Source organism: Helianthus annuus, chromosome 6 (genome assembly GCF_002127325.2).
Source record: "Helianthus annuus cultivar XRQ/B chromosome 6, HanXRQr2.0-SUNRISE, whole genome shotgun sequence".
NCBI classification, from domain to species: Eukaryota; Viridiplantae; Streptophyta; class Magnoliopsida; order Asterales; family Asteraceae; genus Helianthus; species Helianthus annuus.
In genome coordinates, this window is record NC_035438.2 from 3,537,384 (window position 1) to 3,607,864 (window position 70,481).

At 37.1% G+C, this 70,481-nt stretch overlaps 6 protein-coding genes and 1 pseudogene across 12 annotated transcripts; 4 read left to right on the top strand and 3 right to left on the bottom strand.

Moving 5' to 3' along the window:
* Positions 1–11,935: 11,935 nt before the first annotated feature.
* Positions 11,936–17,417, bottom strand: LOC110864396 (DEAD-box ATP-dependent RNA helicase 6). The gene is made up of 10 exons (XM_022113448.2): positions 16,928–17,417; positions 15,794–15,854; positions 15,273–15,507; positions 13,590–13,828; positions 13,268–13,519; positions 12,997–13,177; positions 12,787–12,875; positions 12,613–12,686; positions 12,430–12,531; positions 11,936–12,347 (listed from the first exon to the last, which is right to left on the bottom strand). Exons 1-9 carry the CDS (start codon positions 17,218–17,220, stop codon positions 12,453–12,455), a joined length of 1,503 nt encoding a protein of 500 aa, XP_021969140.1. The 5' UTR covers positions 17,221–17,417; the 3' UTR covers positions 11,936–12,347; positions 12,430–12,452.
* A 3,240-nt stretch (positions 17,418–20,657) lies between these two features.
* LOC110864398 (ubiquitin-like domain-containing protein CIP73) lies at positions 20,658–30,169 on the top strand. Of its 3 annotated transcripts, none has more exons than XM_035974316.1 (16): positions 20,658–20,819; positions 21,533–21,662; positions 22,840–22,957; positions 23,561–23,641; positions 24,477–24,595; positions 24,684–24,755; positions 25,810–25,956; positions 26,064–26,133; positions 26,659–26,804; positions 26,919–27,083; positions 27,173–27,244; positions 27,315–27,450; positions 27,533–27,642; positions 28,118–28,606; positions 28,989–29,141; positions 29,903–30,169. In XM_035974316.1, exons 2-16 carry the CDS (start codon positions 21,546–21,548, stop codon positions 29,960–29,962), a joined length of 2,055 nt encoding a protein of 684 aa, XP_035830209.1. In that variant the 5' UTR covers positions 20,658–20,819; positions 21,533–21,545; the 3' UTR covers positions 29,963–30,169. The 3 variants fall into 3 exon arrangements, with proteins under 3 accessions (XP_035830209.1, XP_021969142.1, XP_021969141.1); XM_022113449.2 differs by having other exon boundaries at positions 20,659–20,819; positions 23,561–23,653; XM_022113450.2 differs by lacking the exon at positions 25,810–25,956 and having other exon boundaries at positions 23,561–23,653.
* Positions 30,170–31,615: 1,446 nt separating this feature from the next.
* LOC110864400 (LIM domain-containing protein WLIM2b) lies at positions 31,616–33,691 on the top strand. The gene is made up of 5 exons (XM_022113451.2): positions 31,616–31,836; positions 32,116–32,209; positions 32,544–32,566; positions 33,130–33,231; positions 33,325–33,691. Exons 1-5 carry the CDS (start codon positions 31,702–31,704, stop codon positions 33,580–33,582), a joined length of 612 nt encoding a protein of 203 aa, XP_021969143.1. The 5' UTR covers positions 31,616–31,701; the 3' UTR covers positions 33,583–33,691.
* A 1,240-nt stretch (positions 33,692–34,931) lies between these two features.
* Positions 34,932–41,504, top strand: LOC110864401. 2 transcript variants are annotated; one of them, XR_002549822.2, is made up of 13 exons: positions 34,932–35,221; positions 36,273–36,739; positions 37,328–37,445; positions 37,527–37,625; positions 37,734–38,000; positions 38,665–38,772; positions 38,854–38,925; positions 39,378–39,464; positions 39,581–39,652; positions 40,057–40,142; positions 40,234–40,347; positions 40,435–40,503; positions 41,230–41,504. XR_002549822.2 is itself a non-coding variant. In XM_022113452.2 (13 exons), the coding sequence occupies exons 1-13, from the start codon at positions 35,003–35,005 to the stop codon at positions 41,302–41,304; spliced, it is 1,857 nt and encodes a 618-aa protein (XP_021969144.1). In that variant the 5' UTR covers positions 34,932–35,002; the 3' UTR covers positions 41,305–41,504. The 2 variants fall into 2 exon arrangements, 1 of the variants encoding a protein (XP_021969144.1); XM_022113452.2 differs by having other exon boundaries at positions 40,053–40,142.
* Positions 41,505–42,545: 1,041 nt separating this feature from the next.
* Positions 42,546–46,944, bottom strand: LOC110864402 (serine racemase). Of its 4 annotated transcripts, none has more exons than XM_022113453.2 (7): positions 46,829–46,944; positions 45,348–45,552; positions 44,556–44,642; positions 44,239–44,469; positions 43,770–43,843; positions 43,495–43,681; positions 42,546–42,950 (listed from the first exon to the last, which is right to left on the bottom strand). In XM_022113453.2, the coding sequence occupies exons 2-7, from the start codon at positions 45,503–45,505 to the stop codon at positions 42,704–42,706; spliced, it is 984 nt and encodes a 327-aa protein (XP_021969145.1). In that variant the 5' UTR covers positions 45,506–45,552; positions 46,829–46,944; the 3' UTR covers positions 42,546–42,703. The 4 variants fall into 4 exon arrangements, with proteins under 4 accessions (XP_021969145.1, XP_021969147.1, XP_035830210.1 ...); XM_022113455.1 differs by having other exon boundaries at positions 45,348–45,546; positions 46,829–46,918; XM_035974317.1 differs by lacking the exon at positions 46,829–46,944 and adding an exon at positions 46,596–46,752 and having other exon boundaries at positions 45,348–45,546.
* Positions 46,945–61,975: 15,031 nt separating this feature from the next.
* Positions 61,976–64,777, top strand: LOC110864403 (probable phospholipid hydroperoxide glutathione peroxidase). Its single transcript, XM_022113456.2, has 6 exons — positions 61,976–62,252; positions 63,120–63,196; positions 63,276–63,337; positions 63,470–63,588; positions 64,309–64,476; positions 64,574–64,777. Exons 1-6 carry the CDS (start codon positions 62,208–62,210, stop codon positions 64,604–64,606), a joined length of 504 nt encoding a protein of 167 aa, XP_021969148.1. The 5' UTR covers positions 61,976–62,207; the 3' UTR covers positions 64,607–64,777.
* Positions 64,778–70,114: 5,337 nt separating this feature from the next.
* LOC110945160 overlaps positions 70,115–70,481 on the bottom strand; it is a 1,580-nt pseudogene continuing 1,213 nt past the window's right edge.

Here is a 70,481-nt window from a genome sequence, read left to right on the forward strand (position 1 = left end):
GAGGAGAACTTAGTAACGAAAGCGGACGCTTAAGCTTCTTACTAATACGTAGGGATACATAACTAGCATCGGCACCGGAATCAAATAACACAGAAACATAACGATCATCGAGTAGGAACTTACCCGCCACGACATTGGGGTCATTCCTTGCTTCACCAGCTCCAATCACGAAAGCTCTTCCTCTAGCACCATTCCCAGCATTGTTGTTCTGATTGTTGTTCCCAGCTCCCTGATTATTGTTGCGGTTCTGATTCAGTTCAGGGCAATCCTTCTTAAAGTGCCCCTCAGCTCCACACTTAAAACATGCCCGGTTGTTTCCCTGCTGCTGTTGCTGTTGGGGTTGTTGCTGATTCTGTCTAGCTGGGAACTGACTTCGACAATCCTTGGCGTCGTGCCCCATCTTGTGGCATCGCTGACACTGGCCCTTGTTACATGCCCCATTGTGGTGCTTGTTACACTTGTTGCACTTAGGGTAGCTTCCCCGGTAGCCACCCTGTTGCTGAGTGCCCTTGTTGTTTTCAGTTTTCCTTTGCTGCGTTGGGGCCTGAGTGGGGTTAGCATCCTTGCTTTGACTTCCTTCCCACTTACGCTTGCTGTCACTAGAAGTTCCGACGGTAGCATTGATCCTTTTGGGCAACCGGCCCTCTTCTACGGCCTGATCAGTAAGTTTGTGAGCAAGTCGAACAATCGGCTGAATGGTAGTGTGGTTGGCTGTAGTGACATGGCTTCGAATCTCTGGAGCCAAACCTTTGATATACAGTTCGATCCTTCGGTACATTGGTCGTGACATGTTTGGGCAAAGAGCAGCATAGTCGTTAGACAGCTTGGTGTAAGTTTCAATTTCCGACCCAACCATCTTGAGCTCGTAGTACTCATTCTCAAGCTTGTGGATGTCATCCCGGTGACAGTATTCATCCTTAATCATATCCTTGAAATCCTCCCACGCAGTGGCATTAGCAGTTTCCAAACCAAACATCTGAATCTGCGCCTTCCACCAAGAAAGCGCGCTTCCTTCAAGCGTAGCAGTAGCAAACTTCACCCAGTTCGCAGGGGGACACTCGCAAACAGCAAAAACAGCTTCAATTTTCTCAATCCAATGCAGAAGACCTATGGCACCCTCTGTGCCGTTGAAAGGGAGAGGCTTGCAATCCATGAAAGTTTTGAAAGTACACACTGGTGGTTGCGCAGGTGCATGCTGACCTGTTTGTGAGAAGCGAAGTGTATAGGTTTAGAGGCGAAAAGTCGATGTGGCGGTAGGATCTAAACATCCTAAAACAACGAGCTTACCTATAGGGTGAGCTGCAAAAGCCGCAGCCACTGTGTTGAGCAGGTTAGTGAACTGAGCCTGCGTCATGTTAATGTTTCCTCTTCCGCGTCCACTCATTGTCTTCATAACCAGAAAACACAGTATGAGTGTGATGTCGCAGTGCAGCGAGAATGAGATAGAAGAGAGAGGTGTATCTATCTAGTTTAGGCACACTAGTATGTATAGCATATCAGGAAACAGAAAGTAAGCAATAAGTAAACACTGGTCCGAGCTATGAGGTCAAAAGTGTTGAGCCTTGCACTTGGAGTGTAGTGTCGTCGCGAGTCACGGGTTATAGTCTGGTTTTCTCCAAAAAGATTTTTCCCTTTTTAAAACCAAGTTCACTATAACCAATGGCTCTGATACCAATCTGTCACACCCCCAAAATCCACCTGCGGATAACACCCGCTTCGAGGGCGTGACTGACCAGGATCCAGCCACCAATTATACCGAATACTTAAGTTGATAACAAAAGTAATACTTACTATTCATAAGCTTAGCAAATATTAAGTTCAGAGTTTAAAGTTTTAAGTTCAAAATAGTAACAAGTAGCGGAAGCATAAGTAAGGGAGTTTAAAACAAAGTTCATGATTCAAAATAAGGTAACACCCAATACAAGGGTGAACAGACACTACACGCCCCCAAGCTGCAAGCTCCTTCGTCACTGGTTTCCTGCAAAGCATGCAGTAAGGGGGTCAACAATAATGCTGAGTGAGTTCACTAGTTGTCCAGTTTTAATTACCAAAAACTTTGTTTCACCGGTTAATTTATCCGTTTATACATGCCTTGGGGAGCTACCCCAAAAGTTAGCGACTAAACTGTTTTTCCAATACCGAACACTAGGTAACCGTTGCGTATCCGCAGGATGCCCCGATGTCAATGTTCTATCATCATTGACGGATTTCTGAGTACATTAGTTCACGACCGTCCCAAACCAGGGCACGGTGTGAGGCTGGTAAACACCTAAATAGCGCTATCAACTAATAACCCGTTCGCCTAACCCGGCGACTAATCGGTATTTGTAGTAGGGACTTGAGTGATAGAGTTTCGTTTAGTGCCGTTAGTTGCAATCCGTATAAACAGTAATTAACCAAAAGGTTTCCCAATACCCGGGAAGGAAAAGTAAGTTTTGTTCCCAATAACTAGGGAAGGTATGTAAATGGTATCCCCTTTTACCAGGGGATAGAGTTGTTAGTCTCGTATCCCAAACCACCGGGATGCATGCTTTTAAGTTGTGAACTCACCTTGGGTTGCTCGGTAGGTTTAGGTTACTTGTCAATCACGTTGGTCACCACGTCCTAACATGGTTACCGGTATAGGTCAGGTTCGGTGTACAAGTAATCACGTAAGAACATATACAGGCACATAACATGCATACAAGTAATAGTCATGGGTTATTGGGCCGGCCCTAACAGTAACACCGTCAAACAGAACACAGCAACACATAGTCCACTTAACAGATAGCCCAAGTTAACACAGAATGGCCCAATAACTAAAATGGACAGCCCACTCGCAACCAGCTGGTCTCGAGTCGCAACCAGGTGGTTTCGGCTTGTCACGCTGTGGTTGCGAGTCGCAATCGTGGTCTCGAGTCATCACGTTTTGGTTGCGAGTCGCAACGGCGTGGTCTCGAGTCGCAATCTCGAGGTTTCGACTTGTCATGCTTTGGTTGCGAGTCGCAACCGTGTGGTTTCGAGTCGGAATGCCGTGGTTGCGAGTCGTAATCTGTCACTTTCATACACACGTGATGATGCAGAAAAGACAGTCCAAATTGTACACATAAAATCAGACCCAGATTAGGAAACTACCAATAGGATTTCTACAAACACTTTTCTTAAACTGTCATTACTAAAATATGGATCAAACATTGCCATTTTGAATCTTCAAACCAACATTCAACAAGTTCATCCTATATTCATATTTTTCTAGGGTTTTCTCTTTAACAAATCATACCTTTAATGAACCAAAAATCACATATATCAACAAGATCATCATGCAAGAACAAAGAAACATACACTTTATAGCCGAAATCTTATGTTTATCAACATCATTTTTGCAAGAAACTTTAAAGCATAGTGTAGTTGGCTATGAACACTTGTAACTACCAATATCAAGTCATTTTAGTCATGTTAACACATATTCACAAACTTTACCAAACAACCTAATAATCATGCATAAACTACTAACCAAGCATCTTCTAGTTCATACAACATGCCTAAATCTTGTACCGAAAAGATAACACTAACCGGTTATGAAAAGGGGGAGCCGAAAACAAAGAGAAGAGAATGAGAGAAGATGGAGTGTCCGAGTGGTGATCTTGACCGAGTCCTTGTCCGAGATCCTTGCTTGAACCGAGAATTTGGAAGAGTTTGGATGTTGTTTGAGGGTTTCTTAGTTGAGAGAGAATAAGAAGTGTATGTGTTTGTGTGTAGGTGCCAAATGAAAGAAATGAGGGAAAGGTTGGATATATACAAGGGGTGTTTTCGGGTTGGGCTTGGGGTTTCGGCCCAAACCGGTTTTGGCTCAACGGCCCACTCGAGACCGAGTGGCCCACTCGCAACCGCCCGGTTGCGAGTCATGGTCTTGGGTCGTGGTTTCGGCTCTTATATATATATATACAATACATACATACATCACATATCATGCACAAAGGTCACGTTTTCATTTAATAATATTTATATACACAAAATATCACAAAGTGTTCGTATGGAAAAACCTCGAGTGTCACAACCACAATGGGGCATGTAATAAGGGTCAATGTCAGCGATGCAACAAGATGGGGCATGAAGCCAAGGATTGTAGAAGTCAGTTCCCAGCAAGGCAGAATCAACAACAACCCCAACAGCAACAGCAGCAGGGAAACAACCGAGCATGTTTTAAATGTGGGGCAACAGGGCACATGCGAAAGGATTGCCCTGAACTGAATCAAAATCGCAACAACAATCAGGGAGCTGGGAACAATGAGCAAAACAACAATGCTGGGAATGGTGCAAGGGGAAGAGCTTTTGTGATTGGAGCTGGAGAAGCAAGGAACGACCCCAACGTCGTGGCGGGTAAGTTCCTACTTGATGATCGTTATGTTTCTGTGTTATTTGATTCCGGTGCCGATGCCAGTTATGTATCCCTTCGCATTAGTAAGAAACTTAAGCACCCGCCTGCATTATTAAGTTCTAAGCACATCGTCGAGATAGCTAATGGTAGGAACATCGAGGCCACGCACGTGATCCACGACTGCACACTAGAATTGTCTGGCCACACGTTTAGTATCGACCTTTTCCCTGTCAAACTTGGAAGCTTCGACGTCGTCATCGGTATGGATTGGTTATCCAAACATCGCGCTGAGATCCTCTGTCAAGAGAAAGCGGTTCGTATTCCTCGCCGTTCTAGCCAACCCCTCATCGTTCAAGGCAACAAAGGTGGAGAAGTCACAGGCATTATCTCGCTCCTGAAAGCCTAGAAGTGTTTACAAAAAGGGCACACCGCTATCCTAGCACTTGTCACCGACACCCACGAAAAGGAGAAGAGGATTGAAGATTTTCCTGTAGTACGTGACTATCCCGAGGTATTTCCTGAGGAACTACCTGGACTCCCTCTCCACCGTCAGGTCGAATTCCAAATCGAACTGGCCCCCGGAGCAGCGCCCATAGCTCGTGCGCCTTATCGTCTAGCCCCTGCAGAACTGAAGGAACTCTCTACGCAGCTACAAGGACTATTGGATAAAGGATTTATCCGTCCTAGTTCATCACCCTGGGGAGCGCCAGTACTCTTTGTTAAGAAGAAGGATGGCACGTTCCGAATGTGCATTGACTATCGTGAGCTGAACAAGGTTACCATCAAGAATCGTTACCCTCTCCCGCGCATCGACGACCTATTCGATCAGTTGCAAGGATCGAGCTACTATTCAAAGATTGACCTGCGATCAGGCTATCATCAGCTGAGAGTTCGTAATGAAGACATCTCTAAGACTGCGTTCAGGACTCGTTATGGTCATTACGAGTTCCTCGTTATGCCTTTTGGAATGACTAACGCACCTGCGGTTTTCATGGATCTCATGAACCGAGTGTGCAAGCCTTATCTCGACAAATTCGTGATTGTGTTTATCGACGACATTCTGATCTACTCGAAAAGTCAAGAAGAGCATGAACGACACCTACGCCTTATCCTCGAACTCTTACGCAATGAGCAATTGTACGCCAAATTCTCGAAGTGTGACTTCTGGCTCCGAGAAGTCCATTTCCTTGGGCACGTGGTCAACAAGGACGGCATTCACGTCGACCCCGCTAAGATCGACTCGATAAAGAATTGGCCTACACCCAAGACTCCAACCGAAGTTCGCCAATTCTTGGGATTGGCAGGATACTACCGCAGATTCATCAAGGGATTCTCAAAGATTGCACAACCCCTCACGACTCTTACTCAGAAAGGCATTATTTACAAGTGGAATGAAGCTCAGGAGTCGACCTTTCGAAGGCTAAAGGATAACCTCTGTAGCGCTCCTATTCTCTCGTTGCCTGAAGGCACTGACGACTTTGTGGTTTACTGCGATGCGTCTATCCATGGGCTCGGTTGCGTGTTAATGCAACGCGAGAAAGTTATTGCCTACGCCTCTCGACAACTTAAGACGCATGAAAGAAACTACACTACGCATGATTTGGAACTGGGAGCAGTGATCTTTGCTCTTAAGATATGGAGACATTACCTGTACGGTACCAAGTGCACTATTTACACCGATCACAGGAGTCTCGAGCATATCTTTAGGCAAAAGGAATTGAACATGCGACAGCGCCGCTGGGTCGAACTCTTGAATGACTACGAATGCGCCATCAAGTACCATCCGGGCAAGGCCAATGTCGTGGCAGACGCCCTCAGCCGAAAGGACACTATACCAAAGCGCGTGCGAGCATTGCAACTTACCATCCAGTCTAACCTCCCTACCCAGATCCGACATGCTCAAGTCGAAGCATTGAAGCCGGAAAACATCAGGGCTGAGTCTCTGCGAGGATCGAGACAGCAATTAGAACAAAAAGAAGATGGCGCTTACTATGTAACAGGGCGCATATGGGTTCCACTCTATGGAGATTTACGTGAACTCGTGATGGACGAAGCCCACAAGTCCCGCTACTCAGTACATCCTGGCTCGGATAAGATGTACCACGACTTGAGGACTACATACTGGTGGCCCGGCATGAAGGCCCACATAGCAACATATGTCAGCAAATGTTTGACTTGCGCAAGAGTCAAGACAGAGTACCAGAAGCCAGCAGGCCTACTCCAACAACCAGAAATCCCGAAATGGAAATGGGAGCAAATTTCCATGGATTTTGTTACAGGGCTACCTAGGTCTCAACGTGGAAATGACACCATTTGGGTAATAGTAGATCGATTGACCAAGTCCGCGCACTTTCTGGCTATTAAGGAAACAGACAAGTTTTCTACCTTGGCGGAGATTTACTTAAAGGAAGTAGTTTCGAGGCACGGAGTGCCAACCTCAATTATTTCCGACCGAGATGCTCGTTTTACTTCGGAATTGTGGCAAGCTATGCACAAATCCTTTGGCTCACGTTTGGACATGAGCACCGCTTATCACCCGCAAACGGATGGACAGTCCGAACGCACCATCCAGACCCTAGAAGACATGCTTAGAGCATGTGTGATCGATTTTGGCAAGAATTGGGAGAAGCATCTACCGCTAGTAGAGTTCTCTTATAACAACAGCTACCAAACTAGTATTCAGGCAGCACCTTTCGAGGCATTGTACGGTCGTAAATGCCGGTCATCTCTCTGCTGGGCGGAAGTCGGTGATAGTCAAATCACAGGCCCAGAGATGGTGGTAGATACAACGGAAAAGATTGCCCAGATCAGACAACGCATGGCGGCAGCTCGTGACCGTCAGAAGAGTTACGCTGATAAGCGTAGGAAACCATTGGAATTCCAGGTCGGTGACCGGGTTCTACTCAAAGTCTCACCCTGGAAGGGTGTGGTTCGCTTTGGTAAACGGGGCAAGCTTAATCCGCGATATATCGGACCATTCGAAATTACTGAGAAAATCGGTAAGGTTGCTTATAGATTGAACCTGCCTGAGGAACTGAGTGCGGTACACAACGTTTTTCACGTATCTAATCTGAAGAAGTGTCTATCAGATGAAACGCTCGTGATTCCTTTCAAGGAACTAACTATTGATGAACAGCTACACTTTACTGAGGAACCGATTGAGATCACGGATCGAGAGATCAAAATCCTCAAACGTAGCCAGATACCTCTTGTACGAGTCCGTTGGAACTCGCGACGTGGCCCAGAGTATACCTGGGAGCGGGAAGACCAGATGAGGCACAAGTATCCCCAGTTGTTCCCAAACGAAAACCCCAGCACTGAAGCTACAACCGAATTTCGGGACGAAATTCCAAACTAACGGGGGGATGATGTGACACCCCGTTGAAACGTTCTCACTTACACTAGCTTGACAGTGACTGCCTTAACTTTCGGGACGAAAGTTCTTAAAACTTGGGGATAATGTGACACTTCGGATTTTCCCGGGAAACCTTTGATGTAACTTTGCGTGTATATGTGTTATAAAATGAAAGTGGTGATTTCTTTTGTGCTATGTGCCGGTAATGTGTTGTATGTATGTATGATATATATATATATATATATATATATAGATACGTGTGTGTGTAGTGGGCCGAGACCACGAAACCCAACTCGAGACCGGGTGAACAGTTGGGCCGGTTGGGCCGTTGAGCCCCACTCGCAACATGGTTGGAGAAACCCACTAGGGGTGTGCCGGTCTTGAAACGGGTATAAAAACCCAAAACCCTCACCACACTCTCCTTTACACTCTCATTCATTTCACCCTCACAACTCTCACACTCTCTACCTCTCACTAAAACCCTAAACCTTAGCAAACCAAGATCACCTCCTCACCCTCTCATCTCTCTCGGATCCAACCATAGCATCAAGACTCCCGGATTTCTACTCGGAACCATCACTCGGAAGTGGAACCTTTGATCCTTCGCACCCACAACATCAACCGGTTAGTGTCTTAAGTGTTTACCATGATTTTTTTTGGGTTGTTGATGATAAAGTGCATTAGGGATTTTAGCATGATAGAAACAATGTGTTTTAGCTATAATGTGAAGATTTACATATTATACAACCCCTTGTATTGTGATAACATGAATGATGATCTTTAATGCTAAGTGGAAATCGAATCAAGTGTTGTTATTGTTGATGATATTCATGTTCAAATGATAATGTGTAATTAAGAGTGCCTATTTACCGAATGGTTGTGATGTTAACAAGTTGATCTTTGAAATGATTGTTGAATGTTGATGTGCTTGTTGAATGATATGCTTGAATATATGATGAACTAGATGTTAGGATAGATGGTTTTGTTACCAAATGATATGCATAACTGAAAAATGAATGATTGATGGATAATCTTGTGTAAACATGCTGTTTCGGGTTTTGTAGGCTAGATTTAGGACTTGAAAGTTCATAATTATGATGAACATATGAAGAACAAGTTTGAAGGTGATATGAATATTCAAATATGCTTGTTTTGATCTGATTTTTGTTATGATTTAGACAATAAAACATGTTTCTGTATTCTCATTGGATAGTACAAAATTTCATGAAATCAAAATGCTACTGGTTAGTACAATTGCCAGGTTCTAGAAGGATTCAGGTGCACGTAACAGTGGTTGCGAGTCGGAACCCTTGGTTGCGACTCGAGACCAGAACGTGATCCTTCGAGATCTCCCGGTTGCGACTCGCAAGCAGCGCACTCGAGACCAAGCATGATGAACCGAAACCAGGGTCGCGAGTCGGAATCCCTGGTTGCGACTCGAAACCAAAGCGTGATGAACCGAGACCGAGGTTGCGAGTCGGAACCCTTGGTTGCGACTCGAAACTGTGCATTCTCGAGTCGAAACCACCCTTGTCTCGACTGGGCTGCCTAAGTGTTATTGGGCCATGACTTGTTGGGCTATCTGTTGACTGGACTGCTTGTGTATCTGTTACTGTTGTGAATGTTAGAACAGGCCCAATAACCCAACTGTCGTATGCGTGCATTTTAAGTGTGTCTATACGTGTTTGCTATACGTGATTACTTGTACCCCAACTTGACCTATATTTGGTAACCATGCTAGGACGTGGTGACCAACGTGTTTGACCAAGTAAAATATCTACCGAGCAACCCAAGGTGAGTTCACAACCTAAAGCATGCGTTCCCGGTGGTTTGGGAAACGGAACTACAAACGACACTATCCCCTATGAGGGATACAACTTACTTTTCTTCCCTTGTTATTGGGAACCTTTAGTTAATTACTGTTTATACGGATTGCAACTAACGGCACTAAACGAAACTCTATCACTCAAGTCCCTACTACATAATACCGATTAGTCGCCGGGGCCAGGCGAACGGGTTATTAGTTGATAGCGCTATTTAGGTTTTACCAACCTCACACCGTGCCATGGTTTGGGATCGGTCGTGAACTAATGTACTCAGGCATCCGTCAATGATGATAGAACATTGACATCGGGGCATCCTGCGGAAACGCAAACGGTTACCTAGTGTTCGGTATTGGAAAAACAGTTTAGTCGCTAACTTTTGGGGTAGCTCCCCTTGGCATGTATAAACGAGTAAATTAACTGGTGAAACAAGTTTTTGGTAATTAAAACTGGACAACTAGTGAACTCACTCAGCATTATTGTTGACACCTTACTGCATGCTTTGCAGGTAACCAGTGACTGAGGAGCTGCTGCTTGGGAATGTGTAGTGTTCGTCAAAACCCGTTTGTTGGGTTTTAATTATCTTGAACTCTGAACTATCTTTTTGGTTTATGCTTCCGCTGTTTTTGTTAAACTAATTATCGAACTTAAACTACGATGTTGCTAACTACTTTGGCTAGCAATTATTTTACTATTAACCAATGCTTAGTATAATTGGTGGCTGGATCCTGGTCAGTCACGGCCTCAAGCGGATGATACTCCGCAGGTGGAATTTGGGGGTGTGACAGTAAGGGTCTGTTTGGCAACTTCTGAATGGTTAAGTATTGAATCAGTAAAAGCTCTGAATCATTAAGTGTTGAACCAGTAAGAAGTCTGAATCATTAAGAGTCAGTATAATGTTTAACCGTTTAGAGGCAAATGTCTGACCAATTCAGATTAGAGGTCTTAACCGTTCAGACTCAGTATAATGTTTAACCTTTCAGAGGCAAATGTCTGAACCATTCAAACATTTGCTCGCAAAACAAACAGTCTGAGCCACCGAGTGCTGAACCAGTAAGAGGTCTAAACCTTTAAGAGCCTCATTAAGAGGTAAACAAATAGCCCTAAGTCGAATTTAACAATCAATAAAAAAAACTATGTTCAATTATGTTCATGAATTGCGTATTTGTGTGTTATTTTTCAAAATACTCATAAATTACTATTGCTATTGGTAATAAAATAAAATGGTTCGTCCTTTTCACATACCACCTCACAACCTGCGTTAAACCATGGATCACCACCTTAAAGCCACCATCACCGTCGTGACATATATGCATCAGAAGTATCTATCGTGTGCACAAAGTGTTTTCTAAGTAAAAAATACTATGATCTCAGCTTTAATACATGAAACGATTATACAAGCAAGTATAATTCACTCTCACTCCCACCCATTATAAGACTAGACATTGCGCTTAACGTCCCTAGGCCCTAGCCACATCAACTTGTTAAAGCCCCAAATACCGCGTTATGGTGGTTAAAAGGGGGCACAAAAGGGGAGACCGTTACCCCCTTAACACCTCTTATAACACATTTGGTGGGTTATGTCCACTAACCTCCACCAATCACATGCAAAAGCACGTGGTTAAAAGGGGGCACAAAAGGGGAGACCGTTACCCCCTTAACACCTCTTATAACACATTTGGTGGGTTATGTCCACTAACCTCCACCAATCACATGCAAAAGCACGCGCGCACACATTTATTTATTTTTTCTTTTTTATTTAAGTATTAGTTAAGCCATAACAATACTTAAAGGGGTAGTTAAAGCTTATTGTCTACGTGACAATGACATGACGGAACGTTATGTTAAACCACAACACATGGTCTAATGTTATAATCGAGCATAGTAATATGTAGAGGGTGATGTTCCTGTAAAAAAAGGACATTTTTGTGAGAAGAGTGAGAAGTCATAGAAATTGACATGTAGGTATCATGTTTTGAACTTAGTCATTATGTTTTTGGTTGTTTTGACAAGAAAAACATCAAATATAACAATTTAAAACACAATGTAATGTATTATGAACATGAAATTTAAAACACAATAAAAAACACTGTTTAACACTTAAAACACACTACTTAAGGTTCTTAGCATGGTGTTTTAAGTTTTAAGACTAGAATTTATTTTATTGTCTTAAATTGTTATGTTTGGTGTTTTTCTTGCCAAAACAACCCAAAACATTATACCCAAGTCTAAAAAATGACGCCTACATGTCAATGCTTATGCCTTCTCACACTTCTCACGAAAGTGTTGTTGAGATATACATATCTATGTCATGTATGCCACTACATACAGATACCCGCTTATCCATCTACTTTGCATTAGGCCATTGCACAGATATAAACAAGTCTAGAAATTTGAAAATAAAAAACTCAAATTGATAAACCAACATAACAAATCTAAAAAACATAGTTCAAATATTTTTTTTCTTTTTTTCTCTCCCTATCCTACTTAACCACCGTTCTTTGTTTTTTTCTGTTTTTTTTTTTTTTTTTTTTTTTTTTTGGTTTTCTGAAACATGCAAAAAGAAACTACAAGATGGTCACTACAACTAAATACCAATCTAGTATATAACAGATTCTAACTTAACAGGGAAACAGAGCAACAGGAAAGAAACTACATATCTTCAATCCCATAATTCCTCAGCCCATTGCTTGTTAGCAGCTTACTTCTTTCTCCATAATGATTTCGGGGTTGAAACACGCAAACAAGTTTACATGTACGAAGCGTACTATGGAAAGGATCTCTTAGACTCGATAATAATAAAAAGCCGACCCTGATGCACAAAGAAGGTGATTGAATAACATGCTCGATGGGTAACTAACTTACGGTACAGATTGAAACAAATCGTTACTCACCAAAATCGAACAATATTCATGGGTCAACGACAATAAATGGCTTGATCGATTTGCGGAGGAATTTGTTTTATTTCCGTTCCAAGCTCCTGCTCGATCCTATATCTGCACACAACCACATTGTCAAATGTAAAATCGGTTAACGCATTGTCATCAAATGTTACATGGAAATAAGACAACGCTTACAAATTAAAGCGGTCTTCATATGTTATCAAATTCACAGCTAACCCCAAATGTCCAAACCTTCCAGAACGACCCACCTAAAAAACAGTCGACAAACTTCTTTTAACGAACATTCAAAGGCAGATAGATAGCATTATAGCAATATCTACTAGAATAAATTATAAAAGTTTAAATCACCCTGTGCAGATATGTTTCGGCATTCTTCGGAAAATCAAAATTGATCACAACGTTTACCGCTTGAATATCTATACCCCTTGTAAATAGATCTGTCAAGGCAAACCACATAAAACATTAAAATAAACACTAAACTTGAACAAAAATCACACAAACAACTTATAAAATCAAATTCAACAACAAAAAAAGAGTATCAAAACTTCAAAAGCATACCAGTACAAACAAGATTCCTGCAAGCACCATTGCGAAAGTCGTGAAAAACCCTATTCCGGTGATCTTGCAACATTTTAGCATGAATATAAAAGCAAGAGTAACCAAGCTCGGTAATTTTCTTCGCTAATAGCTCGACCCGATTGACCGAGTTGCAAAAGATAATCGATTGGTTGATTTGCAGCTGTTATGTTAAAACGCATCAAGATTAATAAAACTTACGGTAAATATCTAGCAAGAAAAAGGATATTCCAGATTCGAGTTTCGACCTAACCTTAGAGAAAAGCGTATTGAGGCAGTGAACCTTCTGCCTTTCTTCTACAAAAGCGTAAAACTGTGTGATACCTTTAAGAGTAAGTTCATCCATTAAATTAACAACATAAGGTTTTTTCAGGTATCTGTCTTTAAAATCTTTGACTGTAACCGGAAACGTGGCTGAAAACAGCAGAATTTGTCTCTGTTTAGGTAGAAATCCGATTAACTCTTCCACTGACGGTTGAAACTCTGGAGATAACAGTTTATCAGCCTGCAATAAATGAAAGCATTAAAGTAAGTTGAACATTTTTAATTTGCATTCAATATACAAATTTGTTTACCTCATCCATGACTAACATTCCACAATCAGACAATTTGCATATTCCCTTTTTGGAAAGATCGAGAATTCTTCCAGGGGTACCGACAAGTAAATGGACAGGTTGATATAAGCGCATTATATCGTCTTTTAAACTTGTTCCTCCAGTAGTGACCATTACTTCAATTTGTAAGTGTTTTCCAAGTTCCTTGCAAACTTGTGACGTTTGTAAAGCTAATTCTCTCGTTGGAACCAATATAACAACTGCAATCATTATGAAAGTCACAAGTTAGCTATAAACGTATATCGTTCAAATCACCGTTCACACAGAATAACACAATGCATTCATCCAAATAACACGAGGTGGTATCTTGATTTTAAAATGAGTGATGCACTCCGATGCGTTTTAATCCCAAAAGCCAATGTGTGATGCACACGCATCACGTATGCGAGGCGTTTGTTATTTAAAAAATTATTTATAGATAATATTTTAACTTGCTAACTTTAAACACTAAAAATTAAGAGATTAAAATAAATAAATAAATAAATACAAAGAAATAGCTCTAGTTCCATCAAGGAAATTCAATATAACCAAAATAAGCCTTGAATTCTTATGTGTACAAGTAGTCTATGCAAAAGGTACAAGCAATCTATGTAGGAACACCTTGGTTTAAAAAAGCGGGAAGCGCACAAAAGCGATGAGGTCTAAAAAAGCTTTTTTTAAAGCGAAGCGCAAAAGCGGTGAGCTTTTCGTACGCGAAGCGCAAAGTGATTATAAAATTTATTTTTTATATATCCCATAAGTGTGTAGCCTCCAATACCTATGATTTAGCTATAATTAAGCTTTATACATGTTTTAAAATGAAAAAAACATAAATGTACACATAATTAGTAGCAAAGGACTTATATGTTGGGTGTGTGAATCAAAGACTCAAAAGGTGGTAAATACTTTGTCCCACATCGGTGTGGGGATAAAGTGAGTGGTTGTTTACAAGGTAAAGTCTTTACTACTCCATTGTAGCTTTATGACATGTTTTACCACAAGTCCTACCCGCGCGCAGAGGGGGGTGCAAAAAATGAGTTTCTGAATTGAAATTTAATTGAACTCGTGCATGCCCGCACGTCCTGCGGACACGAATGCAGCTCCGAAAACCCCAGGCACGCGTGGGCCAGTTTTTGCATTTAACCTGCCTTCATTTTTTATTTTTTTTGTATTAAAGCCAAGCCCAGACCTGTGCAAAGCATAGAAACAACCCATGTACAAAAAGCCTGCGCCTCAACCTGCGCCTTAGGTCGATTTTCCCCTAAAAAGCGCGCCTCGCCTGCGCTTTTTGTACATGGTGCGCCTTGTGTCACACAAGGCGATCCAGCCCGCGCCTAGATGCGCTTCGCGCTTAAGGCGCGCTTTTTAAAACCAAGAGGAACACACTTAACAAACCTCATCCGCTCATTGTACAACCTTATAAAGCACATTGTACAAGCTCATTGTACAATTTTACTCTATAGTTGTCTGTTTCAAAAAAATGCGCGCATCCGGAGAGCATTACGCTATTTAGAGCGCAAGCGCATTATCCTTGCATCATGTAATTGCAGCGCATTGCATCGCCTGATGTGATCTCGATAACGTGTTATGAGATCCTGATGCACGCATTTTAAAACCAAGGGTGGTATGAAATGCGTAATAGAAAATGACTATAGAAGCGTTAACCTTGAATTTTGTTTTTATCTGTATCGATCTTTTCGAGAGCCGGGATACAAAAAGCTGCTGTCTTTCCAGTTCCATTTTTGGCTCTTGCGAGAATATCACTTCCGGTCAATGCAATAGGGATACTTTCTTCTTGTATAGGTGACGGTTTTTCAAAACCTTTTTCATAGATCCCCATAAGTAGCTCCCTTTTTAGGAAGTAATCCTCGAATTCATTTCCTTTCGTAGCAGTGACATCCTGTAAAAGAACAAAGGAGCAATTGTAAACGTCGATTTACAGTAATCTGTTTTCCGGCGTAATTATTAAATCTTTTGTTCTTTAGATATGATCATAAAATTCTGACGCAGGTCTATCAAATATTTGATATGAAAAACAATAACTTCAGCATAAATATGACAGTTACATAGCTAAAGGTCATGAACTGTAAATGTGTTACTAATGCCTAAATAATTATTAGATAAAAGTGAGATAATACAACATAAAGAAAAAGACAGTATTGAACAGCACATTGCTGCTTATGTACCTCAGTCCTGTAACGGGTATCTGCTGCAGGTATGTTCAGTTGTGCCTTCCAGTCTTGAGAGCTGGACCCACATAACGCACGATGATATAAGTTCATGAGTAGATATAAAAACACAATGGCCAATAACTATGCAATGTATCTAGAATGAACAGTTTTCAGACATTACTCAGTTAAAGCCTAATTTTCATATGAAAAGACCGCATATACCCCAAATTACTTTACATCCGATTGACAATAATAATTTAGAGGAAAAAGATAAGAACTCTAGCATTACTGAATGATACAAACAGCCAAACTAAGATGACGTATTAACCAATAACCATTCCCTAACAAGTTGTAGGATAAGAAAAGAAAAACACAGTTGATAACGTGAAGAATAAACTCAAATTTTATAAGGGTAAAAAACGTGCACGTGTTGATACGAAAAAAAGTTTGAAATGATGAAACATAAAAAGGAAAGTAAACAAAATCACACTCTATTCTCTAGGACATATGTTTGCAAGTTGTTATACTAGCTGTAAACTTAGCATAGATAACTTAAGCAAAATCCAACATGATACAAATGTGAGATAGAAACCAGACCGCATAAACTCAAGGTTTGAACCATTAAATCTTTGAGGAATCCTCAACTGCATACATATCCCGACAATAAACATCAACATCAGAATTTGATAGCCGCATAGCATCATCTACCTACTACCAATCACCGTTAATCGATCAAAACAAATGATGACCAGATCAAGAAACACACATTAGCCTTTATCACTTCTTGAAAACTTCTCAAAAGATAGTTTGATACCGATCCTTAACTAACTCTATTCAAGAACTTAATCACATTCTAAACCTAATCGAGATAATCGCTTAATAAATACAAACATACACAAACAATCTAATACTCTACTCTACCTCACCGTATACAAATATATGCTCATATTGACTTACAACTCGGTCAAATTACATTACGATTAGCGACAGCACCGTTCAAATTACATCAAGCCAGTAATGTGACCTAGTACAACTTTACAACAAGATATATAACAGTTTCTAGATTAATCTTTAAAAAGTAAACTATATACACATAAATTTAATCAAACAGTAAATCAATCAAAAATTCAACAACACAAAGTAATATACCTTGGATCAACACCGGCATCTAACTGTACGGACTTGTCAATTTCATTAGCAGAAGAAGAACCAACAGGATTAGGGTTCCGTCGCAACCACTGCTGCTGCTGCTGATTGTGTTGTTGTTGTTGTTGTTGTCCGGACTGTGGTGGTTGTTGACGCTGCTGCTGGTGAAATTGGTTAGGGTTTCGCGGTTGATTGTAGTAATTAGGGTTTGGGTGAAAACTACCACCGCCGCGACCGTTGCCGGTGCCACCGGGAGGATAGCGGCGATTGTTGTTGTTGTAGTTGCTGTTGTTCATCGGAAGATGATCGATCGGTGAGTGGAGAAGACGATTGAGTGATTGTTTGATGATGAGTGTAGTGGTGGTGGTGAGTGAGTTTCGAGTGTTTGCTTGCAGTGGGGTTGGTTTGTTTTGTTTGTTTGGTTTCCGATAGATATATAAAATACGGCCACTTTTAGGTTAGGTTTTGAGATCACACGGATCCATCCGCTCTTGAGTTCAAAATAAACGTGACTTGGTATATAAAATCTTCTTTTTTAAGTTTCTAAAATTCTTATTTCCGAGCCGATCCAGGTCAAGCGCCAGCTCATATTTGAAACCGAGATGAAAATCTTAGCTCGAGCTCGTTTGGTTTTTAGTCGACCCGGCTCGGCTCGGTTTGATTACGCTCGAATTTAAAAATAAATATTAACACATCGCTTTTAAATTTAAATAAATTGTCTAAGATATCATTCAATAGTTCACAAGGACACATTCAAAATAAGTCTCAACCTATTGTATTACAAGCCAAAATCAAGTTCAATCAAATGAAATAAGTTTCAGATATCAGTGAAATACAATGTAAGTTCATTATATCTAACAACATTCCTAAATACCTGTAAATAATAACCAAATTTCTACAATATATTATATGTATATAAAAATAAACATATTAAAAGTAAAATAATCCAAGCTAAGCCGAGCAGATCTAACAAGCGAGCCAAACCGAGCCGAGATATACGCACTTTATAACCGAGCCACATCGAGCGAGCTTTTTTGAGCTAAACAGCTCGGCTCGGTTTCAAACCGAGCCACATCGAGCGAGTTTTTTTGAGCTAAACCCGAGTGAGCTACAAGCCGCGAGCTTTTTGGACAACCCTAATCATATTCATCTCCACTGGTCAATAATGTTTATACACCAATTCATGACGAAACCCAATAAATATGGGAAAAACTCCCTTGTGGGAATCGAACTCAGAACTAATGGTCACTAAGCCTTATCTCACCCCTAAAATATCACTAGACTATAATGTCACGAGCAAAATTAAACCACATACCATATGAAGTTACATTATACAAATACTACCTAAGCCATTTGTTCATTCTTCCTTATTTAATATTAACCAGTATTAAAGCCCTTCCGCGTTACAACTAAAAATATGCCAAATAAGACCAATGCAAGCAAGCGACTATCAATATTGAAGTTGTAGCATGTTAATTAACATGGGTAGAAGTTAGACCGAAACTTAAACACAAAAAAAGAATAACTAAGGGGCTGTTTGGTAGCCTCTTAATGACCATTCAGATGCTACCTCTTAATGGTTTAAAACCTCTGAATGAATAAGAGGTAACCTCAAGTCTGAATGGTTAAGAGGTAACCTCTGAATGGTAAATCATCACATGTCACATTTTTCTACCTTCTCATTGGTAAAATTCATAATGGTTCCATTAAGAGGTAGCCTCTTAATGGCCATTCAGAGGCTACCAAACAGCCCCTAAGTCGGTCTAGGACCCGCGCGTTGCGACATACCAGTCAAACCGGAAAAAAAATGTAAAAACGTTGAACCATTCACGTACGTTGCGTCTTGTTGACTCACGTGGTTGTCACCATGGACTCTCCCACCGTCGTTCGGCCCGTGTTAGAGGGAAAGAAAACCAGAAAGAGAAATAGCATTTGGTTTGAACCCTTGCTCCCTCCTCTTCCCATCTTTTCCATTTTATTTTGGCAGTGACAACCACAGGTGGTTCGGTCTACACCAAGAAATCTGCATTCCATTGTATTCGTTTTATTTGTTTTACTCGTTTTATTCATACTTGTATATTATATATGTTGATTAGGATAATTTTTGGAATTATTTCCAAAACACTACAACTTGTTTTAAGTTGTATTTTGACAATCTTCGCAACATGTGAGTATTCATAGCCTTTTTTTATTTTATTTGTTTTGGAGTGTATCATGTATTAGGGGTACTGTGCATTACCCTTTTTTTGAGTGTATCATGTATACATATTCAATTATAAATCATTTTATATCATCATGCGAAGTCATACATGTCTATCTGTTATTTATGTTATCTATTAAACATTATTTGTTGTGGGTTATTCATGCATTCATTCATGCTTTGATCATTAACTACACCAAGCCTAAGGAAGTAGATAACAACGCTATTGGATTGACCACTCGCCCAAATTGTTATTTGATTGAAGCTAATTCGTTTATTCATATATGCTTAAATTATATTGAAGACTTATGATTCACCATTTTATTCATAGTATACTATGTCTACTCACCAACTTTTCGGTTGACCATTTTATTTTATACATAATAAAGGATATACAGTTTGAGGCTTCATAAGCTTGATGGATCATATAGGAGACATTGGGTTTAGACTTAATAAACAAGACATTTTCATTTTATGCTGTGTTATCACTTGTTGAGACGATTTGTTATGTGACTGAATCTTTAATAAAAGTATGAATAAATAATTGTAACATTTAGTTACTAATGTGTGTCATGAGCAATCTACGTGCCCCGACACATTCTGCCATCAATTGGGTGTTGCAGGTGTTTGCAGCATGTGGATGAGGTAGGGAAGGTGGTTGATGGTGGCTGTTGGTGGCCACGTGGCAGTGATTAAAGAGTTTAGAGAGAGAAAGACAGAGAGTTCAAAGTGAGAGAGATATAGGAGTGATATTTTCTTCTGAATTTATTAATTCAATGTTAGGATGAGAAAAGACAACATTGCGCTCACGTGGGGTCCACGTGACCAGATTTAAGACTCAATTTTAACAGGGTTAGCGGCAAAGGACAAATGGTGCAATGTTTTTAATACGTAAAGATGATTCTTGTAATCACAAAAAGTAAATGACATCCACTGCAATTTGATATAAACATAAAGGACAATCGTACAAGTTGTGTAATGTTGTTTGTATACGACCCGTATTCTTATTTGACTTGTATCATATTGCCCATATAATTGTAAAGCATGTAGGGCTCTAAACGAACCGAACGAACACGAACAAAACCTTATTTGTGTTCATTCGTTAAGGAATTAAACGTGTTCACGAACGGTTCATAAACACTTATCGAACGAGATTTTATTTTTGTGTTTGTTCATTACGAAAATAAATGTGTTCACGAACACAAATATAACCGACGAAAGTGACTCAGACTAAAGGTGGACGACGAATGGAGCAATGCCGGAACTTGAAGCCATAATCGTGGAAAGGAGGCCAATAGTATTCGTCTATGTGAAAAATGAGAAAGGAAAGGAGAACAATGAATAAACAAGATGAGAATAAAGTTTCCTATTATAATTGTTAGGGTAATGAAATAAAAAATAAAATCAAAGACTATAAAAGCTTAGATAAAATAAATCTAAATACAAAAATCTTTCATGAACAATGTAAACAAACAAACACGAACCGCACGTTCATGTTCGTTCATTCAACTATTCGAACAACGCAAACCAACTCCCCACGAAACTGTTCGTCGAATGTTCGGTTCGTTGAGAGCGTAGTCAAAACAGTCAACACATGTCCCCTGGTTTGTGTACATCGTCTCTCTTCTTCTAAACCATTCGACGACCAATTCCAGCGAGTCAAACAACTCTCATCGCCATTCAATCATCGTCACTGTAAGTTTTCTTCTGAGTTCAATCGTCACTATAATCTCAACCCAGATCAGCCTTTTTTATGTCAGTTTTACTTCTTATCGCTCATTTCAAACACACAATTCAATTTGCTATCAAACCCATCAAATTATTTAGTCTTTTTTTGTTAAATGTTTGATGAAACCCTAAGTAAATGCCCTAACTAAATTCCCCCAAAACCCCAAATAAATACCTAAAACTTGTTGGTGTTAATAAAAATGTAAACTTGTTACTTTTTCTTGACTTTTTAAGCATCACTATCATAAGTTTTGCCTGATGATTGCATCATCATTATCATTTGTTGGTTATTAGGCTACAAGGTGTGGTATAAAGCCCCTAGGGGCTTTATCACGCCACCTCAGCGCCACGTCAACGCCACGTCACATAGGGGGCTTTAAAGCCCCTTCCTTTAAGTTGCATACAATGGTTTAAAGCCCCCCTATTAAACAAAATACAAAAAAAAAAAATAATAATAAAGAGAAGAGATTTGATTGGTTGAAAATAATGGGCCCCACTTTCTTTCCCCTTTAACAAGCGTTAGCATGCTGGCGGACATGGGGTAGCGCCCCCTTGTTAACAAGCAGGGGGTGGGGGAGGGCGCTATGGGCCGCCAAAAATGGTGATGTGGCAAGGTGGCGCTAGGCCACACCCCCTGGCCTTATGGTTGTTATTATAATGTCTTTTGGGTCTTGTTGCAGGTTCAACCGTATAATGGCAGACGAACACGCGGGCACTAGCAATGTTGCTGGTGAAAGTTCTGAATTAGTGGTGGACATTCATATCAAGACACTTGATTCACAGGTGTACGATTTTCGTGTCGATAAAAATGTATGCACCTCTCTCACTCTTTTTGTCATTCAGTTTCTCTATAGACTTATAATTTTTTAACTTTAAATTTTTATCTCTTTTATGGCTCTATAAAAATTGGCCCGCCTTGATTGGGATCATAGTTATTAAAGCGAGCGCCCAGGCGTGCCTAGGCGCAAATAAAGCCCCGGGCCCAACAAATCGCCCTGAGTGCGCCTCGCGCCTTTAATAACTATGCTTCAGGTCATAGTTATTAATGCGAGCGCCCAGACGCGCCTTGGGGGAAATAAAGCCCCGGGCCCAACAAATCGCCCTGAGTGCGCCTCACGCCTTTAATAACTATGATTGGGATAACAAAGTATGACCAACGATAATCATAAGAAGTATGTTGCCACACACACTCCTAAAATCTTTCACATTAAAAGAAGACCATTATAAATAACAATCGAACACAAGGCAACATGTGATGGAAAATATGTTGCTTTTGTTGGAAAATGAAAGTGTCATACGACTTGCAGTTTCGGTGGTTACTAAATTTTTAATACACAAGTCTACAAGTTACCTAAAAAAATTATGATAATAAAATATAAGCATTGTTTTATTTAGTTATCCAAGCATATATGCATAATTTGAACTGATATATAAGAAAAGAAAAATATATACTATTTAAACTAGAATTTCAGAGATGGTCTACAATGCATCACCCTTTTAGAGTGTTATGCACTTATGCTCACTCCTTTTTGTAACTCTCATCCTCAAATATCTTATTGGAAAGAGTAAAATGCACGGATAGTCCCTGTGGTTTGGTGAAATTTCACCTTTAGTCCCCAACTTTTCAGAATTACACTCTTAGTCTCTGTGGTTTGACAAGTTGTTACTCGGATAGTCCCTAAAGCGGATGAAGGTTACTCGGATAGTCCCTGTGGTTTGACAAGTTGTTACTCGGATAGTCCCTGTGGTTTGACAAGTTGTTACTCGGATAGTCCTTGTCATTTCACACCCACTTAACCAGAAAAACTAAGCTCCATCCGCTTTGGGGACTATACGAGTAACAACTTGTCAAACCACAGGGACTAAGAGTGTAATTTTGAAAAGTTGGGGACTAAATGTGAAATTTCACCAAACCACAGGGACTATCCGTGCATTTTACTCTAAAATTGCTCTTTTGACTTTTTCTATATTATTGCCAAAACTTCAGATACTGGTTTCATCATTCAAGGAGAAAATAGCTAGTGACGTTGGCCTCCCAGTTGGACTGCAACGATTGATCTTTAGGGGCAAGGTTTTAAAAGATGAACACCGTCTGTCTGAATATCGTATCCTATTTACACACCGAACAGATACATTTCAAAGCGCACATCAGCTTTTTTGCATAGATTTGTTAATTTAAATAGATTAGTATAGTTCCTTATTCAAAATTAACTGCCGATAGTAATCCCAAGTCAGTTGTTAGCCAATAATAATCCGACCTCGTCCAATTTTTTTTGTATAATAGACCGCCGTTAAAATAAGCTTAACGGAGTTAAGTTTTTTTTCCGAATTACAAACCGATGTTTTAGGGCTTTTGATCAGAACGAGGATACGAGTCGATTGATATAAAACTTACCTCGAAATTGTGTTCGAAAGGGCTTGAATTTTGTTAATTGGAAGTTAAACACCCGAATTGAAGCACCCTTTTCGTGGGTTGGGGCAGTATTTTGAGATAAGTTTTACATCAATCGACTCATATCCTCGTTCTTCCTCGTTCTGATCAAAAGCCCTAAAACATCGGTTTGTAATTCGGAAAAAAACTTAACTCCGTTAAGCTATTTTAACGGCGGACTATTTTACAAAAAAATTGGACGAGGTCGGATTATTACAAAAAAACTTAACTCCGTGAAGATCATATATTTTCACTTGAAAGCCTTGATAATATATAGACGTTGAAAGTGGACACACATTGCATCTTGTGGCTAGACAATCTTCTGAATCACAACCTTCCACCGGGACAACTGCAAACGGTAGTAACACAGGTTCGGTTATCTCTTTATACCATATAAGTGCTATAATGCCATTATTATTGTTAATATAACTAAAGAGTGTCTTAGGAATAGCACCGAAGACACAACCTCTATATTTTATTATGCCAAATTTACAATAATGCCATCCTACCCATGCTTTTTTTTCTCTTTTTGTGTATTCAAACCTTCAACTTTTAGTATTGCCACTTACACCCCCTCAACTTTCTAAAAACTTTGTAAAATGTCATTTTGACCCCCTCGAGTTTTTCGTGCTTATTTTTGTGTACGCGGATCGAATATAATACGTTTTCGTGCCTATTTTTATGTACGTTTTCGTGCCTATTTTTATCTACGTTTTGTTCGGAAACGAGTCGGGTCAAATACAATACGTTTTTATAAGGCGATATAAATTCGAGTTACTTTACATTTCGACTCCGCCACAACGCGTGGTACCATTCTTTAACATAAACGAACACTATTTTCTTACGTGCTTATTTTCAAGTACGTTTCGTTATAAATCCAAGTTGGTTTACGTTTCGAAGTTGGTTTACTTTTCGACGTCAATTTTCTCGTCAGGTAAAATATAATACGTTTTCGTGCTTATTTTCATGTGCGTTTTCAATTGGTCTACGTTTTGATGTAAATTTTGTTCGAAAACGAGTCGGGCCAAATATTTGACGGTATAAGTTCGAGTTACTTTAAATTTCGACGCTGCTGCAATGTGCGGCCGGTCAAAATACTAGTTTTACATAATTGCAACGACTGCCACACATATAGTGTGAATATGGCACCTTTTATAGTTATAGTATCAATTTGACGTTATTGTAACTTACAGGACAAGATGCTAATGCTGCCGGTTCACGTCCTCGTATCGCCCATATTTCACACAGTGTTGTACTTGGGACCTTTGGTGGCGGGGACCCAAATCTTGGTGGGCCTCATGATATTAGTCGGGTGCGTTTGTGTTCCGTACAATGTTTTCTAAAAACTGGAATGTTTCAAATTTGGCTTGTGTAGCATAAACCTTTCGTTTTGGTTCTAGGTTATATCAGCTGTTTTAGACTCCTTTGGAGTTCGGGACGGTAGTCCACCAGTGCCACCACCAAATATGCAGGTGATATTTTTTTTTTTTTTCATTTTTGTTATTATGTGCCGTGCTGCCCTAGCAAGACTTAAGTTATATCACAGTATGTAAAATTTGTCAATCTTTTATGTTTCTTTCACTGACTCAAGTCCAATTTACATTAATACCCCTGAACTTTAACTTTAATAAGGTTATCATTTTGAATTTTTAATGAATTTTCTGTTACGTGAGTTATTTTTATCTATGTTTCGACGAGAGTTTTTGTAAAGTTGTTTTTAAACCAACCAGTTGTTTTAAACATTATTTGAACCGTTTGGTTTTTTATACCGGCCGACGCTCATCTCTAAATACATCATTGTAACGTGTTTTTTTGTTTACGTTTAAACCGACACGCTGTAATGCGCGCAGTGGTGGACCCAGGATTTTTTTCCAATGGGGTCCAGTTTTTTCGATACTTGGATTTTTTACACCCGAACGATAGAATTTTCGGGTCGGTCGTCGTTTGGGTCGAGTCGGGGTGATTTATTGAGCTTGGAACCTTTAAAAAAAGATAAATAAATAACAAAACAACACATGTCTAAGCACAAAGGCATAAATTGAGTAAATTTTCATTCATTTTAACATTTTAAAAGTGTATTTTAACAAAAAATCGGCTGGTATTAGACTTGAACCCATGACCTCTTTGTTAGCAAACAAGGGATTAACCACCACAACAACTTTGCTTTTGATACTATGGGGTCCAACTAAATATTTTTATGGGGTCCTTACAAAAATTAATATATCGAATCTACTAATTTTTTAAAAAAGATTGGGGTCCGTGGACCCCGACCCACTCAATGTGGGTCCGCCCCTGAATGCGCGACCGTCGTGTTTATCTATATATACGTTTTGGTGTAAATTTTGTTCGGCTAACTTGGCATTCATATATAACGACGTAACTTTTCTACGACTTTCGAATATACCGTCACCAAGTGGTTTTTGTATCGTCACGTTCGCGATTTGCTTATTTTTATCTATGTTTTGAACCCGCCGCGGAGCACGGGTGATAACCTAACTTGGCAAGATTTTATTTTTATGTTCACAGTTCAACGTTCCTAGGCAGGCTGCCCAAGGAAATGAAGGCAGAGTTAATGTCAACAGTCAAAGTCAACCCGAAAACGCTAGTCAATCTGCCCCTCAAAGGATGCAAATTCCTTTAGGAGCAGGAATAGCTATATCGACACTTGCTACGGTAGTAACAAATTCTAACCTTTCTTATACAATTAAATTCTTTTTTGCAACTTGCTATGTTGTCTTACGTACAATTTTTAACTGCATGGTTCTATACGTGTATTTCAGCCAATTCCTGATTCATTACACACACTTTCAGTGTTTATGAATCACATGGAGCAGGCATTGTCACAGAACGGTACCGACTTAGGAACTATTGCTTTGCTTCTTTAGAGTAAAATGCCATTTTCGTCCTTGAGGTTTGGCTAGTTTTGCGACTTTCGTCCAAAGGTTTGTTTTTTTCGCATCTGGATCCAAAAGGTTTGAAATCTTATCATTTTCATCCGGCTCGTTAACTCCGTCCATTTTTCTCTGTTAAGTCAGGGATATTTTTGTCTTTTTTGTTAACTTAAAGGGCAATTCGGTTTTTTTTTTCAGGGGTATTCGGTCTTTTTACATAAAGTGAAAAAGACCAAATTGCCCTTTAAGCTAACAAAAAAGACGGAAATACCCCTGACTTGAGAGAAAAATGGATGGAGAGTTGATGAGTCAGATGAAAATAGCAAGATTTTAAATCTTTAGGATCCAGATGCGGAAAAATAAACCTTTGGACGAAAGTCGCAAAACTGGCCAAACCTCAGGGACAAAAATGGCATTTTACGCGCTTCTTTATTTTATTGAATAATAGTTTATTTTGAAAAAAAATTTTTGGGGCTCTTCACAGGGTATCAACCTTCAAATGGCGCTGAACGCACACCAACTATAGAATTGCCTTCCAGTGCTCGTGGTGTGCCGCTACCTGCTGCTCTGGCCGTTGTTATGCGACATGCACAACGGCTTCTCAGTGGGCCCGCCATCGATTCTTTATCTGTACTTACTATTCTTTTACCTGGTTTTAGCATTCCATTGGCATTTTGGTTCTTGATTCCTCAAGAGCTTAAATGAATATAAACCTTTATATTTGTAATATGCTGCAACGTGTAGCGTACTGCGGGCCGATTAGAGGGAGAGGAGAGTTGCACCGACCCCACGGTTAGAGCGCAAATCCAGTCAGAAGCAATGCAATCAGGGCTTGCTATGCAACATTTAGGCGCGCTTCTGCTTGAGCTTGGTCGGACAACGCTAACTTTGCGTATCGGACAGTCTCCTGTATGTCGTCGGTTTCTTTTTCTTTTTCTTTTTTCGTTTCGATTGTCTTTGGATGAATTTTCGGTTTGATTAGGGTTTGCACGTTGCAGGCTGAATCATCCGTACGTGCTGGACCTGCTGTTTACATATCTCCATCAGGGCCTAATCCTATTATGGTTCAGGTTTGTTATTAGCTCTGCGCGTGTCTGTGCACGTGCACGTGTAAATGTGTAAATCGCTGCTTTCTTGCAGCCCTTTCCTCTACAAACTAATTCACTGTTTCGCGGTAACGCTACTCCCATGAATTCTACCGGTTTCGGTCCTGTCGGTTTCGGTCCTGTCGGTATCGGTGCTGTTCCAAGACACGTAAATGTTCATATTCACGCAGGTATGTGAATATCACTTCGTAAACTTGCGTATTTACTATTCTTTGTCACCAATGTCCCTCACAGTATGTAAGTTTTTTCTAGGAATCGGTCAAAGGGGAACGGCCAATGAAGGAGAACGTGCTAATGGAGCTACGACTGGAGTTAATTTGCAAACTAGAAGGGTTGATGATAGTACGAGAACGGAAAATCAGGTTTTACTTCTTATCAGAAACTAGTATTTCTTACAGTTTTTATATGCTGAAAATATTAATATCTAGAGTAAATTGCCATTTTAGTTCCTGTGGTTTGGGCCATTTTGCCAGTTTAGTCCAAAGGTTTCATTTTTAACATCTGGATCCAAAAAGGTTTCATCGTTGCCATTTTGGTCCAACTGACTTAACTCCATCCATATCTGTTAAAGCTGCCAAGGGCATTTTTGTCATTTCATTTTTCTTTTTATTAACCCTTTTTTCTTAATTACTTTTCCCTCTCATTTTGGCAGACTTAATGCCCTTGGCAGACTTAACAGATATGGATGGAGTTAAGTCAGTTGGACCAAAATGGCAACGATGAAACCTTTTTGGATCCAGATGTTAAAAATGAAACCTTTGGACTAAACTGGCAAATTGGCCCAAACCACAGGGACTAAAATGGCAATTAACTCTAATATCTATAAATGTGATTTAGAGACGAGGTCAGCAAGCAAAACCCGAGGCCTCTAGTAGCAGTGTACCTCCTGTTAACGCACCGGGTGACCAGGTGGACCCTGCTGCAATCATGAACCAAGTTATCGAGAGTCCTGCTCTAGACGGTCTGTTGTCGGGAGTTTCAAACCAAACCGGGATTGGATCACCAGACGCGTTAAGGAATATGTTAGGTCAACTAACTCAGAATCCTGCAATGATGAACGTCGTCAATCAAATTGCTCAACAGATTGACGATGATCAAGATATGAGCAACATGTTTGCCAGTATGGGCGGACCTAGTGGCGGCGGCGGCGATGATGGTGGTTTTGATCTGTCAAGTATGATTCAACAGATGATGCCCGTTGTTGCCCAAGCTTTTGGCGGTGATAGTTCTGGTTCTGGTTCGGGCTCAAATATGTTTCAACAACCACCTTCCATGGATCGCGAACTTCAGCCTACAAGCGTCAATGATATTCCAAGCGATCCTCAGGTTTGTTCTTTGACCCAATGAAGAAAGATTCATAGAGTTAATTACTGTTTTCGTCCTTGTGGTTTGTCAAAAATTACTATTTTAGTCCATTAGTTTAAAAATTGCGATTTCAGTCCCTGTTGTTTCACTTTCGTAACAATTTCAGTCCCTGTAGTTTCACTTTCGTAACAATTTCAATCCATTTATTCTGTAAATACAGGGACTGAAATGGTTACGAAAGTGAAACCACAGGGACTGAAATCACAATTTTTAAACTAATGGACTGAAATAGTGATTTTTGACAAACCACAGGGACGAAAACAGTAAGTAACTCAAGATTCATAAAAACACAAAAAAATTTGGTTCTTGAATATCTAACTTCCGTTTTGTTTGTTTGGTGTAGGTAAACCTTGAAGATTCGGTTGATAAGATTGAACATGATGAGTCATCAGAAGAAGTTTTATCATCTGTTATTAAAGCTGCTGCTCGCATGGATGACAATGGCGGCAATGCCGATGAGCTGTCTGAGATTTGCTCAGATGAGGGTCTTGCTAATGTTAGTATCTCTCTTTTATTTATTTACTAGTATTAAGCCCCTACGTTGCAACGGTTGTTGTAAAACTGTGTCAAGTAGTATCAATGCTATACCACTGTCAGCGACCACCAACACCGAAAAAGCTCATAAAAACAAATTAAATAAAAACGAAAAAAATAGCGCCGAACGAAAAGCAGACATGAAATCTTTGAATCACGAACGCTCGTTGCAAAGAAATTAAACCGAAACGTAAAACATAGAAAAAAAACTAAGTCAATCCAGGACCCGCGCGTTGGTCGAACTTGTTAAACAGAGAAAAATAGATGTGCTGCGATGGGTCAGTCAAACGGGAAAAAATATACGAAAAAATATACGAAAAAATGTTGAACCCCACACGCACGTTGCGATGCATTAACTCACAAAATTTAGAACGATACGAAAAACTTGGGAAAGATGATAAGTATGGTGGACCAAAATTGAAAATAAAAAAGAGTTGGGATTAAATTGCAATAGATGAAAAATTTTAGGTTAAAAATAAAAAAAACAAAGGGTCTAAATTGCAAAATTAAAGTTATTTATTAAATTTAGATAAAGATAAGGATAAAAATAAATGATATCTATATATTAGTTATTAATATTAATATTAAAAGAAATTTATTTAATAATTATAAATAATATTTATGAGGTTGAAGGAGAGAATGCCATGTGGCATTATTTGGAGTCTTTTATTATAAGTTAGATTTATTTTTGTTATTTAACAAAGGGATTTCTTGCACGTGCAGGAATTTATGGATATGTTGAAGCGGGATGTTTCACGAAGGGTTGAAGAGGAGGGTGAGTGACGGTCGTGTTCTCGTTTGTGATCATGGTTTTATGGAATTTTGTACAAATGACCCGAATCATGAGATGTTGGTCTCTTGATATGATTGTCGAAATGGTATATCTATAACTTATTAAACGCGGCTCAGGGTTACCCAAATACTTGCTCTTCCCTGAAAAAGAAATTTGAATTCGGTATATAGTTTAAAAAGCCTTGGCCCGAATCGAAATAAAATTATACTTTGCCCCCAGCTATGGTCCTGCCAAATTACGATTTTATCCACAGTTCAAAATAAAATTTTGTTTTTTCCGCAGCTTAAAATTACGATTTTGCCCTCAGTTAAAAATTACGATTTTGCCCCAGTTCAAAATAAAATTATTGTTTTGCCCTCAGTTCAAAATATGATTTTGCCCCCATTTCAAAATTACGGTTTTATACCAGTTCAAATTGCAATCTTACCATCGTTTTTTTAGACAAAACTATGGTAGTGTTTTATTTTACTTGGTTGACCCAGTGTAGTTTTTATTCGTGCCACACAGCTGCCTAGCACTCGCTAATTGGTCCTAACAAATTATTGCTTTGCCCCCAACTCTAAATTACAAGCTTGCCATCGTTTTAGTTATTTTTTTGGTAAAACTATAGTAGTGTTTTGGTTTAATTGGTTCCCTCGATGTATATTTTTTTAGATTGTGTTATAAATAGCATGTATAAGTGACTGAAATAAGATGTACATGTTATTAAACTAAGAAATATTCGGTCTAACGCCCCACAACGCGGACGGGTATAACACTAGTTATATATAAAAAACCCGTGCATTGGAAAAATAAAGAAAACTTAATGGATTGCACGTGGCATCCATAACACTATGTTCCCGAGTCATTTAACAGGGGGAGGGGAGGGGAGAGGAGGGGAAGGAAAATTTTCTCTCCAATTTGGGAGGATGAATATATGGTTATATTTGGTTATATTTTCCTCCCTTTTCCCTCCCCTACCTCTGTTAAATGAAACTCGGGAACATGGTTTTTAATATTTCCATCTCTTTTCCCTCCCCTCCCCCTATTAAATGAGTCTCGGGAACAGAGTGTAAATTGGGCTTTCGCCAATCTCCACCAATCAAAACCTTATGCCATCTCAATTCATCAATCAACCCTGATTACTATTCATCGAAGCTTATGTTTAAGTTTATGTTCGTCCCATTCGCTTTCGATACATTTGGCGCTCTCGCCCCTGACGTGGTGCGGTTCCTTAAGCGGGTTCAACAGGTGGTAAGCAGTAACACCGCACATGTTAAGGGACAGAATTTTGTGTTTAGCAGGGTAGGGTTTGCTATTCAGAAAGAGGTAGCGGCGCAGCTTGTTGCTCGTCTACCTGTCATTAGTTTGTAATCGTATTGAATTAATAATTCTAAAGTTCTTGTTGTGAGTGGTAATGCATATTGTAAAATTACAATATAATTTAACACAATGAAATAAATAGAAAATACAATATAATTTAAGATAATAAAATAAATAGAAAATAAAAGGGGTTACGTGTATAATTTCATTTTTTTTTCTCAAAATTGTTGATTCCACAATGCATGAATCTAGCTCCACCATTGAGGCCAAAACAATCTTAGCCAGTCAATAACACAATTTCGTTTTCTAAAACATTTTTAATGAATAAAAAACCATTTAAAGGTTCCCAACTTACATTTTGTTCTGAGGTTTTTCCTCCATTTTAGTTTTGGTTTGTTGTTCCAGAAATTGATCAAGGTGGTAAAAAATGTCTTTTAGTGGGACGGTACAAAAATGCAAGGCATGCGATAAGACGGTTCATTTCGTTGAAATGATTTCGGCTGATGGAGTCCCGTATCATAAGACATGTTTTAGATGCGTCCAATGCAATGGGAAACTTGTGGTATGTGTCTTTTCATGTAAACAAACCAATAAACAAAATTTAATGTTTTACATGGTGGCAGATACTCACTTTTCATATGTTATTTACGTATGTATATAGCAATCTAGCATCACGATTTACCAAACATTTTTTTTTTCTTAGACCGGCACATTTTCTTGAAAAATTAGTTTATAGTTCCGTTATACAAATTAAAACAAGTTTTTTATTATTAATATTATTAATATTATTATTATTATTATTATTATTATTATTATTATTATTATTATTTTCATGTGTTAGATGAGTAGCTACTTTCAATTGGATGGAACACTGTATTGCAAGCCTCACTTTGATCAAAAGTTCAAGGAGATGGGAGGCACCTCCAGAATGCCATGTGAGCTTTTCTTTGATTTTACCTAATTATTACTACCTCCGTCTCATTAAATGTGTCTTATTTTGAATTTTCAAAGTCTTTATTTATAAACTTTGACTTCAATTATATATTTTTGTGTTATATAAAACTTGATGAAAATTAACCCGATAAAAATACTTGTAAAACACCCTCAAATCATATAATTTTCATCAAGTATTATCTAACACAAACAAAATTATTTAAGGTCAAAGTTTACAAATAAAGACTTTGAAAATTCAAAATAAGACACTTTTAGTGGGACAGAGGGAGTATTATTTTCTTTTCTGACTCAAATTTATGTGGTTTCAACTTTCAGCATCAAACAGAACAAATGAAATGGTACGTAGTCTCTTTTTAGTTTAGATACATGAAGTTAGAATAAAAATAATAAATCTGAATTGTTTATGTTTTTCTAATATATTTTTAAAACTTTATATTACATATACATGTGTATATTATGTACACGTATATAGGTAATATAATTAATATACACACACGTGTAAATTACAAATAAACGAATAATAAACATTACAGGAGAGAGGCGTGAGAAACTATAAACATTACAGTTTTCTTTCATTTTATACAATTTTTAAGATTGGAAATGTAAATGATTCATTTTGTTTTGCGTGTTGTTGCAGCATATAGTGTTTTATTGTTCTGCATGAATCTCTTCCATGCATGTATAAAAAGACCTTTATATAAAAAACTAATAATATGTTGAGAACTGCGATGAGTTTCTTTGAATATGATAAATAACATGATTATATATGTAACCACCTCTATTTCCCTATCTTCTTCCCCCTACAAGTATATTATACGGCTCTCGCAGTTCTCAACAAATTATTGGTTATGAAATAAACATGCCCCCGTATATTTATGTATATTTATAATTGTACATGTAGGGAAAGAACCCTAGCAAGCTCGCCAACAAACTCTCTGCCATGTTCTCGGGTACTCAGGATAAATGTGCAGCTTGTAAAAAAACTGTATATCCACTAGAAAAGGTTTGTTATTTTTTTCTTATTTTTCTAAAAACATTTTCTTAATAAAAAAATATAAAATATTAGATATTAAGTAAAATGATGGATGGGTTGTAGGTAACGGTGGAGGGAGAGTTCTATCATAAGCAATGCTTCAAATGCGCTCAAGGAGGTTGCAAACTAACGCCGTCTAATTACGCGGCGTTAGAGGGAACTTTATTCTGCAAGGCGCATTTCGCTCAGTTGTTTAAAGAGAAGGGTAATTATAATCACTTTTCAAAGTCGGCATCCATGCAGAAGAACTCTGAATCTGTAGAAAAAGTAGTGGACCAAGTCATATCCGAAGAGAACGTAGCTACAGAACCATCTGGATAACTAATTTCATGATTTCTACTGGTTATGACTGATGTGAAATTTACATGTAATGTGATGTTACATAATGTATCATTCAAAAAAGTTTTATGCTTAAATAAACATATTAACCAAATTACTAGATTGAATAGTTGAATAATGATAATAACTAATTATGTAAAATGTTTTTGTTTGGTGATCAAGATATATATATATATATATAAACCGATCACATAGTAATATACCACAAAACATTGCAAACCTCCAAGTCAATTTGCTGCTAAAATGATAAGAACACAAATGCTAGACAATCTACAATTTTACTAGATAATGGCATTTTACTTTTTTTTTTTTATTATTTTCAAAATGGTTTTCCATAAGGTTATAGGGTGTGGTCATGATCCTCATGATCATCATGACCCTCCACATCAGCGCCCTGTCACCTACTTCTAATCCATCATCCAAAACCACTACCATAAGGATGTGGTCATGACTCAAACTACTATTATCTTACTTTAATTTATTTTTGTGAAAAGGAAAGAAAATATTAAATATGGAAAGTAGGCTCATGGTTTCCATGGTTTAATCCATGGGAATCATGGTGGATGAGACAAGAGGGTGGTGTAGCAATCCATTAATGGTCCTACGTGGCGATTAATGACCCAACCATGCCCCTCACACCCTATAGCCTAAGTGTTTGTGGGTGCTCTTGATTGTTTATTACGGATTTCAATCTACAGTTTTCAGACTTTTGTCCAAGTGTTTGTTTTTCCGTATTCGGATCCAAAATATTTGAAATCTTTCCATCATCATACGACTCCTTAACTCCATCAATTTTTCCGTTAAATGAGGGACATTTCCGTCTTTTTATATATTTTTATTAAAATAAAAAAAACACTACAAGAAATAAAGATCAACTTCTGTTGACTTTCTCCCCACTCAAACCCTTTAATCATCACAAAAAAATGTCTGAAAAGACGAAAACACCCATGACTTAACGTTAAAAAATATGGAGTTAACAAGTCGGATAAAAATGATAAGGTTTCAAACCTTTTAGATCCAGATACGGAAAAACAAACCTTTGAACGAAAGTCGCAAAAGTAGTTTTACATCATGGACGAAAATGACATTTTACTCGTAAAAAGTCATAAACCCACTATCAATGTATTAAAAATCAGAAAACTACACCAAGATAAGTTCAAATTAAAAAAAAAAAAACATAAACCAACCTTTTTTACATAATGCATTAGTTAAAACTTAAAAAGTATCATTTTTATAGATCCTTTGATTTAATAAAAGAATTGTAACATCAATATGTGATTTTTATTTTGTTATATAAACACAAAACATCAAGATATCCTGTAAATACACTCCCACCACCCCCCTCCTCACACACAGTAACACCACACAAAAACACACAGTAATATTCTGTTTTCCATAAAAGATGTGCAGCATCACTGCTACTACAAGCAATGCTTCATATTTTGGATTCTGTACCCCTTGTTATATAAACCCAAAAACCTGTAAAAATCTTACCTTTTCCCTCAAACAACAAACAAAAGTTGTAGTCTTTGCGGCTAACAATAAGCTTAGAAATTGGGACCAAATGGAGCTTAAGTTTGATAAGTTAATTCATGAAAATCCCAAACTTACCCTTGCTAAGGTCCAATCCTCTATCTTCCCTTTATATAAAGATTGAATCTTTTTAACTGATTTGAGTGATTCTTGATACTAAAGATTGAATCTTGAATGTATGTATTGAATTTCTTGGTTTATTTGATTTAGGTATTGTTGAATTTGGTATTAGGGATTCTTGAGATTGAAGATAAAGATTGTATTTGTGAAAAGAAGAAAGCTTTTTGGCATTCTTGGTTGAAAATCTTGAAAAGATAATTAGGGTTGTGATTATGTGTTTGTGAAAAGAAAAAAGCTTTTTGGCATTCTTGATTGAATATCTTGAAAAGATAATTAGGGTTGTGATTATGTGGTTTGCATTTACGCCCCGCTTGCGGTATGCGCATATAATGTACGGCAAAAGTGAAAGTGCACTAATTTTAACGTTATTTTACTAATTTCGTGAAAATCACGTTAAAAGTTGAGGACGGTTAATCATGCATCATGTGCTGGCGTTGATAGCTGAAAGACAAAAGAGTACATGCACTAATCGGTCTTTGTCCCAATTGCTGAGTGTTATGTGCCTTATGTCCAAGGCTTGATGCAAAACTACTATCGAGCCGGGGGTCTCACTGGAAGCAGCCTCTCTATTCCTACGGGGTAGAGGTAAGGCCGTCTACATCTTACCCTCCTCAGACGCTACATTTGCTTTGCTATTGGTGGGATTTACTGAGTAGGATGATGATGATGATTCTGTGGTTTGCATTTGTGTTGTTTGATGTGGCTGATGCTGTTGAACCCTAAAAGCATAGGTTTTTGATGTTTTTAAACTGAATCTTGGAACGATAAAGAGTCGAAAGAACTTATCTTTAACTTTTCATTGTTTAGAAAAAAATATAGTAATCGAATTGCGGATTAAGTTACTCATTGTTAATAGCATTAGCATCAATGTTGATCCACAACATCCCTCCGTTTGTCATTCGTTGAGGTGTATTTTAGATTGACTAATGGTCAAACACTTTCGTTAAACTATGTCCGGTTAAGCATTGCATAGTTATAACTTTGTTGTAATTTCGATGGTTTTTTTGTCGCTTGCTTAGATAAAAGATGGAAAATCGAACACGGAACATGACAAAGGAAAGAGACCCAAAGAACCACTTGTTAAGGCTCCGAATGTTATTCTATGGAAGTCAACTACTTTCGACGACAGTGATGTTGGGTCAAAGATGTCATCAAGTTTGTCCCTAAAACCTAATATATCTCTGCAAATGGGTAAAGAAGATGACAAGGAACGGTTTAGTCATATGGTATTGGTGAGCAATCTTGAACCGCTTATAAAAAATAATGAAGTAGAGACTGCAGTTAATATTAAAGAAAGTACACGCCAAACCGAAAAATTCGATCAAGCGTATGGAGATCACAAACGTCCAAAAAATCTCGACTCGACTTCTGAAACTGGGAAAGTGGCTGCAACCGATCCTGACCAATTACGGAAAAGGAGGGATATAGTCGCTGAATCTGTTTCGGAACCATCTCCAGATGCTACTTTGCAAGGACGGCCTGAAAGGTACTTCAAACTGTTTTTTGTGACACCCCTAAATAGTGTTCAATACGACACAGTATAGTACATGTACATGTAATTTGTTTGTTTCTACAAGTTTTTATATTTCACTTGATTGCTTGAGATGGTGTCTCATGCTATGCAGTTAATGCGGTAAAATATCGGATATCGGTCAAGGACCGATTTTTGAAATATAGGCTATCTCGGTGAGATATCAGTGGGATATCGGTAATTTTAATATAATGCAAAATTTATATATATAGCAATTTAACACCAAGAATTCAGTGATATATCGGTCATATCTGGTCAAATATCGGTGATATATCGGTTATATCGGTCAAATATCGGTGATATATCGGTTATATCGGTCAATATCGCCGATAATATCGGTACCGATATTATGACCGATATTTGACACCGATATTTTACTAAGGGACCGATATGACCGATATAACCGATATATCACCGATATTAACTGCATAGGTCTCATGCAGCATGAAGCATGCATGCAATATCAAGTTGCAACTCAATTATCTCAATTTGTACGCCTTTATTATTCTTTTAATAGACATTTATACCTTTGATATGTAATAGGTCGTTAGGCCAGCCTGTGAAAGAGATGTTTGGCATCGGGGGAAGGAATACTAAGGTTGAGAGTCTAATACCATATTTCGCTACAAGTGAAAACTTGCTTCCCGGAATGTTCATGAAGGTATTCTTCTCAATCCGACCCGTTTTGGCCCGTTACGCAACCTGTTATGTTTCCACCTAACTCGAAGTTATGCAATCATAGGATGATGAAGAAACGGACTGGAAACGGGCTCAAGATATGATTAAGACTACCGGAAGAGGAGAAGTAGAATTGATAAGCTGTAGCACCCAAGGATTTGTAGTAAGTGTTCATAAAACCGAATCTGCTGACCTGGCAACCTTAAACAAGTGGGATCATGATTTTGGTTTTTATGTTTTCTTCATTTTACGTTTGGCCCTTTGTTTACAGGTTTCTTTTGGCTGTTTGATAGGATTTTTGCCGTATCGGCATCTTGCTACTAAGTGGAAGTTTTTAGCTTTTGAATCTTGGTTGAGGGCGAAAGGCTTCGATCCTGCTACATACAAGAAAAGTTTAGGCGTTGTCGGAAACTTTGATGCTACAAGCATAGATCCTGAAAAGATCGAGGGGGAAATATCGCCGCATATGAAACTTGAGGATCTTTTTGCAACTTATAACCAAGAGAAACTTGCATATTTGTCAACCTTTGTCGGTCAGGTATGAGCAAATCTTTATTTTTTTGGTAACCGCGAGATTCCGTTAACGGAAAACTCATGGAATTAGGGGTGCAAACGAGCCGAGCGGCTCGCGAGCTACTCGAGATTGGCTCGGTAGAAAGCTCGAACAAGCCGAGCCTTATCGAGCTCGAGCCCGAGCCCGAGCCCGAGCTTGAATTTAGGATCGATTAGATATCGAGCCCGAGCTCGAGCCTTGTATGTGTAGCTCGTTTAGGCTCGACGTGCCTTATCGAGCTTAGTATACTTTAGGGTTTAAACTATGTATTACTTTTTGAATGATCTAGATGTTCTTTTTTAATTGAGTTCTCAAACTATTGAATAGAGCTCGAGCTGAGCCTTGGCTCATTAACAACCAAAACGAGCTCGAGTCAAGCTTTAGCTTGTTTTAACTCACGCCATAGATGCTTAGATCGAACTTTCGAGCCGAGCTCGAGTTTTAAGTTTCACTAACGAGCTGAGCTCGAGCCCAAAATCCAAGGCTCGAATCGAGCCGAGCTCGAGCTCGAGCTTCAGAAAGTTGTAACGAGCCTAGCTCGATTAAGGTAAGGCTCGGGCTCGGCTCGGCTCGTTTGCACCCCTACATGGAATCGACAATCGAGGGCATAGTAGTAATAATACTAACACAAAGATACTGACCTCTGCAGAAAATCAAAGTGAATGTGATTTTGGCCGACAGAGAATCTAGGAAGCTAATATTTTCGGTGAAGCCGAAAGAGCAGGAAGAGTCGATCCAGCGAAAGAGAAACCTCATGGTGAAATTTTCGACAGTAATTTTTCCAATATTTTCACAGGGCGTTATGTTGAGTTTTACCTCTTATTATATACTTTTGCAGGCTAAGCTTAAAGTTGGATGTTTAGTGACGTGTTGCATAACAAAGATTTCATATTTTGGAATTTTTGTTGAGGCAAGTAACAATTATATTTCTTTTTTGAGTTAAATGCCTTTTTAGTCCCTGTGGTTTGGGTCATTTTGCCAGTTTAGTCCAAAGGTTTCATTTTTAACCTGTGGGTCCAAAAAGGTTTCACAGTTGCCATTTTAGTCCACTTGGGTTAACTTCATCCATTTTTTCTGTTAACGAGAAGGCCAATTCGGTCATTTTATATGGCTGAATTGCCCTTTTAGTTAACAGAATTACATACAAAATGACCGAATTGGCCTTCTCGTTAACAAAAAAAATGGATGAAGTTAACCAAGTGGACTAAAATGGCAACTGTGAAACCTTTTTGGACCCACAGGTTAAAAATGAAACCTTTGGACTAAACTGGCAAAATGGCCCAAACCACAGGGACCAAAATGGCATTTAACTCTTCTTTTTTTAAAAGAACCTGTTTTTGAGTCATGAGCTCAATAATACAGATCGAAGGAGTGCCTGCGTTGATACACCAGACGGAAGTTTCATGGGATGCCACTTCGAACCCCGCATCGTCTTTCAAAATTGGACAGGTAAACCGTAAACTTTCCAAAAATAGAATGGCTGCAGTTTTTATGAGACGAAACCAATTCATACGTTCTTTTTATTCACAAATGTATGCAAAACAATGAGAATCATTGGTTTACAGGTCGTAGAAGCAAAAGTTCATCAGTTAGATTTCTCACTTGAACGTATATACTTATCTTTGAAAGAAATAACGGTAATTTATCTTCAAGCTTCTTCAATAATTTCAAGCTTTTATGCAGACGGTTCTTATTATTGGTGAGAGTAAATTACGTTTTTGGCCCCTGTGGTTATATCACTTTTACTATGTTAGCCCAAAATAAGAATTTTTAACATATCTACCCCCATGGTTTCTATAACTAACCATTTTGGCCCCCAAGTCTAGAGATCATGGGGGCCAAAATGGTTAGTTATGGAGACCATGGGGGTTAAAATGGTTAGAATTAGGGCCAAAATGGTTAGTTATAGAGACCATGAGGGCAGATATGTTAAAAATTCTTATTTTGGGCTAATATAGTAAAAGTGATATAACCACAGGGGCCAAAAACGTAATTTACTCTATTGGTGATTATAGTGTAATGGTTATCTTGTGGCAGCCAGATCCGTTGACCGAGTCTTTCGAAGCTGTTATTGGTCATAATGCTGTCTTGGATGGTACAATAGACGCAGATCAACCGGAAAATGAGGTTATTTCAGTCATTTCAACTAGAAATCTTATGCATTTAAGTTCTTATGGAAACAATTGTTCATCAACATAATTGTATATAAATTGGACAGTGGGCCGATCTTGATTCGCTTATCAAAGGACTGCAGAGCTATGAGGGTATCGAGTTAGTAACAAAAGGGCGTTTTTTCTTGAGCCCGGGTTTGACTTTGACCCCAGCATTTCAGGTTATATTTTTTAAGAAAAAACGCTTTGCGTGTTTATTTTTAATTTTTATCGCTTTTAGTTGGGTATTCAATAAAGTTATTGGGCAGGTATATATGGTATCCTTGTTCAAGAATCAGTACAAATTGCTTGTTCGAGCCGGAAATAAAGTACAAGAGGTATATTTTGACTTTTAAATGTCAAACTTGCATCTTAATATAAATATAGAGCACTGCATTTGAATGTTAGGGACCCGCAATATCAAATCAAATGAACTTATGAGCTATTTGTTTGTTACAACTAGGCCTCTAAACGAACCGAACGTTCATGAACTTGTTCGGCGGGAAGTTCGTTAATGTTCGTTTATATAATAAACGAACAAACATAACAATTTTTTTTGTTGATTAAACGAACGAACATGAACTCACGTGTTGTTCGTTCATTTATGTTGGTTTATTTACATTCTTTTATATTTGTTCGTGTAAATTTAAATAAATACATAGTTATATTTATATAAATATAAACATAAAAGACGCTTTCTAACTACTTACATAAATATAACTAATTGATAATTGGGCTTTCCAATGGAACTTAACGTAAATACATAGTTATATTTGTTTGTTTGTTTATGTTCATTTACGTTCGTGAACTGTTCGTTTAGGTTTTAAACGAACGAATATAAACGAACACGAACATACCCATTTTCTTAATGAAAGAACATGAACAAAAAAATGTATACAATTATATCTTCGTGTTCGGTTAAAGTTAAATGAACGAACATGAACATGCCTATGTTCGTGTTCATTCGTTTCGTTTACAGGCCTACTTACAGCTCGCCTTCAGATGTTGTCAAATGTTGAGAAATCAAATTTGTTGTAAATGACATATGGTCATGTTTTGCGCAGGTGATGGTGCAGACTTGGCTAGATACAGAGGAGATGAAGCATGCGATTTTGTTGTGCTACAAGAGAATTGAGTAAATGCGTATTTTATATAGTCAACTAGTTCTTGTACAGTTGGTTTGATCATGGTCTTCAGGCTATAAGGGGTGTGCATAAAACCGAATCCTTTTTGAGTAACGAGTCAACACAGGGAACCATTTTTGTAACCTGGACTGAAGTAGCGTTGTAAATTTGTAAACTCGGGTATACCTGTAAAGTGTGTAATTATTGAATCTTGATGCTTGTTTGTCAAAAGTCTATAAGGGGTGTGCATAAAACCGAATTAACCGACAAGACCGAATAAAAAAAACCGAACCAAATCAAAAACCGGTGGATGGGTTTATTGTTTTTTGAAAATCAAAGTAGCGCGTCGGTTATGGTTATCAATGTTTCCATAACCGAACTAAACCAACATGTACTAAAATCTTTTTCGAATGTTGGATTTTTCACCATTTTTTCAGTATTTCATGTTTTTGTTTGAATATATGGGTTATATCATAGCGTTTTTGGTTAAGCATTTGTTTGAATTTAATTATTAATTATATCATATCGTTTTGTTTGACTATTCGGTAATAATCGGTATTTATATTATAGATTATATGTATTTTTCAATGCTAGGCAATATACTCGTATATAGAAATGTATTTTTCACGGTTAACCTCTCATAACCGACCCATTTTAACCCGGATTAACCGAAACCGCCATAACCAATCGGTTATGGTTATCCATTAACCAACATCTCGATTATGTTTATGATTTTAGGCCAAAATCAACCCAAACCGACTCATGCACATTCCTAAAAGTCTAAAAGGGGAGAGGGGTGGGGTGGGGCCCACTTTCTTTTATTATTATATAATTAATTAAATATACAATTAATAACATTTTTTATTAGTAAGGGTATTTTAGTCATTTGGCACCAATCTAACACCAAAAACTAACCCCCATCCGCGTCAGGAACTATCCGGGAACAAAAATTGAAAAGTTGGGGTATAGAGGTAATTTTAGAAAGTTAGGGACTAATGGTGAAAAAAGGCCAAACCACAGGGACTATCCGAGCATTTAACTCAATAAACTACTAATCTGTTTCTTAAGTACTTGGTGCAAGTATCTCATGGACGATATATTGTAAGAACTTGTTACCAGAAAACTCATGGGATCCTGGGATCCCACCGGTACCCTGCTAACTAACGACTCGGATAATGTAAAACGCAGCTTGCGAAAGGGTATCTGAAAAGGAATGGAATTCAAACCTGTAATTTTTGGTAGAAAGGCCCAAGCACTTACCAATGCACAACCCCCATGAAAGTTTAGTATAACAAATAATGGTTCTGGTCACAATGTTGCAGGTTTGAGGTAAGATCAGTTTGGATCGTTTGACCCGCTAAGGATAAACCACAATCCAATTAAACTCAGATAACAACTAAATAGTTCAAAAACATTAATTATTCAATGATTCCCATAGTACGCCAAGATCCACATTACCACCCGAAAGCACAATCCCAATGTTACGAGAATCCTTCCAAGCAGGATTTCGCTTAAACTTATCCGAAAGGACTGCAGCAAGGCCTATAGCACCGCTAGGTTCGATAGCAACCTTAAGCACCTCATAACAATATCTCATAGCTTCAACGATCTCTTTATCGTCCACGGTTATAATATCGTCAACAAGGTCCCGTACAACGGGCCTGCACAAACAAAAATCATCGCTTAACGACAAAAAGTTCACACTCAAATGTTGAACATGAAGTCTAACTCGAACTATAATCCAGATACAACAATCAAGTAAATTAAGGAGTAACATGCCATTTCGTCCTTGAGGTTTGGCCAGTTTTGCGACTTTCATCCAAAGGTTTGTTTTTTTCGCATCTGGATCCAAAAGGTTGGAAATCTTGCCATTTTCATCCGGCTCATTAACTCCATCCATTTTCTTTTTCCATTAAGTCAGGGGTATTTTCGCCTTTTTTGTTAACTTAAAGGGCAATTCTGTCCTTTTCACTTTATGTACAAGCATTTAGCATGATGTGCAAGTATTCAATAAAGACGAAAATACCCTTGACTTGATGGAGAAAAATGGATGGAGTTAACGAGGCGGATGAACATGGCAAGATTTCAAACCTTTTGGATCCAAATGCGAATAAACAAACCTTTGGATGAAAGTCGCAAAACTGGCAAAACCTCAGGGACGAAAATGGCATTTTACTCTAAATTAAGCTAAAAAGATAATAATACCAAGTAAGATCTCCAAGGGAAGCTCGAAGCCCATCGGCAATGGTGTCGGTTTGCGGCAACATTATGATTCTACCCGATGCTTTCGATTGTGCGGCATCATCCGCGCCTTTTGGCTCAGCAGCGAGGACCCGTATGGCAGGATTCATCGATTTGGCTCCAATCGTGATGCCAGATATCAAACCACCACCTACATGTTTCTAATTCACATGAAAAAAGGAAACTAACCAAACAAGTAAACGGTAAAAGATCCGTAGATGAGAGCGGATTATACAAACCACTTATTGGAACTATTAGAGTGTCGAGTTGTGGGACCTGATCAAGAAATTCGAGTGACAATGTACCCTGACCACTGTAGAAAAATGTTGGTAAAAAGTTAAATCCAAAGGTTCATTAGTTCATAGGTTCAATAACTTAAAGATTAAATGAAGGGTAAATTACTTTTTGAGTCCCTGTGTTTTAGTGGTTTTAACTAGTTGAGTCCAAAACCAAAAAGTTTAACGACCTGAGTCCCTATAAGCATTTTCTTTAACCATTTGAGTCCTTTTGAGTCCAAATTTTAACCTTTTGAGTCCAATTTTTTGGACTCAAATCATTATAAAATTAACAAAATTGGACTCAAAACGTTATAAAATAAATGGCTAGGGACTCAGGACGTTAAACTTTTTGATTTTGGACTCAAGTGGTTAAAATCACTAAAACACAGGGACTCAAAAAGTAATTTACTCTTAAATGAATTATAAATACCTTATGATACGACTATCGTTATACGGATGAACAAGAACGGCCCCAGTCTCGTGTAATACTTTATTTGCCGTTTCTTCTCTAGATTGCATAGTAGCTTCACTCCATATGATTTGACCTCCGTAACGTTTCACATTCTCAACTTTACATTTTGGAGCGTTTTTCGGTATAACTATATACGCAGGAATTCCTCGAAGTTTTGCAGCCAAAGCTAGTGCTGCAGCATGATTGCCGCTAAATTTACAAAAATTTAAAAAAAAAGGAATTAACTTTCAAAATCTCAATCTTATGCTTTAATGAGTGATTTTGGACCATAATACCTGCTGTGAGTTACAACGCCTTTGGCTGCTTGTTCTTCATCGAGAGAAAAAATAGCGTTCGATGCACCTCGGAATTTAAACGCTCCACTGATAACCATCAAAGAAAAAGCAACTTGGCAAAAACATGTTAATATCCATTGTAATGAGCAAAAATATAGGTAGCTATAATTTGTCAGAATCATTTAAAGTGTATGCTACTTCAAATGTTTCATCATCCAAATTTGCTTTCGATAACAAAAATTCTTTACTGTAAGACCGTTTGACCGACGATTTTTGACTGTTGACTGACGAATTTGACCCTCCAGACTCAGACTTTGACTCATCCTCATCAGTATCCAACACCTGATCGACCACCTTTTTGATTAACTCAGACTCATGATCAGTGTCAGACGAGGTGAACGTAACATCAATGTTTTCTGGTAATTCATCAGTTGTGTCGGTTTTTAGCTTTATATTGACTGCTTTTTCAAGTTGCTCCTCGTTTGGTTTTCTAGGTGAATATCCTTCCCAAATTGGAGGCGGACACTTGATTTACCTTTTGAATGGGTCCATATGGGTCATTCTATACCGCTAACGGGTCAAACAACAAAAATCCAGTTAGAAGCAAAAAAATCAGATTTTTATTGAACTCATATAACTTTTGCAATCATTTTATTTGAACACATTGTTTTTTTATTATAGTTTGAAACTTTTTCGACAAATAGTTTCATAAAAAGTTACCGTTTTGACGAATTACCCAACCTGGTCATTTTGCGACCTCTTGATAAAGAAAGCAGAGAACACATTTCTTACCCCTTTTGAAAGCATTCACACTTGAAAAATAAAGATTTTCCAGCAATGGAGTTTAGCGTTTCCGAAGATAAGACAGGAGTTACATGAACATAGGGCTTGATTAAAGCATGCGCTTTCGTTATCGAGTCGATATCAGAGGCATATTTCTTATCCTCCATGGTTCTTTGTTTTTAATTGGGAGCAGATCAAACTTAAGTTACTGAAACTATAAAAACATTATGTTAGAAGTGTAAAGATCAAATACAAATAGGTCTTAACATACAAAATGCCCTTAACGTAAAAAAAGGAAGCTTTTTTTTTTTTTGATTTTTTTCCCTACTCGTTAAGAATGATGTTTAATTGCAAAATGTAAAAAAAAAAATCGTGATTTTACAGTAGTAGGGTAATTATAATTAGGCAAATTGGATTTAAATAATCCCAACTTGCTCAATTTGGCCGATAATAATCCCAACTCAGTTATTGGTCGATAATAATCCGAACTGATCCACTTTTGGCCGATAATAGTCCGCCGTTAAAAATAGCTTAACGGAGTTAAGCTTTTTTCCGAATTACAAACCGATGTTTTATGGATTTTGATCAGAACGAGGATACGATTCGATTTATGTAAAACTTACCTCGAAACGGTGCTTCAAACGACTTGATTTTTGTTAATTGGAAGTTTAAACACCCGAATTGAAGCACCGTTTTCGTCGTTTGGGGCAGTATTTCGAGGTAAATTTTATATCAATCAACTCGTATCCTCGTTCTGATCAAAATCTATAAAACATCGGTTTATAATTCGGAAAAAAGCTTAACTCCGTTAAGCAATTCTAACGGCGGACTATTATCGGCCAAAAGTGGACCGGTTTGGATTATTATTGGCCAATAACTGAGTTGGGATTATTAGGATTATTTAAATCCAATTTGCCTTATAATTACTCTACAAAATTACATAATTACTCTACTTGTGTAAAATCACAATTTTTTATTTTTCTTTTTTTGGATTTTGGGACTAAAATAAGTGCTTAATAGGATGGAGAAAAATTCAAAAAAAAAAAAAAAAAAAAAAAACCTCTCTTCACTTGTGACGTCAAGGGTATTAACCCTATGTTAGAAACTAACATAATCACATAACCAACAAAACAGTAACCCTAAACACTTAAATTCCACAAAGACATAATCAGGCTCAAAATCCAGCATGAATAAACAAATATAATCAGTTTAAAACTAGTAATCATCATTAATACAATAAAGAAGTCCATATCTAACCCTTTAAACATCATTTCAAAAGATAGATAGCAACAATGGCAGAAATGAATTTGGGAATTAGAAGGGTTAAGTATGTAAAATCAATATAGGGTTTTGTTGAAAGAATCATGAGACCCAACCCAAGATACATATGATCAAATCACAATACAGACAACTGAGATAACAATAAGTAAACAGTTATAGTAAAGAAAATCAAGATGACAAACAGGAAGGTTTTTTTGGTAAAAGGTTACCTGTGGAGTGTAGATAGAGAGAGATACACAAGATGCCAACAATGGATCGAGCATCTTATTGGTTTTATTCATTTTCATGGTTTTCTATGGATGTAAATCGAGTAGGAGTGCTAGTATATTTATCGGTTTTCGATCGATGTAAAATACGTGTTAATTTTATTGGTTTTCGATCGATGTAAAATACGTGTTAATTTTGAGTAGGTTGACGTATCTCTTTCAACTGTTCTGAACGTGGGTATGCTTTGAACCAAACTAATACCGATTAAAAGCTCACAGAGTAAGGATAAATATACCGGTTAAAACTAAAAGGTTAACAACACCTAATTAAAATATGGCTTAAAAGTGTATTGGTAAATCATTTTAACCTTTTATTTGATTATAACTAGTGTGATTTACACGCGCTATGTAACGAGATTTTCGTATCAATTCGGTTCATTATACTTCCAGCCCACGCTATAGCAACGGAATTAAAAACAAAAAATATAAAGTCATGATATGTCCAAAAGGAGACCGACACGTGTTTTACATCGATTGAAAACCCATGGTAAAATATTAACTAGAGTAGTATTATTTATGATAATACACAATTAACATTTATAAGAGCTGTCGATTGTTCTACTTGTTAGTAACTGGAGTTGTTTTTTTGGTGAAAAAGTTCTACTTTTTGTACTAGCACTTTTTTTTTATTAAGTGTAAGGGGCTGTTTGTTTACCTCTTAATGAGCCTCTTAATGGTTCAGACCTCTTACTGGTTCAGCACTTAGTGGTTCAGACTGTTTGTTTCACGAGCAGATGTCTGAATGATTAAGATTTATAAAGAGTGTAAATGGTTAAGACCTCTAATCTGAATTGGTCAGACATTTGTCTCTGAATGGTTAAGCATTATACAGGCTCTTAATGGTTCAGACCTCTTACTGGTTCAACACATAATGGTTCAGACCTCTTACTCTTACTGGTTCAACACTTAAGCATTCAGATGTTGCCAAACAACCCCTACCATTATATATCAAAACTAACCATAAGTAGGTAATGATGAAAAAAATTATAAATTGATTAAAAACTGTAAAGTGTAAAATATATAAATACCAAGTTGTGTATCAAATGATAGTAAAAAAATTTGTAATGGTGATTAAAAGTTAAAAAAAGTCCCTTTATTCATTCTTGCGACACCCACGCACTCCTCGAATCCATCATTTAAAACCCCATCAGTAGCCAATCACGCTATGTCGTTTCACCTCCTTGAATCACGGGTTTGTAAGATCAAATTGGTTGAGACGGAATTTCAGTCCATCACTTGAACCCCTTCCAATTAAATATAAAAAAAAAAACAAAACCAAACTCACTAATCACATCCCAATAACATCTTGCTTTTTTAAAATATTCCCCCATCTAGCCCGTGACGGTGAACCCACCAATCTATCACTTAGTTGTGAGCAAACCACATGGGGCACTGTTTCACTTGAACTCAACAAACTCAAACCCCTACCACGAAGTCCCTCGGGGCCTCTTTGACATGAACTTGTTCGACCTTGTTTAATATATCTAAGGAAAACAAATGGGTTAACTAGACATAAACTCATTTAACCATTTTAATTTGATCCTTTTTTAGCCCGTTAGTCAAACCAAGCCATCCGTTTTATGTTTGTAAAATCTACTCAACCTTAATAGTAAACTGTTTTCCAACAATTCGAGTGATTAAATAATCCCCTTAAAAGTAGTTAAAGGAGTAACCATTAAAAAAATAGCTACTTAAAAACATAAACAATTAGTTGGATTATAAAAGTGTTTTAAAGGTAATTTGGTAAATTAAATATAAGAAAAAATAAATAAAGGCCAGTTCGGTTAAAAGAATACAAACAATGTTGTTAAGACCCGATTTAAACCGTATCAAATACGTAACTTGACCCTTCTAGTTAAATCACATCTACTTAACCTTTAACATTATGCAACAAAAGTATCCCCAAAGCTACACAAGTATTGGTTATGGAAATAATATTATTTATTTTAATCTTTATCTATTTATGATATAAACTAGGTTAAAACCCCATTTATTACATGGGTTGTATAAATATAATTTTATATAATAAATAATAAAAATATATATTTTTAAATAAACTCCTATATTTCACGTGTTGAATAAAATAAATTGTCATATGTTAGTACAAACAATCATCAAGATTTATCTTTTAAAAATGAACATTGATTTACTATTTACTTATTATGTTAATACAAAGAGTTAATTACACAAATGGGTCTTGTGGTTTATACCTAGTTTCGCCTTTATGTACTAACTTTTTTTATTAACGGGTTTAGTTTTATGGTTTCAATTTTGTAACACCTTTGAGTACTAACACCAAAATTATCAACATAATGACTAAAATGCCCTTTCATTCTTTTTAATTTTATCAATTTAACACCTTTGGTTACTAACACCTAATTTCATTTAAGTTTAAATCAATTTTACAAAAAATCTATTTTTTTATTTTCATTTTTTATTTTTATTTTTTATTAGGTGTTAGTACCAAATGTGTTACGTTGATAAAATTTAAAAGAATGAAAAGGTATCTTAGTCATTATATTGATAATTTTTGTGTTAGTACTCAAAGGTGTTACAAAATTGAAACCATAAAACCTAAACCTTTTAAAAAAGTTAGTACCTAAAAGCGAAAATAGGTATAAACCACAAGACCCATTTGTGTAATTAACTCTAATACAAAAAATCATCAATATTTATCTTTTAAAAATGAACATTGATGTACTATTTACTTATTATAGATTTATCTTTTAAAAATGAACTTTAATATATTATTTACTTATTATAACATTTTGCTTTGTTAAACATGTATTCTTAAATAATTTTTTGTTTAAAGTTATTATTATTACTTAATATTATATATTATCAATTTATAACATTGTTATGTTTATAGTTGTTGTAAGCTATGCATTAAGGGTTTTGCATGTTATTTTTTATTGTAGGTTTTTATGTTTTGTTTGTACTTTGTCATAAGGCTTAGGATTTATACATGTATAATTGTACATGTCATATAAGGTTTTGTGTTGTGTGATTGGGTAAACTGGGTGGTGATCCTGTTCGGTATCGATACATAAAGGTAAAAACTGGCCCTAGTCTGTACAGAAAACGCCAAAAGTCGGTACCGAGTTGATATTGAAAATCTTTTAGTTCGGGAAATTCGGTGCTGCTACCCGGTACCATTTGCTCATCCCTGATCACGGGTACTGTACAGACAATGGTATTGTACAACGTTTTTTTTTTGTTGATTTTCTTCAACTTTTAGTGATTTCTTTTTTTTTTTAGTTTTAGGGTAGGGATGAGCTCTGTAACACCTCGAATTTTTGTGTCCAATGATGTGTTAAAACGTGTCATTTGATTACACGTGGCATCTATAATAAATAAAGGACTAATTTTGACAAACCTTGAAAGTATATATAAATTCGAGGGTTATAAATGTCAACAAGGGTAAATATACTGTATAGTATCCCTAAATAATGCTTAAACCTTCAAACGAATAAATTATAGATCGTACAAAAATAAAACGCGGAAGAAAGTGAGAGATTACAAACTACAGGGGTTAACTGTGTCAACATGTTTAATAATACCTCTGAGTGACCCTTTAACGTTCCAAAAACTTTGTAACGGTATTATACCCTCACTAAAATAATATATATGAATTTCGCAAAGTTTCGATATGAAACGAGAAAGTTACGATCGAATTCGTAGAAGAAGGGTGAAAAGCGTCAACAGTGAAAGTTAAGGCTTTCCAATATAATTAATAAATAAACCGGGGACTTAATAATGCGGGTAATTAACACGAGGCCCCTATCGGTAAATAACCGAGGGCCAAACCGCAAAGTTACCCCTTCAAAACCGAAAGGTCAGGCGAATCATTACGAAAGATTTCGTTATTAATGGCCAGATTCTGTAATAATTACAAAAAGATTTAAAAATTCAGAAAATATAACCTTAGGCGACCCGCGTAAGGTTTCAACATAAGTTGAGGCGGGCCGCGAGCCTCCTCTATTTCGCGTCTGATTTTTGAACTTTAGGCGACCCGCGTTAAAATGGCATGGAACTCCCATGCGGGCCGCGTAAAGTGCCCAGATGCAGAAAAATTGTGTTTTCTTGACTTTTGGAGCTTGTGAACGATCATGCACATAATTATGGGGCATGGGCACCCTATGCTCAACCCATAACACTTAGGGGACACCTACCATCACCTCTGGTCTGATAGTAGTGCTTGCAATGATCAATATGGCTTGGCATTTGGCTATAAATAGCCATGTTGTAGTTACAACATTCACACAACTCAAACAACTTCCATCTGATCATTCTAAGTGCTCCCAAGTGTTCTTCTCTGCTCCATATTCAAGTCCTAACTTCTGTAAGTTGCCTTGATCATTCATACTTCAGTTTATGCTTAGTATTTAGCTAAAAACCAAACCGTCGTAAGTATGGTTTGACTTTAAAATAACTCAGTGATGGTTCAGTCTTATGACGAACCAAAAGTAGTTTTGAGTTGGTATTCATGTGGGTATTAAACCTCTAAAAGGGTTCCCCCTGATCACCACTCTAACTATGTCAAATATCGAGTCAAACGTGCGGTTAAAAAGTCAACAGAAAGCTATTTTGGCGATTTATGCATAATCTGTAAGATATATGTTATGGAACCTGTTTTGAAAATCATAAAACATGATAATAAGTATATAAACTTATTTGCGCTCGTTTGAATCGATCATTTACTATATAGAACCGGTTCGGAGCCGAAAGTCGCATAAGTTTGACTTTTGCCTTGACTTCAGTTCTGACCCGTTTTAGTGAGGTATAAATATACCTTAGGACTCTCTTAGGACCAGGTCACATGTTGGTATAAGCCTCTGTGGTCGGTTCATGAGTTATCCGAGTCTTTAGCGCATTTCCGTCATTCGCCTAAAAGTTGACCGTAACGGCCTTTTAAAATTAAAACGAGTATTTCGAACACGTGAACGGACCAAAACCTTGCTTATTAAATTATAAGCATGTCCCTGAAGTTTCACGTCAATCCGAGGCCTAGAATGAGAGTTATGCTAAAAGGCGCACTTTTAAGAAAGTTTTGTAATTAACGGCGCAATTAGCATAACGCCCATCTAACCCAAGTTTTCGTCACCAAAACTTTTACCCACTGTGGTAAAATAATATTTTGGGAATTTTAAAGATTTTTAATAATTTTTACCTTGCTCATAACCTGCGGTTATGGCTACGGTTCGGTAAATACCGAATATGCCCTTTTTGGCCAAAACGGGAGTTCTACAAGGTCTTTTGACCCGATTCCAGTTGCTACTGGTTTTAAATAATAAATAAAGTATTTTAAGCTTTATAAGCTGTTCGGGAAACTCAGATTTCCTGTAGAACTCGAAAATCCCTTTTAAAGTCTTTAAAATGACCGAAAAGCCCTTACAGGGCATAATATAAACTTAAACTCGTTACGGGCATTACGGAAGGTATCCTACTGATACCAAAATACTTTTAAGGCATATTGACTTAGGAAATAAGCGTACGACTCTTATGGTTAACCGTTTCGCCTATTTGCGCACACGGTACGGCTCATGGAACTAGTTTTCGTGCAATAGCCGATATGGGTCAAAGTATACTATTTGAACCCCAAAATCCAGAGTATGAACCATTGACCCATATAAAAACAAGTCTCTGAACTTGTTGGGTCCAAATCATACTCCATTCTCGGTTTTCGCCTTTCCGTGCGAATTAACCATATCTATATATCGGAATCAACCGGTTTAAGCTACGGCTAATACAAGGACCGTTAGGATTCTAAGAGGTTAATTAAAACCTTCGTTCCAGATTAGGAGCCCCAGTAAAAGCTATCGGTGACTTGATCTAAATTAAGGATTTATACTTGCAAAGGTAAATACTTTTGACTTATTTCCCCTATATGGGCTTGGGTTACGGTATATTAATACCGCTTGATTGAGCATTATATAATTCCGTCGCTTAGGTGGTTAATTGATTAAATATGATCGGCTCATTTAAACAGTTTTGTTGCTTATAAGCCTTTGGGGGGTTTAATGACCGTTGTCCCGGATATCCTTGGCATCATTTTACGAAATGGCCACGACCATCGACATCCCGGTGTAGGCGTACACCCGGTATAAAGTGTCGACATTAAAACTAAAAGACGTAGCCGTTGGTTTCTGTACTACGGTTTTACGCAAACGTGGTGTGTCTATAAATCTTTAACCCGGCACGACCCGGGCTACTGAACGCATAAAAAGAACATGTAAAACGTTCACAAGATCATTATGAATTTTCCCAAGTTATAAAGAGTTTGTGCCTTGTGCATTCAAATCAATTTTAATAAACATTTTCAAATGTGTCAGTTGAATGTATTTACCAGTGTAAACTGACGTATTTTCCCCAAAAAGATTAAGTGCAGGTACCTAAACGTAATTGGCTGGTATTAGCTCCCTAGCGTCGGGATAAGCCTCGCAAGCTTGATTGCAGTATCTAATGGAACAATACCTTACTTTTATTTTCGATCCACTGTGGATATTCAACTCTGTAATACATTGATATTATGATCAGAGGTTGAAATTTATATATTTATCTTATGCTTCCGCTGTGCATTATATAATTGTGTGGTTTGACTATATTGTTGCCAACATCGTCACGGTAATCCCCCACCGGGCCCACCGGTGAGACACGTGGAAATCGGGGTGTGACAGGTTGGTATCAGAGCCAACATTGAGTGAATTAAGCTGAGTCTGAGATACATAGGGCCTTTTGAGGTCATTGAACGAGTCGGATCAGTTGCCTATAAACTAAACTTGCCTGAAGAGCTCAATGGAATTCACAATGTGTTCCACATCTGCAATCTCAAAAAGTGCTTCGCCGACGAGTCGTTGGTGATTCCACACACAGATGTGCATATAGATGAGAGCTTAAAGTTTATAGAAAAACCCTTGTCGATTGAAGATCGACAGGTGAAGAAGCTTCGCAGAAAGCACGTACCGATTGTAAAGGTCAAATGGGATGCTCGTAGAGGTCCTGAATATACGTGGGAAGTCGAAGCTACAATGAAAGAAAAATACCCCTATTTATTTGAGTAAATCTCGGGTCGAGATTTATTTTAAGGGGGTGAGGATGTAACACCTCGAATTTTTGTGTCCAATGATGTGTTAAAACGTGTCATTTGATTACACGTGGCATCTATAATAAATAAAGGACTAATTTTGACAAACCTTGAAAGTATATATAAATTCGAGGGTTATAAATGTCAACAAGGGTAAATATACTGTATAGTATCCCTAAATAATGCTTAAACCTTCAAACGAATAAATTATAGATCGTACAAAAATAAAACGCGGAAGAAAGTGAGAGATTACAAACTACAGGGGTTAACTGTGTCAACATGTTTAATAATACCTCTGAGTGACCCTTTAACGTTCCAAAAACTTTGTAACGGTATTATACCCTCACTAAAATAATATATATGAATTTCGCAAAGTTTCGATATGAAACGAGAAAGTTACGATCGAATTCGTAGAAGAAGGGTGAAAAGCGTCAACAGTGAAAGTTAAGGCTTTCCAATATAATTAATAAATAAACCGGGGACTTAATAATGCGGGTAATTAACACGAGGCCCCTATCGGTAAATAACCGAGGGCCAAACCGCAAAGTTACCCCTTCAAAACCGAAAGGTCAGGCGAATCATTACGAAAGATTTCGTTATTAATGGCCAGATTCTGTAATAATTACAAAAAGATTTAAAAATTCAGAAAATATAACCTTAGGCGACCCGCGTAAGGTTTCAACATAAGTTGAGGCGGGCCGCGAGCCTCCTCTATTTCGCGTCTGATTTTTGAACTTTAGGCGACCCGCGTTAAAATGGCATGGAACTCCCATGCGGGCCGCGTAAAGTGCCCAGATGCAGAAAAATTGTGTTTTCTTGACTTTTGGAGCTTGTGAACGATCATGCACATAATTATGGGGCATGGGCACCCTATGCTCAACCCATAACACTTAGGGGACACCTACCATCACCTCTGGTCTGATAGTAGTGCTTGCAATGATCAATATGGCTTGGCATTTGGCTATAAATAGCCATGTTGTAGTTACAACATTCACACAACTCAAACAACTTCCATCTGATCATTCTAAGTGCTCCCAAGTGTTCTTCTCTGCTCCATATTCAAGTCCTAACTTCTGTAAGTTGCCTTGATCATTCATACTTCAGTTTATGCTTAGTATTTAGCTAAAAACCAAACCGTCGTAAGTATGGTTTGACTTTAAAATAACTCAGTGATGGTTCAGTCTTATGACGAACCAAAAGTAGTTTTGAGTTGGTATTCATGTGGGTATTAAACCTCTAAAAGGGTTCCCCCTGATCACCACTCTAACTATGTCAAATATCGAGTCAAACGTGCGGTTAAAAAGTCAACAGAAAGCTATTTTGGCGATTTATGCATAATCTGTAAGATATATGTTATGGAACCTGTTTTGAAAATCATAAAACATGATAATAAGTATATAAACTTATTTGCGCTCGTTTGAATCGATCATTTACTATATAGAACCGGTTCGGAGCCGAAAGTCGCATAAGTTTGACTTTTGCCTTGACTTCAGTTCTGACCCGTTTTAGTGAGGTATAAATATACCTTAGGACTCTCTTAGGACCAGGTCACATGTTGGTATAAGCCTCTGTGGTCGGTTCATGAGTTATCCGAGTCTTTAGCGCATTTCCGTCATTCGCCTAAAAGTTGACCGTAACGGCCTTTTAAAATTAAAACGAGTATTTCGAACACGTGAACGGACCAAAACCTTGCTTATTAAATTATAAGCATGTCCCTGAAGTTTCACGTCAATCCGAGGCCTAGAATGAGAGTTATGCTAAAAGGCGCACTTTTAAGAAAGTTTTGTAATTAACGGCGCAATTAGCATAACGCCCATCTAACCCAAGTTTTCGTCACCAAAACTTTTACCCACTGTGGTAAAATAATATTTTGGGAATTTTAAAGATTTTTAATAATTTTTACCTTGCTCATAACCTGCGGTTATGGCTACGGTTCGGTAAATACCGAATATGCCCTTTTTGGCCAAAACGGGAGTTCTACAAGGTCTTTTGACCCGATTCCAGTTGCTACTGGTTTTAAATAATAAATAAAGTATTTTAAGCTTTATAAGCTGTTCGGGAAACTCAGATTTCCTGTAGAACTCGAAAATCCCTTTTAAAGTCTTTAAAATGACCGAAAAGCCCTTACAGGGCATAATATAAACTTAAACTCGTTACGGGCATTACGGAAGGTATCCTACTGATACCAAAATACTTTTAAGGCATATTGACTTAGGAAATAAGCGTACGACTCTTATGGTTAACCGTTTCGCCTATTTGCGCACACGGTACGGCTCATGGAACTAGTTTTCGTGCAATAGCCGATATGGGTCAAAGTATACTATTTGAACCCCAAAATCCAGAGTATGAACCATTGACCCATATAAAAACAAGTCTCTGAACTTGTTGGGTCCAAATCATACTCCATTCTCGGTTTTCGCCTTTCCGTGCGAATTAACCATATCTATATATCGGAATCAACCGGTTTAAGCTACGGCTAATACAAGGACCGTTAGGATTCTAAGAGGTTAATTAAAACCTTCGTTCCAGATTAGGAGCCCCAGTAAAAGCTATCGGTGACTTGATCTAAATTAAGGATTTATACTTGCAAAGGTAAATACTTTTGACTTATTTCCCCTATATGGGCTTGGGTTACGGTATATTAATACCGCTTGATTGAGCATTATATAATTCCGTCGCTTAGGTGGTTAATTGATTAAATATGATCGGCTCATTTAAACAGTTTTGTTGCTTATAAGCCTTTGGGGGGTTTAATGACCGTTGTCCCGGATATCCTTGGCATCATTTTACGAAATGGCCACGACCATCGACATCCCGGTGTAGGCGTACACCCGGTATAAAGTGTCGACATTAAAACTAAAAGACGTAGCCGTTGGTTTCTGTACTACGGTTTTACGCAAACGTGGTGTGTCTATAAATCTTTAACCCGGCACGACCCGGGCTACTGAACGCATAAAAAGAACATGTAAAACGTTCACAAGATCATTATGAATTTTCCCAAGTTATAAAGAGTTTGTGCCTTGTGCATTCAAATCAATTTTAATAAACATTTTCAAATGTGTCAGTTGAATGTATTTACCAGTGTAAACTGACGTATTTTCCCCAAAAAGATTAAGTGCAGGTACCTAAACGTAATTGGCTGGTATTAGCTCCCTAGCGTCGGGATAAGCCTCGCAAGCTTGATTGCAGTATCTAATGGAACAATACCTTACTTTTATTTTCGATCCACTGTGGATATTCAACTCTGTAATACATTGATATTATGATCAGAGGTTGAAATTTATATATTTATCTTATGCTTCCGCTGTGCATTATATAATTGTGTGGTTTGACTATATTGTTGCCAACATCGTCACGGTAATCCCCCACCGGGCCCACCGGTGAGACACGTGGAAATCGGGGTGTGACAAGCTCGGTGCCAACCGATACCGAATCGGTACTGGTACCGAAAATACCGATTACAATACTGGTATATGAAGGTAAAAACCGGTAGCAAACCGGTACCAAGAACGTCAAAAGGTCGGTACCGAATTGGTACTTATGATCTTTCGGTTCGGGAAATTCAGTACCGACACCAATACCATTTGCTCATTTCTGACCACGGGTTTCATACAAACAATATCATTACCATGAATTTTGTTTTGTTGATTTTCTTTCGGTTATCTTTTAGTGTTTTTTTTTCTACATTTTCTTTTATGTTCTTCTCGGCAGTCCATGTGCTTTTCACGTTTTTTCATGTTTAGTCCCCATATTTCGGAAATAGCAGGTATGCTCTCTATGGTTTGACATTTTGTTACTCGGATAGTCCCCTGACATTTACTCAGGTGGCTATCCGAGTAACAAAATGCAAACCATAGGGAGCATACTTGCTATTTCCAAACTAACTGACATCTACTCAAGGGACTATCCGAGTAACAAAATAACAAACCATAGGGAGCATACCTGTTATTTTCAAAAGGTGGGGACTAAACGTAAAACCACAGGGACCATCCGGGCAATTAACTCTTATTATTATTATTATTATTTAATACGATCATGATAATAAAAATAAACATTTATATTCTTACTTATTTTTTTGTTTAAAATTATTATTATTATTATTATTATTATTATTATTATTATTATTATTTAATATGATCATAATAAAAACAAATATTTATCCTTATCTAAATGTCTATTCTTATCTAATATTTTTGTTTAAAAATATTATTATTATTTAATATGAAAGATAAATATGAAAATAAGGTGAGAAAGCACCAGAAATAACACGTCTAAAAAAGATTTTCATTTATTATTATTGAAAGATTTTTAATTATTTGTTAGAAAGTATTATTGATACGAAGAATTCCTTGAACCACGTTTAGATATATTTTTATCATTACTAGCTGTGTTTTTGTAATTTTAGTATCGTGATGAAAAAGATATGTAACTATATAATAGTTCAATAAAGTAAAATAAAATAACAAAACCTATACCTAATACATCTTTGTTCTTATTTATAATAAAATAGATATACAACGTGTGAGCTTTGTTTATTATTAGGACATTCGCTACACATTTCACAAGTGATTTAAACAAATACACATCTTAGAATGTGTTAGAATATGCATTCACTAAATGTGAAAAGAAGAGTGTCACGTAAACGTTATGTATATGGTGAAGAGTTTCATATTTTATATCCAAAATTTCATAAACATATATTATGGAAAGGTGAAATGTGAAATTTAGCAATAGGTTGGTGTGATTTAGGAGCTGTTAGGAACAGTTGCGGAACCAGAACTTCTTTGTCAGAGGGTCATCATAAGACTCTCTTTTCTACCGGCTACAACTAGAGAGTCTAAAACATGTTTTTCCCAAAAAAATCTCAGATTGTACATATAAAAATCTTACAAATTTCTATGTACGGGGGGTCAGCAGACCCTCTTGACACCCCTCTGGTTCCGCCCCTGGTTGGGAAGCCTCTTAATGATTTTATTAAGATGGTTCACAAAAATAGCATCTCTTAATGGTTCAGTTGATCTCTTAATGATTAAGTGATAAAGATGATGTTGAATGGTTAAGAGAAAGATTTACTATTGTCCTGATAAACTTTTTTAACCCTAAAACTTTAGTCACTAGTTCACTACCCACCACCACCACCCGCGTCCGCCAACCACCACCACCCATGGTAAACACCGACAACCACCTCCACTTCCCGCCACCGTCAACCACCACCACCTGGCACCGCCAAGCACCACCACCACCCACCAATAACACTGCCAACCACCATCACCACTCGCCAACCACCACATATATTTCATCCAACACAAAATAATTCAAAGACGTAAAATAATCATTTCATACGATTATTCAGAGCTTTAGCCAAATAACACTTACTAGCTTATCAACTATTTGTTTAGAACCTCTTATCCAGTCAAACCTCTTGTCGTTTTAACACTTGTTCAAAAGTTGCCAAACAACTCTTAATATGATTTGATTTCACATTTCACGCACACCTTCTTTCACGCCCTTGCGTTAAGGTGTTCCGTGCCGGAGTTGCCACCATGGTGGGCCCTAGCGCTCACATGGCTTTATATTTGTTAACACGATTTATAACCTTTTTAATGAAAAAATGAAGTATTTTAAGAAAAGTTGTTTAGTATTTTAATCGATCAAATATAAATTTAAGGGTCTCTAGAATGAGTTATGACATCATCGCCCTCGCAATTTATAGACAAAAGTGGAAAACCGACAAAGTATAGAACCTTCTATATAATCATAACTTCAACAAAACATCGATTTGCTTCTATATATTTACACATACACCCTTATAGATAACCTTTTTTTTACTATAATTCCCTGTAGTTTATAATCATATAATTAAATTCTTATACAATACCCTTTAGGGCTCAACTAAAACTTCATTAGTTGAATGATAACTGGTAGTTTTAAACACCTTTGTTCTTTTTTTTTCACATGTAGCACGTGATTGTCGGGTTGAATCAGCTCTACAGTTCTATTCATTTCGAGTTTAGATCGTGTTGTAATGTTCTTGGCGTGATATAAGGTATGTTTATGTAACAAGAAAATGAATAAATGAAAGAGATGAGAGAGTAAACAAATATAACTCGCTTAATAAAAGGACTTATTTTGTGTGATAGGGTGTGCCTTCAAAGTCTTCGAATAGGCCATCAGATAAATCAATCATTCTTACAGTATAGTTACATATTCAGGTGTCTTATCACTCTTCGACATCCGTATCTACAATGAGTCGTTTGATCAAAGATAATAAGCTTAAAGAAATATCATTGCATGGCGTGACCTCGAACCTTAACAAAATTAGAATACAGATAGTTACGATAACGTAGGGGTGTACACGGGTCTGTTTTGACCCAAAACCAAAACCATAACCGTGATGTCTGCTAATGGATAACCATAACCGTAACTAATCGGTTATGGTGGTTATGGTTAATTGGTTTTGAAGGTTATAATAGGTCGGTTATGATGGTTAACCATGAAATTAGTCCTTACTTTAAAAAAAATATATATTAATATATTACATAGTATTAAAAAAATACGTATAATATATAATATTAATACAGGTTATTACCGAATATTCAAACAAATTGATATGATATATTCCATAAATTTAAATAAACATTCAACCAAAATGATATATAACAACCCAAAAATATTAAAAATATTCATTCAAAACATCAAATATTAAAAAATGGTGAAAACTCCTAAATCCGACAAAGATTTTACTATATGTCGGTTCGGTTATGGTGGGTATGGAAACATTGATAACCATGACCGACCCACTACTTTTGATTTTAGAAAAACAATTAACCGACTCACTGGATTTTTATTTGGTTTGGTTTTTCGGTTAATTCAGTTATGGGTCGGTTAATTGGGTTTTTTGTACACTCCTACGATTAGGGCTGTTCATTTTTATCCAAAACTCGAAACCCGAACCGAATTCAAAGCCACCCGAACCCGAATTAGCAAATACCTGAAAAACCCGAACCCGACCAACAGGGGCGGAGCTACCTTATGTCGGGGGGCAACGCCCGCTATGGCTTGGCGCGGAAAATTTTGGAAAAATTAGTGTAAATTTTGGAAAAATTTGAGGTTTTTTCGATTTCGTTACAGCTTATTTATAAAACGTTACGGCTTGGCGGATTTTCTAGATCCGCCACTGCCGACCAACCCTAACTTTAAATGGTTCGGTTATCGGGTCACTTTTTGTTCCCCGACACGAAAAACCCGAAAGAAAACCCGAACATTTATTGTTTTTTTCGTTATAGAAGTGTTTAGATTTGAAGTCTTTAATAGATGGAACACTAAGTTTTGAGACTTTTAAATATTATAATAGCATATGGTCAACTCATCTTTTTAACTTTGATGATATTTTTAAAATAGCGATATGAATTGTGATAATATTAAAAAAACAATTATTTTCAATTTACAACTAAACCCGAAAATCGAATAACCGGACCCGAACTAACCCAAACTCGACTAACCCGAACTTTAAAATGGGTCGGTTATCGGGTCAATTTTTTCCAGATAAAAACCCGACCCGAAACCCGAAGAAAAAACCCGATGAACACCCCTACCTACGATAACGTAACTTCAAGTAACAACTAGAATTAATGGTGGATTTTACGAACTATTTCAAACTAAAAGGGCTAAATGCAATACTCCTTCCATAAACATCTTTCCCCAATTAAAAAATCAGTGTGTTCCCGAGTTTCATTAAATGAGAGAAAAGAAAAGATTTGAAAGAAAATAATTTTTGGTTATGTTCCAGAGTTTCATTAAACGAGAGAAGAGAAGAGAAAATGAAAGTTTTTTTGCCTAAATTTAATCTTTCCAATTTGGAAAGAAACGGAAAGAAGAGAAAAGAAAATAAGAGAATCATTTTTTTCTCCCCTTAACTTAACTTGGGAACACAACCGTTAGATGAACCCAAGATCAAATCCTGACCGTTCATACATATCACATACCGACACGGTTTATCCAGAAGGACCAGAAGCACAACATCAACAAAACGACCACGTTGCTACTTCTGTATTCATACATATCCACACACAAAAAGTCAAAATTCGTTTAAATTAATTCTTGATTTTGATCCAAGAATAGATCTTTTTAATCTGTATAAATTGAACCCATTTCAGCTGTTGCAAATCACACAACTTTCTTTTGCTTTCTTGAATACCCAATTAAAAAGATCAAGACTTTATTGGACCAAATCATACAATGGCCTCTGATTCCAAGAAAACAGTTTATGACTTCACTGTTAAGGTTTGATCATTTCTGATTGTTCTTTTTTTTGATCATGGGTTTTAGTTTTCAGTGATCATATCAGTTCTGTTTGTGATTAAATTAGGGTTTTTTGATTTTTTTTGATACATTTTTTGGGTTATGTCAAGGAACACATAGATGGGTCCTGATCACTGATGGGACCTGATTATGGAATTTGAGCAATTGGGGTTGGGCTTTTTGTGTCTTTTCTTGATTCAGTGATTGATTTAATTTGTGGGTACCCTTCTTCCTGACACTTTTTTTACCCAAAAACATTACTTTTGTTAAGTTCTTTTTTTTTTTTTTTTTTTTTTTTTTTTTTTTTTTTTTAACGGAAATTTGGATAACTGGAGTATCTTGGGTCATAAGCGGAACCACCCGATCTTATACATCAATTTAGGAGGAAATTCAATAAGTCTGGAAAAAACCCTGGAATCGACTTGTGGGAATCGAACAGTACCTGATGGGGTTGGGGTTCTTGCATCTGTACTTGATTTAATTATTGATTTAGTTTGTGGGTACCTGTTTCTTGTACTTTTTTGCCCAAAATCAGTACTTTTGTAAAGTTGTTTTTTTTTTTTTTTTTGCTTTTATGAAGATTGATTGGTTGTTTGTTTGCAACCCAATAAGGGTATGTTGGAAAAAAAAGTTTTTAACTATTGTTTTTTTAACGGTTTAAATCACACCGAATCTGCCTTTGGACGGTTTAGTTGTTGATTTTTTTGAACGGTTTAAAATGTTCAAAAAAAAGTTGAACTGTTTATCCTGAATTGGGATAAACAAACAAATTCTAATTGTTTTGTTCAAAACAGTTTATTTTAATTGCAAATAATCGGTGATTAATTATTGTGCATCCTTCTACATCAGGATGTGAAAGGGCAAGATGTTGAGCTTAGCAAGTACAAGGGAAAAGTCTTGCTGATTGTCAATGTTGCTTCACAATGGTATGCTACAAAATTTTTATTTTATCAACATATTTAATTTACAACATATTTACTGAATGCCACATTTGTTATGTTACAGTGGCTTTACGAACTCGAATTATCCTGAGTTGACAACCTTGTACCAGAAGTACAAGGATCAAGGTTTGTTTTTTTTGCCTTCCTTTTAACCCTTCTGAAACTATCGTATGATATTATAAGTCGTAACCTTTTGTTTTTCGGCCTGTCGAATGACACCGGAGTCTGAACTGTCTTTGTGATTTAACGATTTTACAGGTTTTGAGATTCTTGCTTTCCCATGCAACCAATTTGGCGGGCAAGAACCCGGATCCAATGAAGAAATTCAGGAGTTTGCTTGCACTCGTTTTAAAGCCGAATACCCCGTCTTTAGCAAGGTTGGTATTGTATACGTAACGTTTTGTTTTCGTAGTTTAAAAAAGATTCATGAGTAAAGTACACATATGGTTCCTGTGCAGGGGCGGTTCTTAGAAGAGCCGTGGCAGGGCCACGGCCCGGGCAAGTTTTTCGGGCGTAGTGCTAATTTTCCGCATTTCGTTCGAAATTTTTTATATATACTATGTTTGGCCCGGGCTTGTCCGGGCTTTTTTTAGTGCCCGTGTCTTTCGGCCCTGGCATGTTCAACGGGCAAGATCCGCCACTGTCCCTGTGGTTTACCAAAATTTTGGATTTGGTCCCTGGTTTTCCAAAAGTACACAGATGGTCCCTGTGGTTTGCAAATTGTAACTCATTTAGTCTCTAACTTTTTCCAAAAGTACATGGATGGTCCTTGTGGTTTGTACTTTGTAACGTATTTAGTCCCTAACTTGACATGCTAAAACCTTTAGATTTGTTGGCTGGGGACTAGATGTGTTAGAAAGTGTAAACCACAAGGACCATCTGTGTACTTTTGGAAAGCTAGGGACCAAATCTAAAATCCTGGTAAACCACGTGGACCATTCGTGTACTCTACTCAAGATTCGTAATATGGAATAAAACACAACATAAACCACTTTCAAAACATATATCCAAACACCCTCAAGACACTTTCTTGATTCCGGATTCATTACACTTTTATCACTCTAAATCTTTGTGTTGTGTTGACTAATGTAATGTAGGTCAATGTGAATGGGAAAGAAGCCGATCCTTTGTACAAGTTCTTGAAGTCGAGCAAAGGCGGATTTCTTGGTGACAGTATCAAATGGAATTTCACAAAGTTCCTAGTTGACCGTGAGGGGAAGGTCGTTGACCGATATGCACCCACCACCAGCCCTCTGAGCATCGAGGTATACTATGTTTCGTATCGTATCGTATCGTAATCTTATCTGTTTAAAAGCTTTAACAATGTTTCTAACATCTATTTTTTGCTGTTGTTAATTGCAGAAGGACATAAAGAAGCTGCTTAACGTCGCTTAAGTTTCATGAGCGGGTTGGTTCTTGAGAGTCATTTTAGCAATAAACTAGCAACCGTCGATGTTATTACTTGTTTGTAAATTAATTTGTCGGATGTTTTCGTGTTTAGTGTGGTGTTAAATGAAGTTTGGTTTATTATTTGGTATATGATATATGAGATTTGACTTATATGTATGGTTAATGGTGTCTTTTGCATTGCTTATCATTATGTGGGTGTATTATGCATTCCCCATGCCCATCCAGGAACTCACGGCTTTGTTTTTGGTTGCCCTCAGTGGAGACTTCCCAAGAGGTCACCCATCCTGGTACTACTCCCACCTGAGCACGTTTAACTGTGGAATTCTCCTCTCATCCACTAACATTAAGCCCAAAACGTGTTGGTTATTTTAGAGGCAGGGCGTTCTTTATGAACCAAGGATCTCACCTGGCCACGGCCGATGTGGGATTTGCCTAGTGTGTCACAATAGTCCACGTTAATTTCGGTAGTCGGTATCGGCAACATTACAATTTTCTACCTTGTTAAACCCTTAAACACCTAAAATTAATATAATAAATAAAATATACAATCTGCTAATATAAAATAACATGAACATTCTATGTGTAAGATTTCTTTATTTCCATGTAAAATAACATGAACAATTTATGCATTCAGTTTCGATTGGAAGCTATGGATTTAATTAGCGAAAGATAATCCTCCAGCTTATTATGTTCGGTTATAATAATTCCTTCACCATAGGTATCATACTGCAGTCTCCCTGCACAACCCAACATCTGCGTAACAACAACCGGGTTAACTTCAGTCAATGCTCTTTTTTCTGGTTTATAAACCTGTGTTCCTTTGATAATCACAGTATGAGCCGGCAAGTTCACACCACATGCCAGAGTGGGAGTCGAAACAAGTACTTGAATGTGCCGTTTAGCAAATAACAACTCAACAGACTCGCGGTCATCCCTAGTCATTCCGCCGTTATGAATCGCTAAACCATAAGGCAAAAGATCCTTAAGAACACTGTTTCTCACTAGCTCCGTATGTTCACGAAGAATCTCACGGCTTGTCTCGTCTTTCAAAAACATCCTTAACGTGTCGTTAGCAAGAGCAGTGTCTTTAATTGCGCGTGCAGTATTTGTTGTTTCTTTCTTTGATTGCACAAATATAAGCACCTGATGCTTTCCCGCCGAGCCAATTACTTTTTCATAACAAATAGCATCCATCAATTGAGGGTTATTCGCCTCGATTCCAATACACTGATAAGCAAGTTGGCAAGATCTGTACCTATTGTCAAAAGAAAATAGACCTTTCTTTTGGTCATCGTGCAGAAACAATGCCACGCCATTAGAATTCGGTATGGCGGAAGATAGCCCAACCAACCGAATATGTTTTTGTCTAACGGTGCTCGCAACAATACGTTTAAGTACACGGCATCGGTCATCATGCAACAGATGTACTCCATCAATAATTATAAGCTTCACGAGTCGTGTATAAGTAAGGTTATCTAATTTTTCCTCCCACTTCTCTGGAGTCGCGACGATGATTTGTGTTTCCCTGATTTGTTGTGTGTTCAAAACCTTGTCCCCACTCAACTCCATCACAGTGACGCCATACTGTGTCAAACGGTTAGACAAATTCCGTACCACTTCAGCCGCTAAAGCTTTCATCGGCGCCACATAGAGTATCTTGTAGTCACTATGGTTAAACGAATCGTCTTCATTCCTATGCAAACCCATCTGTTGAAGAATGGTGAGCATAGCAACATTGGTTTTACCGGATCCAGTGGGCGCAGACACTAATATATTGTCTGATTTGAATAAAGCGGTCTCGTAAACTTTACTCTGAACCCTGTTTAATTCAGTCAATCCGTCAAACGCCATTCGGGTCCAGTGTGGCATAGCTGAAATGTTTACAAGCTTTTCATCAGCAGAAAGCGGGTCGGGCTTCAATGCGGGCACGTGAACTTCTTCGTAGTCGTTCGTGTACATTCGCGTAAACGCATTCCCATCAGATTCTTCTTGTTTGACTTCAACTTTAATCCCATCATCATATTCTTCTTGTTTGACTTCAACTTTAATCTTTTTATCATCTTTAAATTCAACATTATTGTTGAAATGTGTTGTTTCATATGCAGCTTCAGTTTCCTTTATTTTGGGCTCCTGTTCTTCTGTTAATGTAAGAACACTATCTTCTTCTTGTTTAACACGACGTCGTTTGTTGCTATTGTTACTCGCCATTTGAAGATACCAACTGCCTCTGTGTTCAGAGGAAGTAGAAATAATAATGTTTGTGATTGATCGTGTTTGTATAAAATATAGTGTGATCCCGTAATACTCGGATCAGTTATCTCCCCAAAATAACTAACCTTTCTCTCAAAATGCTTATTAATTAAATATAGATATAGATATCACCCATAAATATAAATTGATATGGAGTAACTAACCTCTTTAATGTTTGTTAAAAATAGTTATTTTATAATTTATAACTATTGAATTATTCAAGTATAATCTTTTATAACATTTGAGTAAACGAGTACGTGAGTATGTCGTCAGGACGTGCTTATATTTATATACGTCTTGATATTAATTATATTTAAAATATTTAAAATTGAGTTAAGAATAACATTGTACATCTAATCGAAGTAAAATGTACATGTTACCAAAGATACATCGCATTTTAGTATTTTCATGTTGTTTTCTCTTTTTGGTATCTTATCTAATTATCACATATAAATAAGCAACATTTTGTTGCTTTTGATGTTGTACTATAGGCATTGGTGGTGTTTCAAAAAAAAATTTGATTTTTTATTTTTAATCCAAAGTTTTTATCTTTTTATTTTTATTCCTTTAAGTTTATAACTTTTAACTCAAAGTTTTCATTATTTTCAGTTTAATCCCTAACACTTTTTTATTTTCAATTTTGATCCCCTATACTTTTCATCTTTTGCAAGTTTTGCGTTTTACGTTTCGTATAAAATTTCATGAGTTAACACGCCGCAACTGTGTTTCTGTGGTTTAACGTTTTTTGTCTGTTTTCCCGTTTGACAGGCCCGTTGCAACATGTCTATTATTCTACGTTTGACAAGTTCGTTCCAACGCATGGGGCCCTAAATCAACTTAGTTTTTTCTTTCTACATTTTACGTTTTGGTTTAATTTCTTCGTATTAACACACCGCAACGGGTGTGTGTGATTCAACGATTTTACGTATGTTTTTCGTTCAGTGTTATTTTTTCTTTTTTTTTTATTTTATCTTACGAACTCTTTTGTTGTTGGTTGTGTGGCATTGGGGATACTTGGCACGATTTTACAAACGTATTTAATCTATTAATTTTTTTACTAAAAATAATTTGTTTCGAGTTCACCCTTATACCTCCTTTACTTAAAAAAAAACATATTTTTACGTGCATATTTTTATGTATGTGTCGATATGAATTCGATTTGCTCTACGTTTTGACGTAATTTTTTTTTCTAGAAACGAGTCAGATCAAATATAATACTTTTTGTTTCAAAAAAACATATTTATGTGCATATTTTATGTATGTTTCGGTATAAATTCGAGTTGACGTATGTTTCAACATAACTTTTTTTGGGAAATGAGTGAGGTCAAATATAATCTGTTTCCGTGCTTATTTTAATGTTTCGTTAATTTTTTTTTCAAATCGAGTGGAGTCAAATTGTGGTTTCTTTTTTTCAAAAGTTCTAATTAATCTCTTTTGATTATAGGTGTCATCTTTTCCGTTATACCCGTTACGTTTTCTATGTATAAGTCGGATCCTATATAATACGTTATGATTGTACGGTATAAATTTGATTTACTTTATGTTTTGATCTAATCGCCATGCTTTATAGGTTACATTGAGTTCGATCAGATATGTCAAAATGCACGTTTTCATATGTTAACGCATCACATAACGTTTAGATTAATTTATTCGATGTTTAAAATGTGCCCGCGCCGCAACGCGCGCGGGTGTTATTCCTAGTTTAATTTAATTTATAATAAATAATTCTAGTAAATGTCACGTGACATTCTATCTTTCAACTTCATAAAGTTTACTTGTATTATATTTTTAAAAAAATCAATAGTTAATCAACTTCATAAAATTTACTTGTATTTTATATAAAAAAAATCAATAGTTAATACATGGATATCACATCACATATTATAAATATAGAAATAATTTTTTTCCTGATTTTTAATTATGAATGCCGATATTTTTGGTAAGTCAAATATTCAATATCTTAATTGGTGGTAATTGACATAATTTTAAATTTAAATTCATAGCTAAAGTTATCTCAAACTAATTTTCATCATTATCTTTAATTTTAATTTATATGATGGTAATTGACATAATTTTAAATTTAAATTCATACCTAAATTATCTCCAAACTAATTTTTATCATTTTCTTTAATTTTAATTTATATGATATAAAACTCTCTCATATAATCCTCTTTTAATAACATGTCTATGATTGAATTTAGTAATATGTTTAGATTATATAAAAAACGTATAACTTAATAAAAATTAAAAAAATCAAGAAATTCCTATATTTTTTTTCATTTAGCATTGTATCATTTATTTAGCCTACAGTCACAAGTAGAGATGAAAATGTTAATTGTTGATAAAGATTATAATCTTTTGAGTAGGACATCTAGTTTGACTATAAAGAAGTTTTTAAAGATTTGTAATTGATTTAATTACACATATATTTATTGTGGTTTCCAAAAGTAACCCATTTGAGTGCTAAGTTCTTTTTTTTAATAATAGATTCATGTTCTATAGTTTCGATTTCGTAACATGTTGGGGTACTAACAGGGGCGGACTTAGAAGCTTATTAGGGGTAGCACGGGTTACCCCTCAACCCCGTCTCCGTAGTGTAAAAATACACCTTAATTTTGTTTTCGTAGTGTAAAAATGTCCCTCAACTTCGTCTCCGTTGTACAAAGGATACCACTGGTCTAAAAAATAAAAAAAATGGGATACCCTTAAATTTTTGGGCTAGTTCCGCCACTGGGTACTAAGGCTAACCTCTGTTACTTTTGCTATTAAGTTTTATTAAAATGACTAAAATGCCCTTCATAAGTAGAACGACTATTTTTGTAATTATATTGTAGGGGTCATTTTTGCAACTTGTTCAAATTATAACTACATATTAATAAAAATAAAAAAAAATTTAAACACTTATGAAAACCCCGTTTTATAATTCAAACACTTATGAAAACCCCGTTTTATAAACAATCGAATGCTTTAGTTCTTTGATTACCCGTAAGACAAAGTTGAAGGGTGTTTTGGAGATTTTAGCTGCAGCATCCGAGTATGAGATGCTCCAGGTTCGACCCGATGAAGATGTTTTGATCCGAAAGTTAATAAACCATCAACGGTTTTCGTTTGAAAAAAACGAGATACGTGGACCCACTCACCCACATGCCAAGGCTAACGCGCTGCTACCAGCAGCCCCTTAGGACAACAACGGACGATAATGATTTGCAAGTACTATGTGTTTACGAGCGGTTCGACGTTTTCGGAAGTCGTAAACTAGTTTATCTTACGATTCTTTAAAACAAGTTGAAAAAAATAAACTAAACGAATGGTCCCTGTGATTAACCAAAATTTTGGATTTGGTCCTTAGCTTTTCAATACTACAATTGTCTATATATAATTGTGCACTTGCAACAAGTTTAAACCTTTTATATATACTTAACGCCCCTTTTCAAACCCAATACGAGTCCTCCCAGACCCATCTCGCGACCCACCACCACTCGCTCTCATGGTCCCGATTATATCAAGCGCTTTCTTTCTTCCCTCCCTTAACCTGTATTATAAACTGGTCCAGACCAAACGGATCAGCATCTTCAGCCACTTCCCTCTCAAACTCAACCGGTCCATCTCT

Coding starts and splice junctions, on each gene's coding strand:
- LOC110864403 (XM_022113456.2), top strand. CDS start 62,208: ATGGCCTCTGATTCCAAGAAAACAGTTTATGACTTCACTGTTAAG. Junction 63,338..63,469: donor CCAGAAGTACAAGGATCAAG/GTTTGTTTTTTT, acceptor ACGATTTTACAG/GTTTTGAGATTCTTGCTTTC. Junction 63,589..64,308: donor AATACCCCGTCTTTAGCAAG/GTTGGTATTGTA, acceptor AATGTAATGTAG/GTCAATGTGAATGGGAAAGA.
- LOC110864396 (XM_022113448.2), bottom strand. CDS start 17,220: ATGAACAACAGCAACTACAACAACAACAATCGCCGCTATCCTCCCGGT. Junction 15,855..16,927: donor GATGCCGGTGTTGATCCAAG/GTATATTACTTT, acceptor ATGTGGGTCCAG/CTCTCAAGACTGGAAGGCAC. Junction 13,520..13,589: donor GAATGTTAGTCATGGATGAG/GTAAACAAATTT, acceptor CATTTATTGCAG/GCTGATAAACTGTTATCTCC.
- LOC110864400 (XM_022113451.2), top strand. CDS start 31,702: ATGTCTTTTAGTGGGACGGTACAAAAATGCAAGGCATGCGATAAGACG. Junction 31,837..32,115: donor AATGCAATGGGAAACTTGTG/GTATGTGTCTTT, acceptor TTCATGTGTTAG/ATGAGTAGCTACTTTCAATT. Junction 32,210..32,543: donor AGGCACCTCCAGAATGCCAT/GTGAGCTTTTCT, acceptor TTCAACTTTCAG/CATCAAACAGAACAAATGAA.
- LOC110864402 (XM_022113453.2), bottom strand. CDS start 45,505: ATGGAGGATAAGAAATATGCCTCTGATATCGACTCGATAACGAAAGCG. Junction 44,470..44,555: donor GGCGTTGTAACTCACAGCAG/GTATTATGGTCC, acceptor TTGTAAATTTAG/CGGCAATCATGCTGCAGCAC. Junction 43,844..44,238: donor AACGATAGTCGTATCATAAG/GTATTTATAATT, acceptor ATTTTTCTACAG/TGGTCAGGGTACATTGTCAC.
- LOC110864398 (XM_022113449.2), top strand. CDS start 21,546: ATGGCAGACGAACACGCGGGCACTAGCAATGTTGCTGGTGAAAGTTCT. Junction 21,663..22,839: donor ATTTTCGTGTCGATAAAAAT/GTATGCACCTCT, acceptor CCAAAACTTCAG/ATACTGGTTTCATCATTCAA. Junction 28,607..28,988: donor ATATTCCAAGCGATCCTCAG/GTTTGTTCTTTG, acceptor TGTTTGGTGTAG/GTAAACCTTGAAGATTCGGT.
- LOC110864401 (XM_022113452.2), top strand. CDS start 35,003: ATGTGCAGCATCACTGCTACTACAAGCAATGCTTCATATTTTGGATTC. Junction 37,446..37,526: donor TTCCCGGAATGTTCATGAAG/GTATTCTTCTCA, acceptor ATGCAATCATAG/GATGATGAAGAAACGGACTG. Junction 38,926..39,377: donor ATTTTGGAATTTTTGTTGAG/GCAAGTAACAAT, acceptor TCAATAATACAG/ATCGAAGGAGTGCCTGCGTT.